This window comes from Haliotis rubra, unplaced genomic scaffold, assembly GCF_003918875.1.
Source record: "Haliotis rubra isolate DU_JTF1 unplaced genomic scaffold, ASM391887v1 Scf18, whole genome shotgun sequence".
In the NCBI taxonomy this organism is placed as follows: Eukaryota; Metazoa; Mollusca; class Gastropoda; order Lepetellida; family Haliotidae; genus Haliotis; species Haliotis rubra.
This window is the reverse complement of record NW_025765780.1, coordinates 4,035,586-4,107,674: the sequence shown is the minus strand read 5'-3', so window position 1 is coordinate 4,107,674 and position 72,089 is coordinate 4,035,586. Positions and strand designations below refer to the sequence as shown.

At 38.1% G+C, this 72,089-nt stretch overlaps 1 protein-coding gene across 1 annotated transcript; it reads right to left on the bottom strand.

Moving 5' to 3' along the window:
* Positions 1 to 42,209: 42,209 nt before the first annotated feature.
* On the bottom strand, positions 42,210 to 42,770 carry LOC124273325. The gene has a single exon (XM_046708565.1). It carries the CDS (start codon positions 42,768 to 42,770, stop codon positions 42,210 to 42,212), a length of 561 nt encoding a protein of 186 aa, XP_046564521.1.
* Between the last annotated feature and the right edge of the window lie 29,319 nt (positions 42,771 to 72,089).

Genomic DNA, 72,089 nt, shown 5'->3' with positions numbered 1-72,089 from the left:
TAGGGAGTGATTCTCCTCTCGTGTTAGATTATGCATCGCTGTGTTTTAATCGCGGGGATATGAATAGAGGAGAATTAAGAGACCATTACCAGCTCAACCAATATATGTACACATAATGTAGAAAGCTAAGGATAAGAAGAAAAATCTCAAAGATACCTTTTATTCCTGACACACTTTTTCCAATGTTTTATGACAGACTGTGCTTCATTACATGTCTGCGTCAATAACCATGAATGTCTACACCTGCCTCAGCCAGTAATAATCAGACGGGATGATTCCGTACAAGATACGACACAGGTAATTAAGCTATTTCAATCTTCCCTATAGACATTAATTCAATTAGTTTCGTGCATGATTCATCCCAACGGATCTCATGCGTTAAAAGCGTGTGTTGGATATTTGTACTGAAAGCTGTTACCTCAAACTTACATGATCAGTATACACTTACTATCAAGAGGGCAATAAACTAATTTGATTAACTTACGTCCTAGCTCTGAATCTCCAAACAATGCAGATAATTCTTATGATCTTGTTGGTGTTATGTTATCTGTATGTTAATGCTTCATACGTAAGATAACAGACCTAAACAACATATTCAGGCATTCCTTCTGAATGTGAGAAAGATAAATTTTATTATAGGATATTTATACAGCGCCCATATCCACGCACTAGTGCATGCTGAAGGCGCTGGTATCTTTTCCCTCGATCACTGGATGTCAATCTCAACGGCACATCGCATTATCAATCTCAAATCCCTGGGGAGTATACAAATCTTGCAGCCACTAGACGCACCGAGTTATTGTGGCTTTCTCATCCTAACGAGGTACCCATTCACAGCTTGGTGGACTGGGACACAGAGTCACAGTACTTTGTCCATGTCCACGTGTTGGCCAGTTAACAATCCTTGCAAATTCAAATTTACTATGCCTTGTTTACCATCATAAAGACCCTTAGATATATTCAAACAAAAATAGCGTCAATTTTATAACTCATTGCCCTAAAAATACAAACAGGACTTTATTCACAAAACAGACAGAGAGAGGGCGAAGAGAGTGAGTTTTTGCCATTTAACAAGGGTATTGTGGTTAAAGAATGTTTTAGGTGTTTTCTGATTCTATTTGTATGCTTGCAGCCGAAAACACCATCACTGCCTAACCCAATATACATCACTAAAACATCAAACGTGTTGTAATGAAGGTTAGAGGGTGTAGCTGTCCATTTTTCCTAAAGTATCGTGAGAACGGTGATGTGTTGTTTGTAGGAGAGAAAAGGGGGTGTGCCAAGTATGTCATTCCAAGCAAGATAAGACGTCTTCGAGGGAGGGTTTGTCGGTTAGGAAGTCAAAGCTTTATTGTCTGTGCAAAGAGCAGACATGTGATAGGAAAAGCATGCTCGTAATGGTCGAAGGGTACCGCGTTTTATGATGTGTTGAGATACGACTCGTCCATTAACTGTGTGAGATAAAACTACTCGCACGACAGAGGCGAATCTGATATAGTACTCAACTGCTTTTAACAGTCAGGAAATATTGTGTTTGTAACACATACCGCTAAATACAATTTGTGTGAGTGGCGCTTGTCATTACAGGTTTTCAGTTATACAATCATAAACCTTTCCTTGATAGTTTGACTTCTATGCCAAATGTAATTTGTTTCTTCGGATGACAGAGAAAGATTATTTGCAGTACAATCTAAAGCAACGTCTTTAAAATGATATTCAGTTAGGAGGCGACACATTGAACCCATGTCATCACCATTTCTGTCTGCTCCTAAAACTACAGCACAGGATGAAGATGTTCTGCCCAGCTCTTCTCCATGATACCTTTAGTGCACAGAAACATGCAGCCATGGCTTGCTTTAAATGTTGGTGTAAATTGTGTATTCTCAGGAAAAAACCTTCTATAACAGATGCGTAACTCGGTGATTCATTTAAGATTTTCTATGCATCAAACTCCAGGGTTTTAGAAAAACAATTAATATGGTCCCGGTGCTAAAGCCTTCAGCTATCACTTTGATAACACAATTCTGTTTTTAAACCGAAATTTGAGAATTTTCTCATCATTTCAATTATGTGATTTTTTTTCTCCCAAAATTTATATTATTACTTCGAAATTCCTAGAAAATAATCGAAGAATGGAGAAAATATGGACAATTTAGGCAAAAATATATTAATTGAAATAACAAGAAATTAATATTATTGGATATTTATATAGCGCACATATCCACGCACTAGTACATGCTCATATTTTTTTCCCTCGATCATTGGATGTCAACTCAACGGCACATCTTATTATCAATCTCAGCTCCCTGGGGAACATACAACTCTTGCTGCCACAAGGCGCACCGTGTTTTTGCGGCTTTCCCATCCTTACGAGGTACTCATTCATAACTGGGTGGACTAGTCGATATAAAGAGAACAATTAAAACCATTCCGACACTATGCTGCCAAAGAGGCGTCACTGGGCGTCTATTGTTCTAACACATATATAAACTTACACTTTGCTTTAAATTCGTTGGGTATCTAGCTTTAAACAGTATTTCAGTTACACCAGCGTGTGTCAGTTTGATGCTAAAGGAAAGTAAAGTGATGCAGATTTTTACATCTTAGGTCTAAGCCATGAGCAGGTTACGAACAGACCAAGAATAATAAACAAGGCAAATCTCAATTCGTAGCCAGTATTTTGATATACTAGAGGGGCACAGTCATTCAACGCAAATGGTAGCGCCTTGTACTCTCGTGCCAGTTTTCGTATTTTGACTTTGACAAAATACAAGCAACAGATTTATTAAGAATATCCATTAGAAGCCGACTGTGGCAATAAGAAACTGTTATCGCAAGAGCTGAAATACCAAGCTATGAACATGAATCATATATCTGTCAGTTTCCTTCCATGTTTTGTATGTGCCAAATAATTTCTTCTTCTGCAGAAACATTCCATTCGAATCCTACGTGTGTCTGAACACATTCGTGAACGTATTTTCGTTATGCAGTTATTCATATCATATATGCATTTCAACATTTCGTGTTAGATCTGATTAAATGTCTGTCATCGCTGTATTAGTAGATAATGCAACCTGAAGTATAAATTATATTGTGAATTGCAGGATGTGTGAATATATTCTTCAGTTTATAGTTGAAGATAGCACCAATACTACTCTACGGAGCTGAAATTTGGGGACACAAATATTCAGATTCAATTGAAAGGATTCAAATGATGCATTTTAAAAGATTTCTCAAATTGGAAAATTTGCTTGTAACAAGGCTTTCCTCGGTGAACTTGAACGTTATCCAGTGTATGTTTTCAGCCATGTCAAAGTAATTAAGTTTTGGTTTAAACTGCTACACATGAATCAACAACGTTACCCCATACAGTGTTATAAGATGCTTAAAACTTTTGACGATATGGGCAAAATTAATTGGGTGTCAATTGTGAGATCTGTTTTATTCAAAAACGGATTTTCACATGTATGGTTAAACCAAGGTGTTGGCGAGGTGCAGCTATTCATCCTAACCTTCGAACAACGCATCAAAGATATAGCCTACCAGACTTGGCATAATGATATTTGCAGCTCAACGTTTCTCAGCCACTATTCACAATTTAAATATGACCTTCACTTGGAACCGTACATCACTGAATTGAAAAACAAATACTTCATACGTGCGTACTGCAAATTCCGAATTTCCCATAACAATCTGAAGATAAAACAAATTTAGATGTAAAAAAGATATCCCCAAAACAGGCTATTTGTGCACTGTATGTAATGCATTGGAAGTTGAAGAATCATGTCTTTTTTTAATGTAAATATTACGAATATTTGGTACAACTTTGAAAAGTGTATAAAGGTCCACTAACCTTAGAATCTATTTTCAAATCAAGAAACAGTCAGATAATATATTTCACTGCTTTATTTCTGCATAAGTATTCCAAACAAGAGCTGGATCAAGTTGACCACTGTACTTCGATTTATACATCTGTATAACTGTATTATAGGCCACTAGGCCGATATTACGCAAATAAAACTGTCTGTGTGTCTGTCTGAATTAAAACTAAACATGTCTAAGTCGAAACCTGTTCTTTGTGAAACATTTTGAATTCGGGCGATGCCACTAAGAGCATCCGGATTAACAGTCCATGAGTGCGTGGGTGAGTTTAGTTTTACGCCGTACTAAGCAATATTCCAGCTATATGGCGGCGGTCTGTAAATACTTGAGCCTGGACCAGACAATCCAGTGATCAACAGTATGAGCACCGTTGTACGCAATGGGGATACGATGACATGTGTCAATCAACTAAGCGAGTCTGACCACGCGATCTGGTCAGTCACTTCTTACGACAGGCAAAGGTTACTGAAGATCTATCCACACCGGATCTTCACGGGAACCGGATTAGCACATGTAAGGATAAAATAATCAGGGCTTCGGGGTTATGGCACTTTGTATATTTCCCGTTGTGTTGTGACATTTCTGGATAAACAAGGTTCCAGACTAACTGGTTTCTGGAGTAACGAGATCCGGCATACCGAGGTTCCTGTTAAGTTCTCGAAATAAAGTTTGACCTTTAAATTCTGTGCTTCATTTGTGAATTTCCAGACACTCAATTACTCCAAAGATGGAATTAACTTATTTAATAACGGTATATATAATCACAGCATATATAAGATACAGCGCTTATTGAGTTTGTATTCCGATATTTTAACCACTACAAACAAGATCCCAATGATCATTAAATGCTGCCTAAAGTAACTGTTTAAAGGACCATTCCTCTTTGAATAGTCGCATCTTGCACAACCTATGCACATCCATTTAGCTACTAACAGAATTTGAAACTGAAAAAAAGTTGTCAAGATGTCCACTTTAATGAAAAATGCAAGTGTAAATGTTTTCTTTTGAATATCCTTTGAAGTAACAGATATCTCAGTCTTCAAGTGCATCACGAATGCTGGGCAAACCTAACACGGAAACCGACTGATGGATGTAGCAGTTATCTCCCGTATATCATATCCGCCTTCTGTCATAGATCTGCCCAAGGCACAATTGGTCTTCGTTAAGTGCCTCATTGCATCGTTCTTTAATGTCCTCCGTCTAAACATTTCTGATCCATAAAACGCCTTGCTTCTCTCTTCCTATCATTTTACAACAGGTAATTGTAATATATTTTCAGTGCTGATTTCGATGAATTTGAGCTGACATAGTAAACACAGGCGAAGGGAACATCGATTATATCTTAATGAAATTATTCCGATCTGGATACAAAATTCTACGGCAATTCATGAAGGCCAGGTTATGGAGACCGAAGGGACTAGTAGACTTCATGACTTTTCAACCAGTGAAGTATATTGCTACGGGAAATGACAATTTGTTGAGGTTCTATATATCATGTTGGCATTGATGTCAAGAGACGCCTTTCTAAGAATGTGTTTCGGAGCAACAGACCAGACATTTCCTGAACACGTCATGCTGCTTTTAGCCACTAAACCACCCTGACAGTCGCTTTCAGTGGAATATATTGCGGGATGGCGTGGTATCTGTTTTTCTAATTTACTGTGACGTTAATGTCAGATGGGGACTGAATTTGTTATTTATGCTCTGGGACCATCCATCCCAAAGAGTTTGACCATGTTTCGACGCAGTACTGGCCAAGGAATCAATTTTAATATACACTGAGACGATGTCCAGAAAAAATCATTCAGACATCCGGTCACCATTAAAATATGTATCCCTTGAGATTGATATAAGGTTGCTTTTGTGGAATAATTTTGGCAATACCACAGTATGAGATATACTCACTTAAAACACGTGTGATTTGTGGGTTATCGAAAGAATTCAAGTTAGAGAACCTAACGTTGTAGCCATCTAAGCCGCTAAAGGTCTTCAAGAGTTTTTTCGTGCCAGCGTTACAGAAGCTAGTGGAAGTAATATTACTGGCATGGCAGTTCAGATGGTAGCAGCTGTAGCAAGAATGGTAGTTTTTGTAGTAACAGCAAAAGTCGTGTCCAAAGTAGTAGCATATAAATCTTAAACTATCATGATCATATTTAAGAAGACAATACAACATACAAAATGGGTATAGGTCGCCAACAACTGATGGTAGATCACCACACTAGGGATCATGGGACTTACAGTACTTTTGCTACCTGCATGGACCCATGCTGGATTTACATCTGAACTGGAACTCTAACACTGAAGCCCTATACAACAAGTGCCAGCAACGTCTTCATCTCATGCGCAAACTGAGATCTTTTAATGTTGATGTCATCATTTTATGCAGCATTCATTCAGGGTATTTTAACATTTTCCTTCCATTGTTGGTACGGGTCTCTCTCAGTTCATTTCAAATCTAAAATAGACAATATTATCTCTGCAAGTAAAATCGCTGGAGTCAGATTTGAACGTTTATCATCAATATATGAGCGGCAAATCGTGAATCAAGCTGTCAAATATATATCTGACCCAACTCACTACTTAAATTCGGAATACAACCACCTTCCTTCATACATTCCGTACCTCCTTTATTCCAAGTACCATACCTCTTTTAAACAAATGTGAAGATATTTAAATCAATGAATTTATGTACATATGTTTTGTATCTTTCTGATGTGTCAGTAGCTCTGCTGATGTAACACAAAATCCTTGGAAGGCATTAAAGTACTATTCTATTCTCACTCATTCACATCATCTACCAAGGCGTGAATATATTTTTATCATAATTCTGGTCTGTACATACTGGTTAAGGTAACGTACATTTATTCCCTACCCTACTACAAACGACATCGAATTCCTGCACTTCGTCATTACTTGATTATATTTCCTTGATAGAAACCACACTTCCTGAACCCATACTTAGCCTAATGTCATTAGTGCTTATCACAATGCTTATTCATTGTAACTAGCTACGGAAGGAGGTGTTAAGAAGAGCATTCAACAATAATTTATGGAAATGGTAATCCTTCGGGAATGCATGATCAACAGACAATGGTAGTGCTGTCAGCTACTCAAATTGAGCTCTCTGAGAAGAGTATTCCCTACAGTATGAAAGGTGTGATACATGCCGTCTAAGGAAGTGTATGCAGTCAGTCCACTTTATTGATCGTTGTCTGAAGGGGTGATGGATGAAGAAGCATAGATCTGTCACTATCAACACTCAGATATAACGCTGTTGTTTTGCATGCGTGCTAGTCACGGAGATCACAACAGAACAGCAATGGCTTTGTTTACATAAGGCAATGAACCGATACCGTGGACAATATTGGGGTTTTACACCAGCAAATTCACGCATGGGGACACGGGAAATATTCTGCACGCACTGTACCCATGTGGGGAATCGAACCAGGCAATGGGTCGTGACAAGCGAACGCATTAACCACTAAGCCACCGCACCGACCCTGACTAACTTGTCTAGATATAAATTACTTACATATGTTTCGCATTAGAAAGCAATACATTTGTTGGGAACTTGTTAATGATTGCTAAGAATTATAATACAGATACTGGTCAAATATATAAAACGCCAATGTCAAAGAAATGCCAGGGGCGTAGCTACCATTATACAAAAAAAAGCCCGGGCTTACACATGATTGTTGCTAAAAAGGTTGGGCAAGCCCTCAATACTATCTGAATATAACGCTTTGCCATCTATCGGGCTTACACGAAAGAATTGGCTTGCTACGCGCCTAAATACCTGCCTGATCATCCACCAAAACAGATTCCATGTGGTGTAAAAGGGAAAAGAACGACATGAGTGGATCATGAAAATCGGGTGACCCCCATTTGTAAGCAAAAGGAGAGCAGTTATGATCAGAGGCAGTTATAGTAGGATTTGACCAAACTCCGTCCACTGGAAACCGCCAAGTACTCTTCAGTGACACATAACCGAGAAAACTAAACTACATGTAGACTGACTGTATTCTACTTGCTGAGCATCAGACTATTCAGGGATATAATCCGTTCAGGAACAGGTGTTGATTTTGACAATATCAATTCAAGCAATAACAGGCTATGTTTTATTGCCATATGTGTCTTTGTGTCACTCCAAGACGTCCATTTTCTTTGGATGTCCTTATATAATTATGTGTTGATATTTACTTTAATCTGCAATTGTTTTTAATTGTGGTTAGTGCATTTGACAATTAACACACATGTTGAGATGCGGTTTCCTGCCCTTTCTGGAGGCAAAAGTAATCAACTGATTGGGAAAGTGACTGCCTTGTCATCTGTTCTGTCAGGGAGAAGCACAACATGCGCTGGCTGCCCTCAATGGCGCCTTTCTTGATGGAGTGTCATAGTTTTTGGATCAGGGTACAATGACAATTGTGTCATGGTTTGTGCTGGTGTATTGGCCTCGGAGCAACTGGCCTGCATTGAGCGACAGACCTGAAGAGAAAGGATGGCGCCACAATTGGCAAGGTATCCATCAGTGACAACACCAACGAAGCCACACACAAGTACTTGGCGAAAACCCGGGACCGATGGAAACATTCTCCAACTGCATTTATGGGAGCTGAATACCTTAGGGACAGAGTATACATGGTGTTATTATGTCGTTTATCAAATTGTATCAATGCATAAACGCATACGAAACTGTATTATTTAAATATTTTATTCGGACACTAGTGATTCTGTCATCTAAAGTGCCACCGTTCGCTGCGCAAGTTGCGTGCATCGGGCGTACTAGAAATTTGTGAACAAGTGTTCGAAATCTAAGTTTGCCCTGATTATGTTTTGTTTTGTTTTGGGGTTTTTTTTTTGCTTGTTTGCTTTTTGTTGTTGTTGTTGTTTGTTATTTTTTGCTTTCACAACTTTCACAGCACCATACTCATGCTACTGGATGTCGTCAACAACGCGGTAAGCACCAAAGACTGACGATCCGAGAAAGAACTGAAATGCTGTAGTAACAGGCGTATAATCAAACCCAAACGTTGATCTCAAACACAGATCAGAAGCAGTCTGTGGCAAGACACATGTACAAAAGCAGGAGTGTAACGCCTTAGTCTTTCCCGTGACATATGAGAGCCTTGGTTAAAAAATATTGTGCACAATTTACGCGAGCCAGGTGACACCCACACAACGTTAAATTAATATTGCAATAGCTTCCCAAAAAATAATATCATGAGGGTCAAAATTGATGGCATGATGGTCAAACGGGCTCGTAAATTAATGGTCATAAAACGTTCCTTTTTTGGAAATATTGATTGGGACATCAATATTTAATTGAAGATACCGTATTACGTACCAGCTACTCGTTTATCCAGACCTGTGATAACCTCATACTTTACACTATTTACACATACCGTTGGAATTAGATGGCGACATGCAAAGTAAATTGAGATTATGAAAGTTTGTGAAAGCGTCGCTAAAACTCCGCCTTACATACATTGTTATTACTTACGTGTCGATGTAATGGGTTCTCTGAACTAAAGCGTTATTACCTGTTAGCCATTTGCAATGAAGACCTTTGAATACAGGCAGTTGGAATAAACATGTAAGGCTGTACGCCGGTATTGACATGTACTACAATGGAGAATATAACTATTCTATTTCGTTATGGAAATGTTTACATTCATTTAGATTAAAATATCTTCTTTGTTAAGATTTGAATACTGTAAGCAGCTTCTGAAGACCCTTTGTCTTCGTTATAAGATCATGCACTAAATGCATGTTTGATGAAAGGTCTGTCATATGAGTATGCTTCCTATTATCGTTTAGTAGAGGCTAAAACACGAGAAGCTGCAAGGTTATTCGTGATAAATATTGTAGAAGCAAACGTCTACCATTGAGTGATAGTACAATGAGTATCAAGTTACGAATGCATTCTCCGAGTTAAAATTCAGCGTCAAAATTACATGATACAGTCTAATGCGTGTTTGATGAAAGGTCTGTCATATGAGTAGGCCTCCAACTATAGTTTAGTTGAGGATAACACACGTCAAGCTGGATTTTCGTGACAAATAATTAACAAACCAAAGAAGCTGACGTCTATCATAATTTAAAATGAGTGTCAAGTTAACAAGGGATAAGAATATGTGGAGTGTCAGGTTATGAGTACATTTTCCGAGTTAAAAATTCTGCGTCAAATTAACACGAGATAGCATAACCACATTTAGAACACAACCAGGTTACAATAAATCAATAAAAGATATTTGACAATAAATGCAACACCTCTGTGTTTAACGGATGTAGCATGCAGAATGTTCAGTTAAGAATCTCTATTTTGCGCCTGTATATTTTCTGCTACATCTGCATTTTGTGCACCATTATTGTTGTACAATACATTTGTAACGGACGTGCTTTGAATTTATGCATACAGTTAAAATTTGAAAGTAGATCGGGAAACAATCAACTCGTTACAGATAATCTGCAGCTGAAAACAAGAGATTGACATCACAGATATACCTTAACTTTGGCAAATATTGCAGTCGTGTACTGAGTGCATTAAAAAAAGCAAATTTTACAAACTCTTTCCAACCTCTTTCACAATTTATAAAGATACTTCTTGTGTCACCATTTCAAATGTTTCATGTCATCAAAGCAAATATACCAGAAAATTGAAATGAAGAAATATCAATCAAATTATATTCACGTCGCTAAGGAAGGTACTTTATCGCGTTCACTTCGAAAGAGCTTTGGAAATCTTATAACGGTATACATAGAACTTAACATTGGTAAACTAACTGTGATGGTTTAATGTAAGGCTACATATAAATCTATGTCACCGTAATCCCAAGAGACAACTTTGAAATCCATGTCTGTTCAACCAACTAGACATTTCCTGATATGAGGCACATTTCCTATCAAAATAGGCTGTCTTTTTAAGCTGATGGATAGGAGGCTGTCTATTTTTACAGCCACCTTCAAGAGGACTACAGATGATATTTCACGCACGCAGTGGAATCAGACAGATCTAATAATGACAAACTGCTTGACAAAACTTATCGCTCTTGCTCATCAGTCTTGCGTCGAGTACAGGAATTTATTCAAAGTCAAGGTGACGTCTCGCACAGTTATCGATATCGCAGCATTAGCCAACACCTGCTTGCTCACCTGGTATTGTGGGTGCAATGGATGATCGGACTATCAATTGATGGCAATACATCCATCAGGTTAAAACGGAAATTGTTTCCATTAATACCGTGACAATAAAAGACAAGAAACTGACAATCATCACTTACGGTTACCATTTACGAGATAAATATCGACTTTAATAGATTTGCGGGTGTTAGATGTCTGGAAATTATATCAGGTTTGTAAGTATCCAACATGTAATTTGTGCACGGAAATAGGTTAGGAGTGAGTGAGTGTGTATTTACGCGCTGTCAGCAGAATTTCAGCAAGATCACCGTGGGGGACACCAGAAATGGGCTTCACACATTGTACCCATGTGGGGAATCGAACGCGGATGTTCATCATGACGGGCGTGAGCTCTAACCATGAGGTTACCCCACCGCCCCAACAAAGTAAAGAATGCATGTACATTAAGTGCAAATATTAATGCAAAGTACTGCGAAAACGTAAACTAAATGTAGATATACAAAGCAAATACGAATATTGCACAGTAAACGTTAAACCGTTGGCCTCGGCCACTTTCAGTATATCTTATTCGAACAGCGGATATCGGACAACGGGTATAACGAACTGAAATAAGGGGTCCTTTTGAATTCGTTATAACTGTAGTACCTGATTTTATGCATTGTGTACATTCATGGCTTTCTTTTTTTTCTCTCGATTAGTATACATGTACTGAGTACCCATTGGAATCAAAAGCCATCTTCCAACGAAGACACATCACATACACGTATATTAGTCTGCATCTCTCGGGAGACACGAGCGCGATCACCAATCTAACTACCAATCGCCACCAGAATGTCTTTGCTTCAACTCAGTGGTAGCTCCCCACAAGGCCTGTCACCACGACCTCCCTCATACCTGGAAACCTTTATCGTAGATTTAGTTTCAGCAACAAACCTTGATTCTTCTCCAATGAGCTCTCAAGGTCAACGTAACTCGTCTCCGTGTCCTTTACCCCAGGCTTCAAGAAATGTATATAAATGTTCCCATCGATATCTACAGCTATTTTAAGTCCAAATGAAGTCAAAATATCATCATCGATTGCAGAATATTTATGTTTAATTAAAACTTATGAAAGTTTCAGACGGTTGTTAGCTCTCTTCCTGATAAGCAGCCATCACATTGAACAAGACAAATTGATTCTGAAACCACTGCTGCAATAAAGCCTCCACACGTTATTGCATCCTTCCCACAATAAGTAGAGCCCAACAAAGGATCTATACACAACCAAAACGGAAAAACGTGAGGATGAAAAAAAAGTATGGTTAATTTGATTACATCAAACCTGCGCAAACTGTTGACTGAACGCTGGTCGATTTGCGATCTGACAATATCCACAGGTTGAAATTAAATGCAATAAAATTGATAATAACCTTGTCCCTTTAAAAGATTAATCGTAAAATATCAAGTTTTATTTCTTTTTCATCTTTCCAGATTTGCAGTTATACATACACATAGTTCACATATCTATTTCTTAAATATCGACATTGATATGCCTGACTGAAAGGTTTAATCATTTGAACCTTTCCAATTATTGTCATTCCGATGCACATCTCGCACGTTGTAGACACATTGGAGTCGAATCTACTTTAGACTGAAATTACATTCATAGTTTGTTACAATATTAATGGGTTTCTAGTGTTATTCAAAGATTAATTCAACCTCTTTCCCTTGTAACTGATCCAAATAACTTTCATCCTCACAATTGAAACACTGGCAAACACAATCATTAAACATAGGCACACGATGAAATCATTGGAACCGAGGCCCTTGTTATGCATCAAATGAACAAAGTAATCTGTAGTAGTGTAGGATTACGACGATGTTCATTGTGCACACAAAACTCAAATCAACAGTTTATGCAGCGTTGGTCGCGGGGAGAAGATGAATGGTGTTTGGTAGCTTGCTTCGTGCGAGTGTCTCTGCCTGTGTTCAGCCTGCAGTGAATGGGTACCCGATAGGATGTAATGATAACGTAACAGTTAATATTCAAACCCGTCACATGCAGTTTGGTTTGTATAATCTGAGACTGAAAATCGAGTACATAATTAATCACTGACCAGGGTGTTAATGTGGATCTTTGTGTTACCCTGCCACTTCTAATATACACTCAAATAGTATTTATGGTTGACTTTCAGACGCGAAAGAATACCTGGGTTTTCGATCCGTAATGTTCTAGGCCCAGGTGATTGTTTTACCGTATCCAAACTGACTGATTGGTGGTAGTGGTTGATACATATTACGCGGGTAGCCCACACGTCTAAGTCGCTGCAATACGCTCTTCAGAGTTTCGCCACCTTGCCCGCCAGAAGCCATGGGTTCGAATCAACTTTTCTCCGGATTAGTTCCCGTTTCTTAACCATTGTGTTCCTGTGTTTCACCGAAGAGTAAGAGAATGGATAACTCCGGTCTTTCCTCCCACACTAACCTATACAGCCTACAGCATAAATACTGTTCAGTCTCAAACTCACTTAGCTTAGATAGTGGTTGTTGCTACATGGAGAAATATTGAATAGATAGGCAAGCAAAACAAGCTGTATTATCTTACAGCTTCAGACATATCTAACACTGAATGTGTGGAAGCTATGTCCTTTCAAATCCATTATCATACGAATTTCTGGTAGTCAGAATTGACTGCCTTAAATACACCATCGATCATTTCAAAGACCAACACTAAAATATCAAAAGTGTTAAATTCATAAGAGCACAGTCGTGAAGCATTTCCGATGTTGTTGAAAGGGCTATCTGATGGAGGTGACGAGAGCGTTCAAATGATGAGGCTTACCAAGCGTTTCATTCCATCCTAGTTGCAGACTAACGTGTCTGGGAGCAAGAGTTATGAAGTCGATGATGTATTGTTTGTGCAAGGAGCAGACAAGCGATGGAAGCATCAGGAGCAATGAGCTGAGCTGTATTGACTGCACAATGAGGCGTTCAGAAACTACTCATTCAAATAAACACTTTTTAATAATAATGATCAACTTTTGCATCGGGTTAGGGATCTGATTTATAACTGAAGTTAAACGTTATTAATCAAAGGTAACATGTTCATTTAAAAAACAGTCCACGACACTCTTCTCATTGATTCGCAACAAGATGAGGATGTATTGGGCCAAATGGTCTGATTGCGGGCGTCGAGCAATCAACTCCTCTTCCAACAACAGACCTGGCTGAAGAATTGCAGATATACCTCGAGCAAGTATTTATGAATCTCTGTCACATAGTGATGATACCAGATGCTCGAGAAAGATGCATCACCTAATACGGTACAAGAATAAGGTTTCAAAACTATTTGCAGTAATTGGTTAATCAGACAGCAGAAAGATCGTTTGGCAAAATATATCTAAGTATAATGATAAAGAATGCGTTCTTCCTAAAGTTGAGAACTCTTGGAGAACACGTCTCAGCAAGACTCAAATGTCATTCTTTTCCGGACCCTCGGGACAAACGTAATGAGAACAGAAAATGTACCTCATACATTAAAGAAAACGGATGATGCCTGCAGTACAGAAGAGTCTGAAGAAAAGAGAGAGCAAGTGTCTCCTTTTGGGGTGTAGGTTTGAACAATTATTATTAACCTCAATCAGTGTGACCCCAATGAGCAGACTTGGGAACTCGGACATGAAAACCCAGGTTACTTAATAACACTTGAGACATTGGATCAGATTCTGGTTTACAAGGTTAAAACTACTAATTGACTATAAGGTCTATAAATTGTGACTATATGCAATGCTTATAACGCGCAATGTTCAACACAGCTTTCAAAAATATTTTAAAAATAGCTATATTCCCCTACCCATCAGCGTTTGAAATTGACGTCGTTTCTGAGGCCTGAAAACCACTCGGACTCACAGCTTTTGTTTTCTGCAGGTCCGCATGGCCGACAGCTTATCCATCCCCAATAACTAAGGGTATTAATTTTCAGAAAATATCATTCAATAATATCTAGTTTAAAGTTCTAAATTCAACTCTTTAACTCAGTTTGTTAGGTGTCACATTTTTGCTGGGAATTACTTATATTGTAGCTAAAAGATAGGGCCTACACATTCAGATCAGGGTCCACAACCTTTTATGGTTCTGGGTCCTTAGGGCTTGCAGCTCTTCAGGGGTAAGGGCAAACACTGCTACCCATTGTCTAATCTGGAAGTGAATGGCGTGCAAAGAAATGTGACATTGTGAATATTAACCTGTATGTCAACCTGTGAATACAAGACCTCCTCTTTGAAAGTCTGTACAAATATCCACTAAAGTAAGGCTGTAATGAAAAACAAAGGTTCTGATCTTTTGTCTTTAGGCTTAGAATATTGTGTATGCGTTCATTTGAATATCATGATTTTCATTTTTAGCATTGATACACAGGCAAAGTTGCGCCACTAATTTACCAGAGTAAGATACAAGAATGGCGAGCAGAAATGCTTGCCCTTCACGGTTCATAATCCAGAAATTAGAGCGTGTCAAGCTGACAATTACCACTACGCTACCCCACAGCCCCTGGCATACCTTTAGATGTAATTTGTCTATGTATACTTCGCATTAGAACGTACTACGTTTGTTGAGCACTTATTAATCACTGATAAGAATAAGAAGGCAGATACTGATCAAATACTGTCCCATGACCAAGAAGATCCATTTCTTTTCACATTGCACATAAACACAACCTGGGAAATCATCTCATTATGTCTACCTTAAAAAGACAAACACCCAAGTTGTAAATACGACATCACCCATTCACGTATTCACAGATGCTTGCTATGCAACCAGAAGTATTCCATCTGTGATACTGTTCCTAATGTGTCATCCTGACACCTTGTCCGAAAAGTCATTTCGGTTTAAGTGCAGATAGTCGGCTGTTGCCAAGGCAAAAAAGAGAGGTAGTTTGTTGACTTCTAAATGGACACTTTTCCTGGCGAGGCGTGTGGACGGGAACAAGGAGAACGTATTTACTATTGACTGATGAGGTATTGAATCAGGTCATGGGTTTGTGTTGCGCTTTAAATGGCAGATATCCTAGCCAGCCATGTCCCTGACCTAAAATACAGCAATTTAGAACATCCGATGCATTTCGACTTGACATGATTCTAATCTATTTCTAGTGCGGCTTCGATGCTTATTTGGAAACATCTAATTCCTGCCACATTCCAACTCTGTTCTGGATTCAAGAGATGAGACCTCTTTAGAAGGAATTCAACATTAAATCTAGGACCGGTAAGTTATTTCTTCTCCGAGTTACTTGACCTGTTACACCACCATTCATATTTTATACCTGAGCCAGAGTGTTAAAATACACTCTATTGGTCGTTGATCAATCAAGCCTGATATGCTCATACATACTATAGCTCTAACTCTAGTACAAAAACCGTTTTCGAAAGATCCATTCTCTCAGTCTGACAACAACATTTAAAAATCATTTGCTGTCAGTTGCTGATATTTATAGCCATAGATTTGCAAAATGTTCTACCGTCACTAAAACTTTCTTTCTTTCTTAACGCTGCCCTCTGTCTGTAAGTACTCGTGTCTCCACCATCCAGTCCCGCGAATCACATCATGAGCAGACCCATGAAGGTCCGGATTAGAATGAACCTTCAGTAACCCATGCTTGTCGTAAAAGGCGACTGACGGGATCGCGTGGTCAGGCTCGCTGGCTTATAGCGATTCCCAATTGCGCAGATCGATGCTCATGCTGTTGATCACTGGATTGCCTGTTTCAGACTCGATTATTTACAGACGGCAAGTCCTAACAATTCCTAAGGGATTCCTTCAATATGTATGCAGTTCTTTATGTATTCATTGGATTAAATGTATTCATCAGATGCAGAACAAAATATTAGTCCCCTGATGATCAGAGCAGTTCATATTCAGGGGTGGACAGGATGTCTTATCGGTCACTGTTAAAACTTTACAGAGAAATTCCAAACACTTGCATGTCTCTACAAAGCAGTTTTATATCAGAACATCCGGTGTGTCTGTGTTCCAGTGTCTGCCGCTGTGTGTGTGTGTGTGTGTGTGTGTGTGTGTGTGTGTGTGTGTGTGTGTGTGTGTGTGTGTGTGTGCGTGTTTATGCGTAAAATATATAACTTTACATTTACCCGAACATTTTCCAAATATACTCCACATTCCGACGCACGTGACCGACATCCCAACCGGCCAGAGGCTGACATGATATATATCAACAGACAATGAACGTGTTTAGATTATGGGCTCTCAGCAACAGCAACCGAATTCAAACCCTCAGCTACTCCATACGCATGTATTCGACAGATCCAGAGTTCTTTGACAGCACAGTACCTGTACTGTATGACATGGCAGCATTGAAACTAACTAAACCATACTACAATAAACGATTTGCGAATCACAGCAACTCTTGCTCATTACACAGCTTAAAGGGACATTTCAGATATCAATATATCTTTATCTTCACGATCTTCACGATCTTTTGATTTATCATATCCAATGATTACGACAGTGAGGAACGGCATTACTCGGGAACATAACGGTAATGTTTCTCTTAAGGGAATAGAATATGATACATCATGGCCGTCATGAATCTATTTCTTTGAAAATGAATTATCTCCCTTTACATGCTCTTCATAAAACTTTATTTAAGATTCATTACAGCCTGTGTTCCAGAATCCATTAATGTATCCGGTTTCTCCGTCCACGTAATGGCTGTTGTCAATAGGCCACATACATGTTCGTATGCGTTAGATTAATAAGGTATACGGGATGCTAGAGAAGCCTCGACATTATGGCAACGTAACGAGAACTGTTTCCATTACCACAAATCCACTACTTTACACGGTCTCTACAGCTGTATGTGATCTCCTAACCTAGTTGCGTCGTCGCAGCATGATGTCGTGCTGTGGAGTCGTATTGCTGCCCACGGTGACGTGTCTCCACAACGTCGCAGTTGTGAACACCGCTGTAGTGTTGATGGATGCTAGACACAGTTGGCTTTCGTATCATCGCCGGAGTGAAAAACACATAATATTGCGAGATGACATGCATTACCGAATATTCTTTAGCAACAAGGAACCTAATCGTTCCCAAAAACATAAATCAATTTCCTATTGTCGTCGTTAGCCGCGAGCAATATATTTGGATCAAGTTATTCTAAATTAAATCACATCTATCACTTGCATCAACTCCTTCTCTTTGTTTATATGCCAGAAACGTAATAGGATCAGCACACATTTGGTTATAATAGGTATGAAAAATACATATTCACCATTATTAATAATGTTTCTAAGAGAGTATATTGCCCAATGTATCTTGTTTTCAATTCAGTAACTATAATTAATACATTAGTATAATAGACTCCCATTCATCAGTGTTACACTTTCATATCTTACAGTTAATGTTTCGTTAGGGTGCATACATCTTACTTTAGTTACACGAATGACATCAACACCATAAGGAATTAAATAACACTCAAAACATTTATGGATAATATCATTTGAGCATGCAGTTTTTGGCAATTTATTTTTTCTGAATGAAACTTTAAAATTTAATGGAACCGTTTAGTTGGCTAATGGATGGAAAAGATATATATTGTACCGCCACCAGTTAATATAACCTCATACTTCACTGAAAGATTACAGATAGGAATTGGCAACATGCCATACAGGAATATATTTGTCAGTGCTTGTATTCAGCTCGCTATATTGTATTAAGGACCCTACAATAATAAACGCATCGTGCTGCTGGTGGTGGTTCTTGCCCTCTGATTCTATTCGTCATTCATTTACAATGAAAACGGCAGACCAAGCATTTCAAAATATATTATCAGGTACATTTAAAATTTCTTATTGCTTATTCAAAATGAGTGGTCTTTTGAAACTGCGTAACGAGTGTGTGAGTGAGGTTTTACGCCCTTTTAGCAGTATGTAATCAATAATAATTACGGTACCCGTGTTGGCTATCGACCCGGAGTTTTGGTGCGAATACAGAACTCTTTAAACTCTACGTTACCCCACCGCACACCTATAACGTACTTATAACTGAAAAGTCGTTAAATATGTAGTTTGGTCATCTACGCTTAGGCATCTTCCGTTAGCGTATTTTGCTTGGTACATTTTCGTTAGTCACATTGTAAACTCCAACGCAATGATTGTGATCGTTGTCTGGGTCATTTATTAGGCTTGATATATATAGCTTCACTATGCACTTTAATCTCGTTACCATAAAATACCAATAATGAAAAGCTGATGCTGAGACGCATTACATCTGTCCAGACATTTTATGACTTTGTGAGCTGTGAAGTGACCTTCTAAAAGTTGTATGGCTTTAATATATCAATGTGCTGTGAACTTGAACAGACCTAGACGATACCTACACAAACAAAGCTTGTTTTTCCCAACCTGGAACACCTTCGGCTTGGTTTCATTGTAACTTACTTACTCACTTAAACTTCGTTTCTAATGAATGCAGGGTTTTCCTTGAAGTACATATAGCATCAGTACAATGGCCTTGTACAATTGGGTACTGTTATCAAATATAGGTGCAATGTTTGCCTCAAGTCTTGTCAGTCTTGATGACCCTACATTCTGTTGTATAATCTGCTGTTCTCAAATAATGAGGTCAGTCACAGTTTCAGCGTTTAAGAAGATATCTACATACAGGTTTTACTTATAGACTAAACGGTAATTCGTCTATAAATATAGAATTATTCAACTCCTTACTCCTGTTTACTCATACTAATATTTTCAATACCAAAATGGACAGCGAAACCAGGGCCTGTCACCACAACCTCTCTCATACCTGGAGTCCATGTAGGTAGCAAAGGTACTGTTAGTCCCCATGGTCCCTAGTATGGTGATCTGCCTTCAGTTGTTGGTGATCTATAGCCTGTTTTTATCTTGTATTGTCCTGATAGTGCTATTAGTTTTAACCTTCGACACAAGTTTTAAACCTAATTGTGATATTCTAGTTGTTTTACTGTCATTCGATGACAGGTTTTATAATATACACATATTCCATTTCAATGTAAAATGTTCGCGTCACGATATGGCTGAAATATTGCCGATGTGACGTTAAATATTAACTCACTCACTCACTCATACCTGGAATATATCGAACTACGGTTATATCGAACTGAAATTAGTGGTCCCTTTGAATTCGTTATAAATGTAATAACTGTTCATATGTTTTCTGTAGATTTATGGCTTTCATTTTCATTTCTAAATTTGTGTTCAGGTATTGAGTACCCATTCCATTGCAAACTTCGAATAAATAATCTACCTATGAAGACACCACAGCCTGGAGTTCTCGGGAGACACAAGCGCGATCACCAATCCAACTGCCAACCGCCGCAAGAATCTCTTGGCTTCGACTTAAAGGTAGCTCTTGTGACTTTCACAAGACCTGTCATCACGACCTCTCTCAAAACTAGAAGGCTTTATCGTAGATTTAGTTTCAGCAACAAACCTTGATTCTTCTCCAAACAAGATCATTACCTCTCAAAGTCAACGTAACTCGTCTCCGTGTCCTTTACCACAGGCTTCAAGTAATGTATATAAATGTTTCTATCCATATCTACGGCTATTTTAAGTCCAAATGAAGTCAAAATATCATCATCGATTGCAGAATATTTATGTTTAAATAAAACTTATGAAAGTTTCGGGAGGCTGTTAGCTCTCTTCCTGATATGCAGCCATCACATTGAACAAGACAAATTGATTTCAGCTTCACGATTCTGGAACCACTGCAGCAATAAAACCTCCACACGTCATTGCATCCTTCCCACAATACGTAGAGCCCCACAAAGGATCTATACACAACCAAAACGGGGAAAAAATGTGGTTGATTTAATAAGATCAAACCTGCACAAACTTTTGACAGAACACACTTTTGCAATCTGACAGTACCCCGACAGGTTGAAATTGAATGCACTAAACTAGATAATTACCTACTCCCTATAAAAGATTCGTTGTAAAATATCAAGTTTTGTTTCATCTTTCCAGATTTGTAGTTATATATATGCATTTTTCCCATATCTATTTCTCAAATATCGACAATGATATTCCTGAATGAAGGATTTAATCATTTGAACCTTTCCAATTATTGTCATTCCGACACACATCTCGCGCGTTACAGACACATTGGAGTCGAATCTCCTTTAGACTGAAATTACAACCATACTTTGTAACACTATCTTGAATGGATTTCTAGTGTTATTCAAAGATTAATTCAACCTCTTTCCCTTGTAACTGATCCACATAACGTTCATCATCCCAATTGAAACACTGGCAAACACAATCATTAAATACAGGCACTCAACCATGAAACCATTGGAACCCAGGCCCTTGTCATGTATCGAATGAACAGAGTAATCTGTTGTGGTGTTGGATAATGACAACGTTGATGGTACATACAAAACTCAAATCAACAGTTTAATCAGCGTTGGTCATGGGGAATAGATGGATGGGTGATCGCGTTTGGCAGCTTGCTTCTTGCGAGTTTCTCTGCCTCTGTTCGCCCTGCGGTGAATGGGTACCCGGTAGGATGTCATGAAAATGTGATTGTCTTCCAATATTTATTGTTGACTTTCAGACGCAAAGTCGCCATCTAACTGGCTGCAATCGTTCCGCCACTTTGCTCGCCAGAGACCATGAGTTTGTCCGGATTATTTTGTGTTTTTTAACCATTGCGCTCCTGAGTTTCACCGAAGAGTAAGAGAATAGGTAACCACAGGCTTTCCTCCCACAAACAGCATACAGCATGAACATTGTTCAAACACAAACTCATTCTCTCAGTCACCCTTAGATAGTCATTGTTCAGGATTTGTACAGAGCTGGATTGAAAACTGATCCCATTTGTATATGTGGTGATTTTATTGAGGACTCGTATCATTATCTGTTTGAATGTCCATTGTACAAACAACAGAGAGTTAACTTCATGTTATCTGTTAGCCGCATTTGTTCATCAGCATGTATTTCAGTTGACCTTAAACTTTTGTTAGAAAGAAGTGCAGACCTATCATCATGTGAAAATACAAATGTATTCAAGTTAGTGCAATCGTTCATAAGTGAGACAAAACGATTTGTGTAGCATTTTGATATCATTCTGTATAAGCTCTATCTCTTTTTACTTATACTACTTTCTTGTCCATTATCTGCCATCTATAGTTGCGAGAATCTAAATTACCTGTGTACATACGAAGGAGAGGGTATTCTAAGTTGCATAACTTGTTCCTAATCCTTTTTTCTGTGAATAAAATATGTTTAAAAAAAGTCATTGTTGATACACGAGGAAATGTTGAATTTTTAGATAGGCAATAATTACTGTAACAGCATCATAACAGGTTCTGTCATATTGAACACTGAATATGTGGAGATAGTTTCTTATCCAATAAAATACGGAATTCCTGTAGTCAAGGATTTCAAAGACCAACACTAAAATATCAAAATATTAAATGCACAGCACAGGCGTGAAACATTTCCGATTTACTCTAAAGGGCTATCTGATGGAGGAGACGAGAGCGTTCAAATGATGAGGTTTAGCAAGCGTTTCATTCCATCCTAGTTGCAGACTAACGCGTCTGGGAGCAAGAGTTATGAAGTCGATGATGTATTGTTTGTGCAAGGAGCAGACAAGCGATGGAAGCGTCACGAGCAATGAGCTGAGCTGTATTGACTGCACAATGAGGCGTTCAGAAACTACTCATTCAAATAAACACTTTTTAATAATAATGATTAACTTTTGCAGAGCGTGAGGGATTTGATTTAGATTAAAGTTAAACGTTATTGATAAAAAGGTAACATGTTCATTCAAAGTATGAGTCCATTCCACTCTACTCATATTTCTGATTGATTGGTAACAAGATGAGGGTGGGGATGAAGGCGTCACTCAATTAAAATGAATTGAACTATCTAGATACTGTGTGACTGTATAACGGGTTTTGTAAATTGTGGTAATTCAACTGTAAATAAGGGTCAAGTAAGAAACATATACTAAAATTAACAAAATTCGTAATAATCTCACATAGATTTGTCCGTTGTTGAATGGTCACACACAAACAGTCTAGCTAAATAGCAAGGGCATTGATCGAGGTCTGAACCAGACAAACCAGTGATTGATATGAAAAGCGTAGTACTCCGCGGGATACAATACAAATTACCAAATCACCTATCTTGACCATCCGTCCAAAAAGTTACGATCTTGCACCATATGGATCTATTTGCTTTCTGTGGCGTGGTATCTCTGTGGGCTAGCACTATAAGAGAGGCAGCAGTCCGTACTAGTACAAGCACCCAAACACACACGTTTCTATGTACAAGCAACTATCTTGAAGACGATGTTCAATTCAGTTCACTGAATCTTATGTTTGTAACAACCGTGCAACATCCTTCTAGTAAATAAAAAGAATAAACGACAAGTGTAAGTTGTGGACCCACCACAGGGAATATACTGTTTAATGTACCCTTTCTGAGTCGTGTACAAATGCTACATCCGTTAAGACGTATGCAAGTCCACAAAGAATAAATCTTACCGCCGTGTTTATTATAAAACCTTGAAAACATAATTTGAAAACGTAAGAAACTTGAGATGCGAAGTGTCTTTTTGTCGCCATAATGCCAAAGCTAAACAAACCAAACATTTATGCTCATGCCCTACTGTCTTGTGGATTTATAGCTCATTCAAATGGTAAAAGTCATCTCCACACTGCCAATGACACATATAGCTCAAAACACTCACCAGAAACGTGGCATCTTAACCCAGTTTTCTCCAAATTACAGTTCAAGCACCATCACTGCCACAAAACTGAAATTACGTAAGACATGAAAGCATAAATATACACTAACAGTAAAGTTAACAAAATGGTCGTTAAACATTGTGGCGCAATTATGCTGCAACTTCCTGTTTAACTGCAAAACCTTCGGCGAGATTGTAAATAGTTAAGAGGACACTTATGTATCTGTCAAAAATGAGAACGTAAAAACTGAAGTCGTAAAATGAGCTGCGTTTATATACCACTGAAAGTGCTCAAGAGCTGATAAAATCTTAAAATCTCTGACTCTCTTTGAAAACGATCCTGATACTGGACATCGATGTCCAGCAATCGTCAGGGCATCCGAAAAACGAGTGAAAGCAATTTACACAATTCAAGCTAGGATGCTGCTATCCAATGACGTGAGCGCCCCGGGGAATGTTCATCACGCACTGACTTGCAACGACCATGATGCCACCAGGCTATCAAAAGATCCATCCTCCCAAGGAAACCCACTGTGTACCTGATGTAGATCTGCTGATTGTTGGAGCAATATAGATGAACACGATATAGACGATGTTGTACCTATATTGAAGCCTGGGTTGAGTTTGAGAAATTCATAACTTGCAACGACTATGATACCGCTCTGCTATCAAGACGTCCTCCCATTGAGATTCACCACTTACTTGATGTAGATTGTTGCCCATATAGATGAAGGCGATATAGATTGTTGTATCCATATCGAAATCTTGGTTGAGTTTGATTAATTCATACAGTCCTCATTACTGTTATTCACAGTTAACGTTGTCAAATACTTCTAGGAATATCCTTGTTTGCTGATAGTTTATATGTATTTGAATGACCAAGTCCATCTTGACATCTTCGATTAAGGAATCGTTCAGATTGTAGCTATTGTTTGGCGATGTGGTAGTTCTTTAATAGGTTGTGATTTTGCGGTGAAGTGAAACGAAGGTTCAGATGAACCCGTATAGCAATAATCAAGCAGGTATGCGTGTGACTGTTTTTACCAATTGCTGTACGAAAATTGTTAAATTTCATTTCAGCTTCATTACAAGTTTACATAAACTACTTTCTAAATGATGTATCCTGACACAGCACATGTGTCCCCGGTTACACAGTTTACATGCATTCAGAAATAGGACATCGCCATAACAAGGAGTATTCTGGATAACGGATTGTTTATCATGTTTACACAACATTTCAGAGATGCTTGTTGTTCTCCATTTGGAGAATGAAGAGTGCAAAAATAGCCAATAAACTTGTTATCCAGAATACTGCTCATCCTCATCATTTTGTTTAGCATTTACAAAATCCTTTATCTTGTCTATTCATACAAAGGTGACAAATTCTGTATTCATCTTCAATCAAACTTCTCTTACAGCTGCAGAACTGGTTGTACAATTGCAGCCATACCTTGAAACTCTGTCACATAGAGATGATACTAGGTGCTTGCAAAACCTGCCGCGCCTATTACTGTACAAGTATTTTGTTACTAAACTGTTTGCATTGATTAGTAAATCAGACAGCAGAGAGATTTTTTGACAAAACATGTATCAATATAATTAAAAAGAATACAGAAGATAAATGTGAATTCTTGGAATAGTCACAGAATGAGTGAGTGATTGAGTATGGTTTTACACCGCTATGGAAGAGACACCAGAAATGGGCTTCATATATTACAGAATGAAACAACACAGCAGGACTCATATGACACTCTTTTCCTCACCCTCAGGACAAACGTAATGAGAACAAGAAATGGACCTCATACATTAACTGAAACGGAAGATGCCTTAAGTGTCTGAAGAAAAGAGAGAGTGCGTATCTCCCCGTGGGGCGTTGGTTTAAACAATTATTATCAACCTCAGTCAATGTGACCTTACGTGGCACGCTTGGGAGCTCGGAAATGAAATCCCAGATAACTAATAAGAACACCCGTGATATTGAATAAGATTCAACAAAGATATTAAGTGAACTTTTAAACCCTAAAAGTGCTACAAGTCATGACAGCATTATAAAATGCTTATAACCAACAATGATTAACGCTAGTTCCAAGAATACAACAAGATAAAGTCATCTACATCCGGTTATTGTCTGATAGTGAAGAGAGTGGTGTGCAAAGAAATGTGACATTGAGAATATTAAACTGAATGTTCATCTGCTTGTGCAAGAGGGTGAATACAAGACCTACTTATCCCATCTCCTTGAAACCTTGTACAAATATCTCTTATTGTGTGGCTCAGTAAAACAAAGGTTCTAAATTAACCACACAACAATTTATGAACAATTTTCATATGGAATTTTAATAGTCATCACATTGGTAGCTTTAACCATGAACAGGTATCAGTGAAACGATTTCACTTCTTGCTGGAATATTGTCCCATGCCCAAGATGATCCACTCTTTTCACATTGCACACAAATCCACCTGAAACCATCTGATGCACACACTTTGTAAACGACTTTTGTGACATGACATGGAATAAACAACACAACCTGGGAAATCATCTCATTATGTCTAATTTCAAAAGACAAACGCCCAAGCTGTAAATTCTAATACAACATCATCCTTTCACGTGTAACATTAAATCAAATTTAATTGCTGTGTTTAATGGTTGAGTATTCAGAGATATTTTCGCTGCCACAAGAGAGATTCCGGGCGAGGCGTGTGGACGTGAACAAGTAGAACGTATTTACTATTGACTGATGAAGCAGTGAATCAGGTCATGGGTTTGTGTTGCGTTTCAAATGGCAGATATATTAGCCTTCCATACCCCTGACCTAAAGTACAGCAATTTACAACATCCGATGCCTTTTCGACTTGACATGTTCCTAATCTACTTTCCAAGTGCGGTTTCGATACCTATTTGGAAGAATCTAATTCCTGCCAGATTCTAACTAGGTTCAGGATTCAGGATGAGACCTCTTTACAAGACATTTAACATTAAATCTTGGACCGCTAATTTCCTCTGCCATTTTACTGACTTATAGCGCCCTTCTCATTGCATACCTGAACCAGAGTGTTAATATATATTATATTGATTGGTCGTTGATCCATCATGCCTGACAGGTTCACATAGACAATAGCTCTAATTCTAGTACAAAAAACAATCTTGAAAGATCCATTCTCTCAGTCTGGCAACAACAGCATTTTAATCATTTAAATGATATTAGCAAAAGATTTTCAACATTTTCTACGGTCACTTTAACTTCCTTTATTGATTTCTTTCTTTCTTTGTTTAATGCCTCAACTTTAAATTCAAACCCTCATCAAATCCATAGGCATGTATTCGACAGTTCGAGAGATAATTTAAGAGCACAGTACCTGTGAGATTTGCGAATCACAGTAACTTTTGTTGATGACACAGCTTAAAAAAGGCACTCCAGATATAATTTTGTATCTGAATGATTCTGATTTATCAAATCCAGTTATTACGACAGTGAGGAACGACATAACGGTAATGTTTCTCTTAAGGGGAATAGAATCTGATACATCACAGCCGTCACGAATCTACTTCTTTGAAAATGATTTATCTCCCTTTACTTGCTCTTCATAAAACTTAATTTAAGATTCATTACAGCCTGTATTCTAGAATCCATTAATGTATCCGGTTTCTCCGTCCACGTAATGGCTGTTGTCAATAGGCCACATACATGTTCGTATGCGTTAGATTAATAAGGTGTACGGGACGGTAGAGAAGCCTCGACATTATGGCAACGTAACGAGAACTGTTTCCATTACGACAAATCCACTACTTTACACGGTCTCTACAGCTGTATATGACCTCCTCACCTAGTTGCGTCGTCGCAGCATGATGTCGTGCTGTCGAGTCGTATTGCTGGCTACGGTGACGTGTCTCCACAACGTCGCAGTTGTGAACACCGCTGTAGTGTTGATGGATGCTAGCCACAGTTGGCTTTTGTATCGTCGTCGGAGTGAAAAACACATAATATTGTGAGATGACATGTATTACCGAATATTCTTTTGCAACAAGGAACCTAATCGTTCCAAAAACATAAATCTATATTCTATTGTCGTCGTTAACCGCGAGCAATATATTTGGATCAAGTTATTCTAAATTAAATCACATTTATCACTTGCAGCAACTCCTTCTCTTTGTTGATATGACAGAAACGTTATAGGATCAGCACGCATTTGGTTATAATAGGTATGAAAAATACATATGCACCATTTTAAATATTGTTTCTAAGAGAGTATATTGCCCAATGTATCTTGTTTTCAATTCAGTAACTATAATTAATACATTAGTATAACAGACTCCCATTCATCAGTGTTACACTTTCATATCTTACAGTTCATGTTTCGTTAGGGAGCATACATCTTACTTTAGTTACACGAATGACATCAACACCATAAGGAATTAAATAACACTCAAAACATTTATGGATAATATCATTTAAGCATGCAGTTTTTAGCAATATTTCTGAATAAAACTTTTAAATTGATGGAACCGTTTGGTTGGCTTAAATATATCTTACTACCACCAATAAATATAACCTTTAAACTTCACTGAAAGAAAACAGATATATACAGGAATATATTTGTCAGGGTTTGTATTCAGGCCTGCAATATAGTATTAAGGATTCTTCAAAAACATATGCATCGTGCGTTTGGTTGTTGTTCATGCTCTCTGAATCTTGACTCACTTGAATCTATTTGTGATATATTTTCAATGAAAACGGCAGAGCAGCAACGGCATTAAAAATTAATTATCGGGTACATTTAGTGCTTATTCAAAAAGGGTGATCTATTGGGACTGCCTAACGGGTGTGTGAGTGAGGTGTTAGCAGTATGTAATCAATAATAACTACGGGAACACCAGACATTGGCTTCACACATTGTACCATGTTGTCAATCGACAAGGGATTTTGGTGCGAACAGAGAACGCTTTTAACACTACGTTACCCCACCACACACCTATAACGTACTTGTAACTGAAAAGTCGTTAAAGATCTAGTTTTGTCATCTACGCTAAGGCATCTCCCGTTAGTGTATATTGCTGAGTTCATTTCACACTGTAAACTCCAACTTAATTATTGTGATCGTTGTCTAGGTCATTTCCGAGGCTTAAGATATATAGCTTGCACTAAACTCTAATCTCGTTACCATAAAAGCCAATAATTATAAGATGATGCTGAGACGTATTGCATCCGTTCAGACATTTTATGACTTTGAGACCTGTGAGGTGACCTTCTTAAGTTCGTATGGCTCTAATATAACAATGCGCTGACAAGTAGAACAGCGCTACACGATCCCTACACAAACAGGGATAGGGAGCTTGTTTTCAAACTGGAACACCTTCGCCTTTTCTCTCATTGTAACTTATATTAGACCTATAAATGCTGTTCAAGGTGGCATTAAGTCAGTCAGTCACTCTCTCACTTAAATTCGTTTCTAAAGAAGGCAGGATTTTCTTTGAAGTACAACATACATGTTGCAGCATTTTAGTGGCCTTGTATAATTGAGCACAATCATCAAATATAGTTGCAATGTTTGCCTCGAATGGTGAGTCAGTCTGCCCTTCTTGATGGCCATTCATTCTACCGTATAATCTGTGGTCTCAAATAATGAGATCAGACACAGTTTCAGCGTGTAAGAAGATATTACCATACGCATTTTACTGATAGACTTACCGAGAATTAATCAACCAATATGGAAGTAGTAAAACCCTTACAAGTGTTAACTGATACTAATAGTTTTCAATAACAAAACGGACAAAGAAACTAGGATCGCTGATGGATGTGTTCGTTAGTCAAAATATATAGTTATGACTTCAGTATACACAAAACATAGTGTACTGTTTAGTACACAAGGAGAACGTTCCATCTTTAATGTTTCGATTTAAATGTTTGGTCTAACAGAGGAACTTAGTACTATTTTGTACAACAAACCTTCAAAGCATTGAGATACGGTGTCCTTGAGAAATGGCCCCGTGATTCATCCTTGCAATCACCTGCAAACATCTGGAGGCGATACATGGCCGTATCTCCCTAACAAAGACAGATCTGCAAGCGCATCTGCCTGTTTGTGGTTAGTCATTAAGAAGAACAGACAAAACCGAGTCACCACCTGAGGCAAACATTACATATAGTTCATGACTGATGCTGTCATGCAGCTGTGGTTATTCATCTAATTCTTTAATATATATCCTCATCCTTACATTTATGAAAAAAGGAAAGTCAGCACACTGACCTCTTCAGTTTGTAAATATATAACATAGACAGTCAATTCTTACGGGGAATGGTTTAATACTTTATAAATGTGACACAAAACTGACAGGTAAAGTAACCTGAATATAATCTCAAGGGGTCAAAATAAAATGCCAGAGTGCCTTGACATGGTTATTGGTTATAGAACTGAACGTTGTTCATGTGTGAGTGGTGTTTTATCCCCATGAGAAGGAAGCAGATGTCGGAGCAAGTTGAGCATCCTTTACTCTGATGTAAATGTGATTCCTTTAGTGTTTATGCGCATGTCTGCGTTTTGTAGCCATGGACAGGTCAATGAGGTGAGGGCTTGCCACTATGTTGACAATGGGGACACGTCTGTCTCTACGTGTTAACCATCCCATGTAAATGAGATCAATACTTCAGTCATGTTATGTGTGAATTTTGCTTGGGGACATATCGATGCCGACATTTACCATTTTGTGAAAAGACCCACAAATTCGGGTTTAGTGATGATAAACCATAGTCGTTGAGACTCTGACATTACTACCACGATCATGAGATATTTCGAATGTCTTGTTACTGCTCTGTTTCAAGTGCTAGTAAATACGATTGCTATTATATGACATCACCGTGACAATGAAGAAGTTGCTGGAAATAAATCAGCAACTTCTGTTCACGTGATTCGTCATTCCTGCAAACTTAATTTGTTAGTTCATACATTGTCAGTCAATGTGGAATGTGGAAATAATTAATCATTTTACATTTTACAAACAATTGTATCCTTCTCGTTTGTGATGAGACATTTCAAGAACATTTTTAAATTTCCAATTCCATAAATGTTTTTACGATTTGCATATTCGGTTCCGACACATTATATTGTGGCATACTTGTTTAAAAATACGGCTACTACAACTGAAGTATTTGCAAAGAAGCTTCAGACTGCTTTCAGCTTCATCAGAAACAGTCCATGCCAGAGAAGAGATTGGTATTGACTATTCTCTGATGTAACAAGGATACAAATATACCCTTCACATAATTATGTATACACCTTACAAGTTTACTCAACAGACAATTACTATTATCAGTGCAAATACCACTCAATGGAATATTTCCCACAGACGTATACAGAAAAGGAACAACAGTAGTCCTCGAGACGCACCCAAGCAGTATTTCTTTCTGTCTCAAGATTCATCATCGCTCCCCATGACATTTATAGGTGTTATATATGCACAGATAGGATCCTGTTGATATCAGGAGGATGAGAATTTCAGTATTTCATGTTTTGGGAGGCAAACATTTGGAAAGACAACGATACATAATAAATAACTGGATGAAGTTATGAGCAACGCCATTGATGTACAATGATGTTTTAGGAATGAACCAACTCCTGTCCATTTTAGTCGATTCTTGCAAGCCTTAACCGGCCTTCACACGGAAAACTCGAGTTTGAGAGTATGAACATTCGAACAACTCGCCACCAACACCAATTTCAAAGTTGTCAAACTGTCATCGAGCAATAGGATCGGTCTCTATTCTCACAAACTTTTCAATCAAACTTTCGGTGTTGTCAAACTCGAGTTTGACGTGTGAAGTGTTGTCAAACTCATGTTGTTCAGAGACAACAAATCGCAGTCAACGTAATTGTCACGTGACCGCACCGGTAGAGACATGGCGCTCAAATGACACGAAAGTTTGACAACATGTGTTTGACGTGAGAAGACGTGAGTTTGACAACTTTTAAAATTTTAACAACATGTGTTGTCAAACTTTAGTTTGCTGTGTGGAGGCCGCTTTAGAGAAGACCAATACTCCAAAAGGGAGTTTACGGTGATGAGCTCATCGTCTCAAACAAAACTCGACAGCACATCCAAGCTCTGGAAATGGCCCTTATTATCCGTTGAACCAGATCAACTGCAGGTCAGATGATGTAGTTTAAAATATCAGAAATGTAGCAGATATTGTACCAAATATCCACCTGCTTAAGGAACCGTTATATTCCCAATAATCCCTGAACACCTCAGCCAGCTGTTTCATTTCAAGATTATCTAACTTAATTAAGGTTCTACTCTGACACTGGCATAGGCCCTGATTGAGCATACATTACGTCATTACAGCCGGTGTAGGCATACCGTCGCTTGCACTTGTCGATTAGCCGATGTCTCATCTTTGTATTTGTATATTCCGCTTCCAGCCGCTGTCACTACGTATCATATGGAAATCCATCAATTATGTCCCAAGTGATGACTTTCGTGACAACATCATTTCGTTTTTGAATAGTATTATATTATATTATACAACAGCATTTCCTTCAGGTTTTCAATGGAGTTCTAACTTGGTAAGTTTTTTTTAACCTAACAGAATTTCAAAGGCTGAAATTCCAAACAGCCATTGAAATATATTCCCGATTTTCAATACAAAAGGCACGTAGTATATGTTCTAGACTGATTTATAAAGACTGTTAGAAGACAGAGGCCTATACCATCGAACAATTATCTAAGGTTTTACATTTAGTGGATCAATATTAATTAGTATGATGGAAATGTTTGCCATTGTTTTTTAAACAGTTTGGTAAGTTTTGTGTGCATATTTTATTCCATAGAGGTGCATGTGTCTAAACTATAAATATGTGTTAATTATTTTGTGCTCACTTTGTACTTTTTCAATCATATTTTTATCTTGTGTGGTATGAGAATTTGCACGTGTTAAATGATGCACACTTAATGTCCTTTCACGACAGATGATCTTGTGTATATGTGTACGGTTGTATTTCATCTTTCGAGGGATTGTGTGGAGGTGCGAAAGGGAGTTGTCTATGTCGATACATTACGCCGAGAGCCCAGTGGCGTCCCTTACTCGCGTTAGATGTTTCTGGACGCTGCTTCGACTGACAAATTCATAAAATTTGAACATATTCTTTAGTGTACACTTAACTCGGTGCACTCCGCCCCCTGGTATCTGTTCTGCCATGAAGTTGCGTGACATGTATCCTTCCTTAAAATGAAATCATACATTGTCCAAACCATTAGATATCAGTTTCAGTATTTGTGCAGCGTTATCGTTATCGTAATCGTTATCGTAACAACATTGTTCATGTCTTTCTTAATTGCCAATTTATATTGTTGGCACTATATTTCAATCAACAGATGATCAAGACCTCTTTTCAGAAATATGTCATTGGAATAGACTGTATTTGTATCCTATTTCAGGCCATGAACTTGCATTAGAAATTATTTTAGGAAGACACGTTTGAAGATCTTTACAAAAACATGATTAAAGCTGCTGAGGTGATTGATCATTTGACGCTTCCTATCTTTTCTACATTGATTACAGAGAGAGAATGAATCGTTTATCAATGCTTTCTTTCATGAAATTCCTCTGTCGTTTAAATTGTTGACTTTCAACATCATCGCAATCTTCACAACTTCACATGCTCCTTTTACGATCACTAGCACAGTGACATGAACGAAGAGGGAATGGAGATTTAATCTAAATTGTCACTTCATTACTCATTTAATTGAACTTAAATCTGTTACGTGTTTGTTACGTTACCGACATTGAAATCGTGATGATGATAATGATGTCATACTCCCAGAAAATAGCTGTTTTCATCGAGACCACCAAACATTTTGAAGCATGTCACCTGCCCGTGACGAATAGCAAGCATCGTTTGAAACCATCAGGTGACGATGTATTTGGTTTTTATATTTAGTTTTCACGTGATTTGGCACGGAACTTTTATGATGAAAACATCTTCACATTTTAATGTTTACAAACTTGTGACCTAAACCAAGTCTGTCGTACAGACCCTGAAGCAAATATATCCAAGAAAGCCCACGCATGTCTAGAAAATGAGGCAAGTCTAGATTTCCTCAGCTTCTGAAAATGAAGAAAGTCCCAGGGCTCCTTTTCATTATAATTTATTTTTTTACTATGAACTTTTTTCAGTAAAATATGTTCATTTCAGAGACTAGTTGTTAGTCTAACCTAAACCATGTATCAAGGCTGGTGTATTTAACATTGAGGTTCATTTGGAAGTATTTCCCATATATGTGATGTTACTTCTATATTATATTCTATATTATAGTTTCACCTTCCTCGTCTACTGTCAGTCTTCGTCACTGTTGTAATAATGAATTTACTGAGCTATTCAAACTGGAATTGCTGTCGACGAAATATCAACAGAAAGACAGGTGTCTCGTTCAGACCATTGAAGTGTGCACAAAGACGTCATTATGTTTCATATTTCTAATTGTTAACACACATAAAGTTCACAATTTCTCTTTCTTGTCTTTTCACCAAGTGTATGATTAGACGCGTGTGATTAACTTTGGTCAGTATCTCTAATCATAAACGCGTTTACTCTATTTACCATACCCAATTGTTGTGTTGTTATTAAAAACAAAAAGTCAAAGCCTCACATCAATTCCACAAATGAATTACCCGCAGACACTCACGATGTGATCTGATGGTGATTCTAAGAAACTGCAGTAAAAGGTTGTTTGTGAAGAAAATTGCCTCAGCATATTCAGTGTGCTACTGAGTTCGGTTTAAACGCGGCTTATATCTTGGTGCATCAGCTCAGTGTGGGAGGTAGGCCTGGATGGGGAACATAACGTATAACTAGAGAGCTCTATGGGTGTACAACTTCTTTAATATAATATGAGCGAGGTTTCGGTGTTACTACTAACTCATTTTGCTTCATAACAGTGTTAGTAGCTACAACGAAACGTCGCTCATATTATATTAGTGCTGAGTGCTGGTGTGCGCCAGCAGGCAGCATTTTTACTGAGCTCTCGCAAATCTCTCACTTTCTATGATTTCCTGGTATTGCACCCCAGTGAAACTTGGACATTTGTTTGATGAATACCTCTGGATCATGTTTTTGAAGTTTGCAAGCAGAAAAGTATTCTAAAATGTTGATTTTATTGACATTTATATCCTGGATTTGTACATTTACTGGGCTCAAGGGAGCAACCGTCTATTGTTCTCCAATCAACATGGCAAGCCAACAACCCAGTGGTGTGAGTATGGAAGCAGCCAAAGTGACCTACACCAGGTACCGGTTGATTGACCTCCACTCCCGTCAATCAAGAACACAAAGGATTGATCCAAAGCTATTTCACCATATCAGAAACCTGGGCATATGTGTTACAAAACCCACTAAGAGAGGACGCCGCAGTAGCTGTCGAAAACAAAAGGCAATCAACATCTCCACATGTGTAAATGAATCGCTTCCCACAGTTCAACCCCAAAATAACACACCGTTGTTAAAAATATGTCTGTGGAATGCGCGATCTGTTCGTAACAAAACAGATGAAATTTCAGAATTGATAACAGATCAAGACATTGACATTCTTATCTTAACTGAAACCTGGCTGTATGACAGCGGTGATGAAGCAGTTGTACAGTTAATGACACCTCCTGGCTACACATGTAAGAAACAATCACGCGATACACGTGGCGGTGGCCTGGCAATTATCCACAGGGACTATCTCAACATCATGGTACCTTATTCTGCTCTCCCGGCTGCTCACTCCTACGAATCACTTGAGATTCTCATCACACACAGCAAAACAGCAACTCGGATTATCAGTCTGTATCGCCCTCCCCCATCAGCAAAGAACAAACTGAGTACTTCTTTGTTCCATGATGAGTTTCAGTCTTTGCTTGAGCATGCATGTCAGAGAAAGGGAAGACTACTCATTCTCGGCGATTTCAACTTTCATTCTGATAACAACGAAAGTGCTGACATGAAGAAAATTAATAAGCTGTTTGAGATTCATGACTGTGTCCAACATGTGACTGTCCCCACACATAAGTCCGGACATATCCTGGACTGGGTGCTGACACGGGTCGCTGAGGCATGTGTCCGTGACGTCAGTATAGTGGACTATCAGCTGTCAGATCATTCCTGTATTTTCATGAATCTGGACTCATCACGCCCTCCTCGTCCCCTGAAGTCCGTAAGCTGCAGGAACATCCGCAATATGGATAGAGAGGCGTTTAGACAAGACTTAACAAACTCTGAATTGATATTGAATCCTCCAGGAAACTGTGAAGATCTTGTTGCTCAGTACAACCGTGTTTTGACAAAGCTACTTGACAAGCATGCCCCGGTAAAGATCAAGAAGATTCCTGATCGTCATGAATCAACATGGGATTTCACAGCAGAAGTTGTAGCTGCAAAACGTAAAAGACGCAGAGCAGAGAGACTTTGGAGAAAATCCAGATTGGAAATACATCGGCAGCTGTATGTTTCAGCTAGGAATGAACTGACATTGATTGATAATCCGCCAATGCAAGCGTCGCTATCTCAACAACAAAGTCAAAGAAAATACGAAAGATTCAAGGGCTCCATATCGACTCCTCTTCACTATGATGGGGAAACCCAATACCTCGTCACTACCATCCAGGGGAAGTGATCTCGAAATATCAGAAGATTTCTCATCTTATTTCATCAATAAAATCCAGACTATCCGTTCAAAGTTAGACAGTTCCGAGGAAGTTATGCATTATTTCCCTACAAGCACTTTTGCAAATGATCCGCTGACACATTTTCACACCTTCAGTGAAGAAGAAGTTCTCTCACTCTCGAATAAGGCCAAACACACCACCTGCGCACTTGATCCAATCCCCACACAGCTTGTGTACGACAATCTGGATATTCTGCTGCCTCCCATCTCCAAAATTGTCAATCTATCGATAACTTCCGGTTCTATGCCGCACGACTTCAAGACAGCTATAGTCAAGCCCTTATTGAAGAAATCTGGACTCGACAGAGAAAATCTGAAGAACTATAGACCAGTCTCCAATCTGTCTTTCGTATCAAAACTTGTTGAGAAGGCTGTGAGCTGTCGTCTGTCTGAACATCTCAGCAAGCACAATCTCGATGAACCCTTTCAGTCGGCTTATAGACCTCGCCATAGCACTGAAACTGCCTTGTTGAAAGTTCTGAATGACATACGTTGTGGTGTGGACAATGGTGGCGTTGCTCTTCTAATTCTTCTTGATCTAAGTGCAGCTTTTGACACGATTGATCATCATAACCTTTTGACACGTCTTGACTCAGAATTCGGAATTAGGGGATCGGCACTGAAGTGGATTCAATCCTACTTGACAGATAGAACACAGAAAGTAGTCATCAATGGAATTTCATTTAGTCCTGTTCAACTTCAATGCGGCGTCCCGCAAGGATCGGTTTTGGGACCCACACTGTTCAGTCTTTACACCAGACCTCTAGGCAACATCAGCAGCAAACATAATCTCCTACACCACTTGTATGATGATGACACTCAGCTGTGTAATCTTTTCACACCAAGGCCCTCTGCAGCTGCCATGGCTATCTCCCGAACATCCGATTGTTGTAAAGAAATCAAACTTTGGATGACCAACAATAAGCTACAGTTGAACGCTGAGAAAACTGAAGCAATCCTCATTGGTCCATCACAGAGGCGTCAGAAATGCCAAATTCACTCGATGAGAGTGAACAATTCTACCATACCTCATCCCATACCATTCTGTCATCCCATGTGAAAGACCTCGGGGTTGTCATCGATTCTGATCTTAGTCTGGACAAGCAAATCAGTCAACTCTCTAAAGTCTGCCTCCTACAATTAAGGAACATTGGCAAGATCAGACCCTGTCTCACCAAAGAAGCTACAAAAACGCTGACTCTCTTTCTTTTCATTTCTCGCCTTGACTATTGTAATAGTCTTCTCGCCAACTCTCCAAATATCAACCTAAACAGACTCCAAAGGATTCAAAATAAAGCTGCTCGCCTTGTCTCTCTGTCACCCATGTCGAACCACATCACACCCATCCTCCAAGAACTCCACTGGCTTCCGGTAAAACAACGAATCGACTTTAAGCTCCTTTATCTGGCATTCCAATGCTACTCTCAAACAGCCCCACAGTATCTCTGTGACTTACTTCCATTGTACTGTCCCAGCAGAACCCTTCGGTCTGAATTCAAACATCTGTTTATTGTTCCAAAAGTGAAACTCTCTAGTTATGGGAAGAAATCGTTTGCATATGCTGCAGCCACTGCCTGGAACAATCTTCCCCCTTGATGTCCGCCAGTGTCAAACCTGTTCTGCCTTCAAAACAGCTATCAAAACCCATCTTTTCCGCCAAGCTTTCTTCTGATCAAATCTCACTGCGCTTTGAGCATAATATCCAAGTATGGAAAAGCGCAATACAAATCCACTATTATTATCATTATTTTTATTATATTAAAGAAGTTGTACACCCATAGAACTCTCTTCGTTGTTCATCACACCAACTTCAAAATGCCACTCAAACAGGTTATCACTTCCGTGTCAGTTATAAAGGTCATAGAGAAAATCCAGTAGTCCAACATTGCTGTATGCCATACAGGAATACATTTTGATTTCTTTCGTGGAAGTGTGTCCCAAAGACTAACCTTTTGTGCATTAATCGACGGAAATTTATGCTATCATATACCAAAGTTTTGGGGGTTTTTTCGAAAGGTTTGGCAAAGTAGCGATACAACACATAACCTATAAAGTTTCCTTTCTATGAAATCGGACGCATATGTAAAAACCTTTTCTGTTCTTTATTGATTATAAGTTTTCATCAGGAGGTTTTTTATATGTTCTATGTAACTTTCCCTGTTGTTTGGCGTTTTCCCTGTTCCGCGTGCAGGACGATGGTAAAGTGGGCATTTCCTGAGCGGCGTGATAGCCGATGTCATAAGGTACTGTAACGCTGTGTCAATAGGACGGTGATAGGTGCTCGATGTAACTTCATTGTTTACAAACTCTTGTATTAAGCAATGAGGGATATATCTCAATTAACGTGCCTGTGACCCAACCCACACTAACGACCTCATCAGAAAACAATTCACATCCCACCACTTACGTATTAAGATAATATGGTTTAACTTTTGAAATTATACGTACTGGTGCTCAACATTTGAGTGATCCTCATAAATCTTAAATAAATACCTCACATGAAAGTCTAGCTTCTCTGTTCTACGTCTATCGCTGCACTCGATAGTATTCAAACCACCAGTATGTAAATAATAGCGTCTGAACCAGACAATCCTGTGTTTCAAATGGCGAGCAAAGATAAATACGCCTTCCATTCACATCCAAGTTACAGTCATTGAGTCTGTTCCTCAATCCATTAAGTCGCCATAAGATTGTTGAGGGTCAATATTAGACCAGACTCACAAGGAATAAATATCGGGGCTTCGACACCAACAATGAACGCAACTCAGAAAATCGCGGCCCCCAGCGTTTGTGATTCAGTTTCTGAGAACAGCAGTAGTTTCAACTTCTGAAGTCTACTTGGATACCAAATACTGCATTTACGAGCGACTTGCATGTCGGTTTCTGTTGTGAAGATTTTTTTAAACAAGCTGTAAACCTACCAAAAGAGACTGTCAGTACTTTCATGGCAGTTTCAAGAGAAGACTACATCCTATAATTTACAAATTACATTCACTGAAACACTTTTATGACTTTCTGTCAGATTATAAGAAAACGTGAACGTCTAACTCCTCCAACACCGATAATTCATTCAGATCCATGCCTTTGTCTTTCATTATCTGATGCAAGTTGAAAACATCACACAATGATCAGATTTTAGAATTTGCATGGCAGTGTGATATTTTTTTATGACACCATGGATCAACTGAATGACAGCTTGTGTAGGCGTCATTGGCATAACATTTATCGACAACACTCTGTCGTCACCAAGATGATGAGGAGACAGTGTAAACTTTAAATGTATTTATCTGTTTAATTATAATTACCTTCGTATTCCCCGAGGAGAAACAAAAGTCTTCCTGAGGCAAGATCATTACATGCGAAAGTGAACATAGTCACGATTGAACTAATAAGTGCGAACATCTAATGGACAAGTGACATATTAGGTGGGCAGACTTCCTTTGTAGTGAAGCAATGAATGTTTCAACAAGGCAATTTCAAATATCAGAGTGTCTTGATTGGGCAGAGGATGTGTGATTGTGACGTTTTTCAACAGTGTTTGCCGTTCATCCACGTGAGAGAAAGGTATTTCAACAGGATGTTGTTTGTTAAAACTGATTAAATATCTTAAAGCAATCCTTACGAATGCACCCGTTTGACAGTATGCTAATAATCGGTGTGTATGTACAGTTTCTCATGTACCCAAACCCCAGACCTTCAGAATTGGGGTGATTTCCCTGTTTGGAAACTGACGAGGTACCAAAGGTTGCGTTCAACAAATAATACATGAATGAAAAATGAAAAGCGAAGAACTGAGACATATGTTTTCAATCAGTATGTGCGCAAATATCATTAACGTTCGAGTCAGAGAGAAGCAGCACAAAAACGACCGTTCGATTTACGAACAGAAAAACGAGTTGCTCCATGCAACAAAATTACACGTATTTTGTAATAACCAAATCTATTTAAACTGGTAAAAATCTGTCATATGATTGTACCAATTTTTCTTCAAAACACCAAATGTCATTTACTATGTCTAAAAGACGTTGTGTTGTGGCTAATCATTTATTCCTTAAACACTCATTCTATTAGTAGATTCACAGTGATCAACTATTCATGAGTAAACGTCGAAACATCCAGACGTACTCTATCAAGACTGTGACTATTGGCTTTTTTCACATGACCATCACGACAGCGCCTGCCCTTGAGTCTAAAAACTAATGTCAGTTTTCATTGTTATTGTGTTATGTATCGTTACATTATTCATCTTAGAAGATTACAAATGACACTCATCAGTTCCCTAATGGAATGTTCTTTTCCTCTGCCCTATGTGCAAGCAAGGCACATAGGGATGCGATTTGTCCGCTCGTCTTCCAGTCCGCCCGCTTCTTAGTGATGACAAGTATTCTCAGAAACTATAGTTAGAAAAATGAAATTGTTCTTACAGGTGAGTTAAAATTTGGTGTCTCAAATTTAGTTATCTATGCTTTTCAGCTTATTGCATAAGATGTGGGCACATTAAGTACTGAAGTAACATGAGTACTGAAGTTTGCATGTTCAACTGAGAAATACTTGTCAATTATCCGCCTTTGAGTTGCCATTCATAACATGAAAGAAGTCTCGACAGTGGCAACATCATGAGAACGGTTACATTACGTCAGTGGCACTTCTTTAGTCTGTTTCACTGCTGTGAAAGTGACGGACGTGTCTCCATTTCGTGCTGGAGTTAACTGTAGTTGTGTTATACTGCTTACTTTATTTTAGTAGATAACATAAATACAAAAATCAATTACAAAAATCTCAAGACGTGGTATATTGTTTCTTATGTGGTTTGTTGGTTTGTTCTTTAACTCCTCACTCAGCAGTATTCCAGCAATATGGCCGTGGTATGTAAATAATCAAGTCTGACCCAGACAATCCAGTGATCAACAGCATGAGCATCGTTCTACGCAAGTGGGATACCATGACGTGCGACAGCAAAGCCAGCAAGCCTGACCACCCGATCCCCTCAGTCGCTTCTTACGACACGCATGGGTTGCTGATGGCCAATTCTAATCCAGATCTTCATTGGTAACATGTTGCATTTGTTTTGTCAGTTCAGTATGAACAACCACTGACTTGTTTATGCCTAGACGTATGTTTGATAGGGACAACATGAATACATGACACCTTTATGGACAACAACTTCTTTTTATTCTTTACACGACGTCTCAGAGCTAATTCTTGCTCCTTCATCAGGTGAATACTGAGTCAGTACAAAGAGTGAATATATGAAGATAAAACATGTTTACACAATGCAAGGAGGGAAAATGTACAAAGATAACAATATAATTACGTAGCCAACAATATAACCGCGAAGCCTATAAGATTACGAAGCCAATAAGGTTGGATTAATGCATAAAGAAAACAATGTATTGTGTACACAAATCCAAGAGTGGGGGTGGAGTGACGTACAAGAATAACAACATAATAGGAAACCAATTTGATAGGATTAAAGATAACAATGAACGGATGAAGCCAGGAGATCATAGGACAACAGAGTATACACTGGGAAGGTAAATGCCTTGGTCCCGGTTAATGGCTGGCTTCTTTCTCTGGATCTCAATGCTTTCTTGAAGTTTCCGCTTCTTCCAGTGGTCGATGTTGGTGTGTAGAATCTGGGTTTGTTGCCAGGAAATGTGGTGGTCGGGATTTTTGATGAGGTGTTCCGAAAGGGCAGATTTCATTTAAGATTTTTCTAGGTCTTGTGTTCTTTTATCCTGGTAGCTATGGGGCGTGATGTCTATCCTATGTATTTGTCTCCGCAGTTGCATGCTATTTCGTATACACATCCTCTAGGATTTGGGGTGGACTCAATGGGGCCTTTCCCATTAGCATGTAGCATGTTCTTTAGTGTTCTGTCTGATGTGAAAGTTACATCTAGTTTGGCTGTACTGGTGAGCAATCTGCTGATCTGGTGACTTATGGGACCTAGGTATGCGATACTGACGAGGATAGGTGATGAGGCTTGTTTGGACCTGGGATTAGGGTATTTTTGCTGGGAGGCCAGGGTTTTGCGTATGGTCTTCTCTACTAGCTGTTTGGGGTATCCGTTGAGGGCACTGACGGTGTGCTTTAGGTGATGGATTTCTTGGCTGAGGCCGTCTGAATTGCAGATGGCTATGGCTCGTCGGGTGAGGGTGGCAATGATGGCTTGTTTGATCTGAGGGTGGTGATTTGACAGGTAGTGAATGTATTGTTCCGTGTGGGTTGGTTTGCGGTAGACGGCAGTGTGGATGTTATCTTGACTGTTGTCGAGTTGTACATCGAGGAAGGCTAATTGGTGGTGGTTTTCTGTTTCCATGGTGAATTTGATTCTGGAGTGTTGTAAGTTGAGATGGTTGTGGTTTTTGCTCTCCCTTGTATGTCAATGATTTGTTTTCAATGAAAACGCCCAGCAATTGTAACATTTAATGACTAATTATCAGGTGTATTTGAGTGCTTATTGCATATGAGTACTCTGCTGAATCTGTGTAACAAGTAATGTAACGAGTGAGTGTTTATGGTTCGCCTTCAGCAATAATTCAGAGACACAATGACAGGGGATACCAAAGCTTTAAAAACTGCACTGAAAAAGTCGTCAGAGAATTAATCGCATCGTCTGTGTATTGCTGAGTACAGATTCGTAAGTCACATTGTGATTATTGCCTAGCTTGTATCCTTGCCTTAGCTTGCACTATCCTCATCTCGTAACCACTGGACATAATACACGAATACTTATGAACTGAACCTGAGACACCTTGCATCTATCTAAACATATGATAAAGTTGAGACCTGTGAGGTGATATAGTTCACTGTCATCGAATCCTCTTAACATCGTACGGTTAGAATATACGGTGGTGCTCTGTACCTGAACAGCGTTTGTCATTATCAATAGCATAGGTACTCAATTCTTTGTTTTGAGAGTTTTGACTCAGACCACAGATGCTTCATTGCATAGGTATTGCTTTCATATGGATTAGCTCCCACACACGTTTTCTCTTGCAGCATCAAAATATTTTTCCAGTGCGATGATATATATGTTAACTATATTTTCACCTCTACAAACACTCGCATCGACATCCATCAACACCGTTACTGTGCGTTGTGTATTCGGGGAACACGTCACTTCACTATGACTAAACTAAATATGTAGAAACACATTTTTTAAAAATCTGAATCAACAATCGAAGTGCTCTATAACTGTTCTCTTCAGCTTTTCCTTTCAGTTTTGCATGCGAAGTATTGCTCTTTGGAAAACTGTAACATTTTCTTTCACACTATGTTTCAAATCCAATTCTTCCGAAAGAATGGCACATGGATTGCCTTGATGAGCAAGGACACACTAAAATTTGGTTCACATCCAGTATTCGTAAAGTCTGCTCAGTTGAGTGTCTCCACATTTCCCTTGCTCGGTTGTTTTCACCAAACGGAAACATCTTTGCCTTTTCTTTCCCACTATGCTGAATTGATCATGTATATCTGGCATACTTCCCCGGGTAACCATTAAACCAAGACATCCACTCACTTCACTTTGTTACCAATAAAGGCCAAGTGTAATATCTCAACGGTTCACTTCAGTGGCCTTGTATAATTGGGAATAGTCACCAAATACAGCTGAAATGTTTGCCTCAGGTGGTGACGAGGTCTTGTCTGTCATTCTTAATGACCCTTCCATGGACATGCAGAAGCACTTACAGATTTGCCTTTGTTAGGAAATACGGCCATGTATCGCCCCAAGATGTCTGCAGGTGCTTGCAAGGATGACACATGGGGCCATTTCTCATGGACACAATATCTCAATGCTTTGAAGGTTTGTTGTACAAATATCTATTCTTAATAATTAGCCTGAGGTGAAGCCTAACGCCACATTCGCGACATGGAAAGTACTGCGTTCCTCTGTCAGCCCCAACATTTAAGTCGAAATTCTCAGAATGAAATGTGTTTCAATGTTCTTATAGGTACAATATGTCTTGATTATGTAAATGACATCATGACTAACTTAACCTACTAACAAATCCCCGAAGGTCATTACAGATCAACGACTTGTTTCTCTGTAGATTTTGACATTCAAAATATTGGCATGAGTAGACATTCATTTTAGGTTTTTAATAATTCTCTATTTCTATTCGAACCATAAGTTATAACTTTACATTAAATGTCTTTTCGAAAGTTTTAAACAACGAACACTGTTACTTAGCATAATTCATCTCATTAGCTATGAAGTAAACCTTTTAGAACATGACATTTAAGTTAGATACGAAACAGTGAGCTATATGTCCCCATGGTCTTTACCTGAGCCTTAGCCTAATATACTGGAAATGCTGAACAAATATACTTACAAAAGTGTTATTAACTAAAATTATGCATCACCAGACTATATTCTACTCTCACTTCAGTGGGAGAAATAGTAATCTGTAATTGCTAATACTCAAGTTACTTCATAGTTTTGTGTTATACTATTTTCCTTTAAACACCAACAATGCAGGTAGCCAAAGCACTGTAAGTCCACATGGTCCCTAGTATGGTGATCTACCTTCAGTTGTTGGCGACCTATAACTCGTTTTTATATTGTATTTTCTTCGTGTCCATGCTAGTTTTAGGCTCCATTTGTGATACTCTACTTATTTTACAGTCCTTCGATGACTGATTTTTAGTAATTTAAATTTATTGTTTATGTAAAACATTTCACGTCACTATATGGCTGAAATATTGCCGAGGTGACGTTAAATTTGAACTCAAACACTCACTCACTAATCACCAAAACATTGTTAAACATTCGTCAGATTCAATGTAATGTTCATGCAACGTAACAGAATATTTCAAAATATAAGGTATCTGGCCATCATTTTGTCAATTATGTTGGATGTGTTTACAAAGGGTTTTGTATATTAATTACTGAAAGAACGTTTAAGCATATATGCCAGCCTCATATCTTCACCAAAGTGCGCCACCAACTGCGACAGACCAATACAAGAGCATACACACATGAGAGTCTATAACCACATTGTATCAAGCCTGTGACTGTAGTTAAAGAGATACTCTATATAAGCTAGAATGTACTGGAATACATTTGATGGAACGTATGATCATATGAATGTTCCCTTTATGTATTCCTGTAGGCAGATTCTGATTATTGAAATCCGTTCCATACGACTTTTCCCCCTTGTGTAATGATGGTTAAACATATGTTTCAGTAAACACCCTCAAATCCAGTTAAGAGCCATTTGAGAAGTCACAATGAGTTTTCATGCTTTGTTTTTGAGGACAACATTATGCTATTATTATATTATTTATTTGTCACAGTCACTGTTACATTTTCCTTCGCTTCCATTTTCAGAAACCTCTGACAGAACCAACTCGTGGCTATTGAGAAACAGTATACCGGAACTTCTATTTCTTTAACGAATAGCCTTATTGTGAAATTCAGCAACATCAGCGCTCTGACTTCTTCTATTTGGTAATGCATAATAGAGAGAGGGATATCTTGCAGGACATAGGAAATGCCAGAGAGCCTTGACATGGTGATGCGTTATAGAACTAAATGTTATTCAAGTGTGAGTGGTGTTTCATCCCTATGAGACTGAGGAAACTATCCTCTGACTTTGAGCTCCCTTTACTCTGACGTCAGATGTGTATTTTCAAACCAGACTTAAAATCTGTGAGAGTCTGGATTAGATTAATACTTCAGTCAGATCATGTGGGAATTGTATGTGGGTGCAGATATTAGATGGTTACCATTTTGTGAAAAAGAAATCCACTTATTCGGCTTTTGTGTTGATAAACCCCCATCATGAGACCAACTGACTCAACGGCGATAGGAATCACAGATTAACATGTTTTTGAAATGTTGGGTGTTGGTGTGTAAAATGGGGAATGCCGGTCAGTATGACGCTAGAAAATGCAGTAAGAATATTTCAAAAATCGTTTACTCCTTTGGTTCAAGTGCTAATAAAACGATTGGTGTTTTGTGACATCGCCGTGTCAATAAAAAAGTTACTGGCATGTTGTTTTTGTTTTGTTTTTCCCATGGGAAATATGTTAGCAACATTTGTTCATGTCATTTGTCGTTCCTGTAGGCATAATTTGATACCTTATAAATGCCGGTCTACCAGAATAGAAATCTTGGTTGTATAGAAATATGACGTAAGATGTATGCATGTCACAGGAACGTGGAAATAACAGTGCATGCATATAATCAGACATGCAATTGTATTTCTTCACATTTCTGTTGTGGCATTTTATTAATATTGAAAAATTTATATTTTCCTTATCTTTATATTTGTACGGGTGTTTTTGTTCATTTCATACACATTTCTATTTTTGGATGCTTGTTTAGTAATATCGTTACTGTAAATAACGTGTTTGCAAAGAAATTTCAGACAGCTTTCAGCATCATCAGAAACAGTCGATGCTAGGGAAGGGATCGGTTCTGTCAATTCTCCAATGTAACAGGGATGTAAATAAATCCTTCACATAAATGTGCTTGCACCTCCCCAGTTGCATCAACAGAAATGATTATTATCTTTGCAAATACCACTCAAGGGAATATTGCCCACAGATCCATCGACCCGAACAACAACGGCAGTCCTTGAGACGCAACTATGCAGTATTTCTTTCTCTCCTAACACACCCCATGCATTTACTTTATAGATTTTACTTCATGCATTGATAAGATTGGACTGAGAATAAGTGCACTGTTATGTTTCATATCTTGGAGATTAAGATTATGTTTTAAGAGACTACTTTATAATGAACCAGTGGTTGAAATTATGAGCACGTTGATGTACAAAGGCTCTGAATGAACTAAGGCACAAGCCCTGTCCAATGCAGTCGCATCCTGCAAGATTTAAAGAAACGAAGACCTATTTGCCAGTGGCCACGCAAAGGATTTTACGATCACATAAAGAACCGTTAATTTCCTATGACCGTTTCCCTTTATACTTAATTAATTAGGGTGCTACTCTGACAGGGGTATATGCCTTGATTAAGTATTCATTTCGTCATTACACTGACTGACTGACTGAGTTTGGTTTTACGCCGCTTTTAGCAATATTCCAGCAATATCACGGCGGGGGACACCAGAAATGGGCTTAACACATTGTGCCCATGTGGGGAATCGAACCCGGGTCTTCGGCGTGACGAGCCAACGCTTTAACCACTAGGCTACCCCACCGCCCCTCGTCATTACAGCCAGTGTAGGCACACAGTCGCTTGCACTTGTCGATCAGCTGATGTCCCATCTCTATAGTTCTTTGTTCCGCTTGGAGCCACTGTAACTTCTTATAGAAATCCATCAATTCTGTCCCAAGTGATCACTTTTGTGAAATCATGTGCTTTTTGAATATGACTTTTCTTGAAATTGAGTTCGAACATGGTTTAAGTGGTCAATTCAAAATAACAAACTGGGTGTATTTATGAAGGACATTTAGAAAACGAAGTCATTACAATGTCCTTTTTAATCCATATCATGAAACTAGTAACGTAAAGTTTGAAACTTTTATGGACCTCAGTTATCAGTAATGCCAGAAACACAACTGAGGGTGTGGTGTCTGGCGGAAAATACTTGGGGGTATGTTTTACCCTGCTCATTTTCTTTGATATAGGTACATTTGACTAAAATGTAAGTATATGTTTGTCACTGACTTGCTGGGGTGGTGGGGTAGCCTAGTGGTTAAACATTTGCTCGTCAAGCCGAAGACCCGGGTTCGATTCCCCACATGGGTACAATGTGTGAGGCCTATTTCTGGTGTTCCCCGCTGTGATATTGCTGGAATATTACTAAAAGCGGCGTAAACGTAAACTCACTCACTCACTCACTTGCTTCCGAAGAGAATGACATTTTCACACATTCTATTTCATCCCACAGGTGTACCACATATGTATGGGTGTTGATTTAACTGTAAAATTTATATCATTCACAATTATCTTAAAATGCACATTAGCCTCAGGACCCTTCTTCACCGGTAAAATTGTCAGAGCGAGATTGGATTTGGATTTGGACATTTATGCTCCTCCTTAGGATGAAATCATACATTTTTCAAATCATCAGACTTCAGTCTCTGATTGTAGCCCTCAGAATTTAGGGTTAATTTACGTGTCTTTCTTTATTTGTACTATGAATTGTTGACAGTATTTGCATATGATTTTCTACTCCATTTGTCGGTATATCTGAATCAACAGACGAGCCAACAGATGAGCCTCTTTCCAGAAATATGTCTTTGGCATACAGTGAGTTTGTATCTCATTTCAAGCCATGAACTTGCATTAGGAATTATTTCAAGAAAGAAGCGTTTGAATTTTTTACAGAAACATGATTAAAGCTGCTGAGGCGATTATTCAGTTGATGCTTCCGATCTTTTCTACACTGATTACAGACTGAGACGGAATCGTTTATCAATGCTTTCTTCCATGAACTTCCTTTATCGTTTTAATTGTTGGCTTTCAACATCCTCGCAATCTGCACAACGCCAAGTGCATCTTTTGACATCGCTCGTACAGTGACATGGACGAAAGGGAAGGGGAGATTAGTACCAAAGAATCTTTACAATCATTTCATCTAAATTGTCACTTTATGTTTCCTTTAATTCACCAAGAATCTTTTATGTGTTTGATTGCATCGTCGACTTTTATATTTTGACTTTGTGTAATTATGTGATAATCGAAGAAAATTGCTGTCTACATCAACACTATCTAAGAGCAAATGACACTTGAAAGCATCAGATGACGATAGATTTGTTTTTACGTTCACAAAACAAATGCATCCTAAAGCGAGTGACTTTTGCATTAAGGTTTATATAAATGTATATTCTATGTTAACAAAATATACGTAGAGAAACAAATAAAGGAACACAGGAAAATTCAAGAGTTCCTTTATTTTTTTCCAGTTTTCATCAACACAGCGCTATTCAAAGCTGGTGATGAAAACTAGAAAAATATTAAAGGAACACTTAAATTAAATTTTCCTGTGTTCCTTTATTTGTGTCTCTACGTATATAAGACTGATCTTATACTTTCAACATTTTCAGTTTCATGTTGAAAGATGATTATCAGGGTTTTTTAAAATTATTTTACTCCGCATATCTATAAATTCTTAGAAACATACTCTTTTCAATACGTTTAGTCAATATACCGATTCCGTTAATCCCTGTCTGAATAATCATTCTACGTTTGTCAGCAACATTCCAATGTTCATGTATTTACAGACCGCCGCCATATAACTGGAATATTGCTGAGTGCGGCGTTAAACTAAACTTACCCACTCACTCCAATGTTCATGCATTTTACCAAAGTGAAACACGTCTGAGACTTGCATCACTTCGGGCCTTCCTCACATAATTAGTTGAGACACCGTGATATATCAGGAATTTGGTTCAAATCTGCGTTGAACCCAAATCATTCATTATCCATTACACCAAATTAACATTTTGTAACTTAGTTTCACGACTTACCTCTGGGTGTTGCTTTCGTTTGAGTTGGTGGGATTTGGTGTGGGTTTGGAGCGGCATCAATATAAGCCAATTAGGCTTGTTTGCCAATCTTTTTCTTTCTTCTTGAATGGAATAAAATATGTTTAAATCATTTGGTGTGTTTTGTTTGGTTTTTCTTAAACGTCTCACAGTTTGTTCATCTTCGGCTGCTATTTATCTTCATCTTTGTAATGATTTGTTAATCTGAAATCACTAGACATGACATACCACCACGTATAGACACGTCTGGTTTATCAAAACCAGTGAGGCCATTATATCTGTAATTTTGCATCCTTTTTGACATACACGACGTTAATGTTATGTTCTCTGGTCTACACTCCGGAGGTATTATTTTGCAAATGAGACTATTTTCAGACACTGTATCTAATCACAAACGTATTAACTTTATGTACAACACTAAATCGCTATGTTGTTCACAAAACAAAATGTCAATGGCCCATTAGCATATTCACTAATCAATGATATCACTTTCAAATATTTCTCTCTGTGATCTCATTATGCCAAGACACTTCAGTAATTAGTGATTGTTCGCTGAGGAAAACTGTCTAAACAAATTTAACAATTGATTTAATTAAGTTTAAGGCTATTTGGAATAGTATTCTAGGTATGTCTCAGCATGTCAGACTAATGTGAGAGGCGAGGAGTGATGCAGGTTTTGGGTGCTTATCGCTTTGGTGAAATAACCACGAACAAGTATATTGTGTCCGACAATTACTTTCAGTTATGTGTTGGTTAATCTGTTGTTTTGTAGACAGCGAGATGTTCAATACCAGAAGACATAAATTAATTACGTCTCTTACACACTGAACACTTCCATAGAAGTGTACCCTCTAGGCTAACGTTACGTGCATCAATCCTCCAGTTGTGCTGCTTTCATATGATAAGGTTAATAGATACAAAAGGACTTTTTGTATGACATGATATAACCTGACTACCCATTCCTAAACTGGGTTTGGCAAAGTAGTGAGACAACCCACATCTTATATAGTATCCTTTATATGATATCTGACACAACTGTAGAAACTGTAGAAAACCTGCAGCAGTATATCAGCTTAATGATGTATTTGATTTCATTGGTATGCGTGGGTGAATGGTATGAATGGCGGGTGCTACCGGTAGGGCGGGAGATTCTTACCCCATTCGCGAACATCTGGTGGCATGTACCGATTATCAGTGATCCTTTCATGTAAGCTTCTCAGCTGTTTTTCACTTCACACCAAACGGAATTTGATTCTGAGGATAGTCAAGACTGGTTATTATATTGCACTGACGTCCTATATTATATTTTTTGATTACTTTGCTCTACATCTACTGATTGTGTTGACATTCACATTATTCCGGTTAGGGGTGAAATGGAGACATCCTACGCGGAAGTTATAGTTTAGCATCCTGTGAATTTGGACTGTAGGTCTTTGGGGCAATCATCATGTGTTCGGGTCTGCCTAATCTCACCAGACAGGCACCTTGTTTGGGTGAAACAAACACATCATCTAAGTTAAGAGGACACATCACACGTGGTTTGTCTTCGAACCGGTCATTGACGACCTCAGCTGAAAACAGTTCACTACCCACCACTTCCTGACAATTTTAGAAGTTAAGGGACTTCATAACAGTACAGTTTCAGGTAACAGTTTCATTATTACTGTTCACTACTGTAAAGTCATTGAACATAGCTAATGCTTTTACGGAATATTTAGACTGTTATACTATGTTCATCATTCTGTATATGGTCCCCCATGCAGTCTTTGTTCTACCACTCATTCACCCACCCTTCTCACTACAAGAGCTGTTTTTAACATTGGGGACTGCCAGGTGAGGCTACCCTTCACGAAACAAACACAACTTGTATGGCTACTACAGCGATACTCACTGGAAGGTTTCTTTCCAGATACATCGTGTCGTGTATAATTGGTACCTGATCTATACCATTTTAATTGTGTGACCAATAACATAGGGACTCTAATGTTGGAACGATGCACTTCAGAATGGATGAAGTCGAATGAATTCTTGTGCAATACTGTGGACGAAGTGTTTGTTTTCTAAAACGTGTTATTTGAAATATCTGAATGTCAAAATGTAACATGTTACTTGTATGTTACACAATGTGAGAATGACGGGCCATAAAACCTTGAAATGTTTGGTTCTGTGTCTTTCTGTCAAAAGTACCGGTTTCACAAAATATGATACCTAAAACAAACTGACATTGTTATATTTATAACGCTATGTTAGAGTAAGCGTTTATGATGTTAAATTTAAAACCGCCACTCTGTCCTTACAAACATTTTAAGATAGGAAACACGCACTTCGAGAGTAGACTGTCAAATATATCAAGCACATCAAGTTGCCAAACGCAAATGAATCTATCTATGTTCTGGCTTGAAATCTATCCAACAAATAGCATTCAAATACCACGAGAAGAAACTGAACTGACACAAGACCATTACGTGAAAAACTGGCTGTTGTCACGACTGACCTAATGAGTGCGAACTCCTAATTACCGAATGACAGGTTATGTAGTCAGACTTGGAATGAATATTTCAATGAGTCCATTTCGAATGTCAGAGTGTCACGATTAGGTGGAGGATGGTGCGTTGTTTTTAGTATTGTCTGACGTGAGACACAAGTATCTCAAGAGTGTGTTCAATACTACATCGGTGCAATCTGATTGTGACTATCAGAATTTTCAATGGTGCATATTTATCCATGAAACCATTTCCACATTCATAAGAAATCTCGATTGTACAACTGTAACTATATCATGAGCAGATATTTGTTTCAGCAGTAATACAGCTGTATGATGTTGTTTGTAAACAAATCGGGTCTGAACCAGACAATCCAGTGATTGTCACCATGCGATACGATGACAGAGCATGTGTTCATGAATCACTATGAAATAGTGATGATACCAGTTTTTGCGAAAAGGTGAGGGTATCCTGCCCCACCGGTGGCACCCGTCATAAACATATGCTAAGTCTAGTCATTTGTTCACCCGAAATAATTCGGCAATGTATGGTATAAGTCAAAATAGGGAATTGCATCGGACATCATTTTTGTCACTGATGCATCAAATTTGGAAATGTCCTCCACATGTCTACCATAAACCTTCTTGAAAGCTTTACTGAGGCCTTGAATGTTGTAACTTTGACCAAACAACTTCTGAGCAAGAGCGGCACAACGCTCTTTGAAATCCCGATAAAAATAGCACGCTCGATTGTACCTCAAAAGTTGTGATATGAAAACACCAAAGGCTGGAGCTGTTGGAATATTGCTCGACATTAAAGGGAAGTTGACTATTGGAAATTTGAAAACATCCCTTATGTCATACAGCCTAGTGGAGAGGTTTTTGTAACTTTGAATCTTTATGCATACATCTAAATATGAAACAGTTGAGGCGGTCTCACTTGTCTTCTTAATTTCAAGTTAAGGTGGGTAAATCAGTCGAAGGCAATTGGCGATTTGATGGTTATTGAACGATAAACAAAGAATACAGAGGGATGAAAACAGTAAACGTTACAGACAAGAACAATACATGTAGCTATATTATGACCAGATGTAATTTTAACCAATCAAAATAGTTGTTCCATAGGACACGAACAAAATGGCAAATTGTAAAAAGTAAACAAATCTATGTAGACCAGAAAAAAGTTACCATTGTAAGGGAACAAATTATATAAAGTCTGAGCGTTTCTTTTCTGAACCCTAATTGCACTAGGAAGATTCACAGTTATCAACTATTCATGAGCTAACGTCCAGACTTATTCTATCAAGACTGTCACTATTGGTTGTCTTCACATGAGCTTCAAGACAGCGTTTCCCCTTGTGTGTAAAAACGAATGTCTGTTTTCATTCTAATTGTGATATATATTCTTGCATTATTCATCTTCGAAGATTACAAATGTCACTATGGGGTTCCCTAAAGCGGATAAACGTATTTTTGCACCCTCCGCCGCAAAGTGGGACGTGGGAAATAGGAGTTTGTTTGTCCGCACGTTTCTCAGCGATATTCTCAACAACTCTTAAGTTAGAGGAACGAAACTCTGCACACTAACGTTACTGGTTACGATCAGGTTCGAAAATCACTGACGTACGTATAAACATGTAGTGAAAGCCCTTGATCTATACCACCCATGTTGGTGCACAATGCATGATAATCGGGAAACTTGTCAAGTACCCAACTAGTAGTTTAAATCCTGTTCAAAGATTACTTCACATTAAATAGGTGCCCTATGTATTTGTATTTGTATTGTTGTTTTTTACTTTTTTTATGTTTACGCTTCAACTCTTGATTCCTGGTATTTTGCACAGATTGTGCAATTAGGACAGGTTTTCTCCGAATCTTTTATTTAACTTTACATATATTTAACGCATCCTTCATTCATTACAATCATATTAATGAAACAAATATACCTGAAACATATAAAATAAATTGAAGGGAATTATGTGCCAATGAACAGGCCGGAAAATCGTTGTCAAATTCTTTGTTGGAGTTGTCATCCGACGACTAACAGACAACTCACAGTGTGGTCACGACGTCCACAGATGAAAAAAGAATTTTCAAAAATACCATGGAGTTTCTTGCGCAATACAAATTGATTTCTATTATATGTATTCACGTTGAATGGAATTATCAACCCCAACCTGGTACTAAAGTATTACACAAGAAGATGATACGGTGATATTTTAAAAAAAAAATAAAAAAATTGTTTCTCTCAGAACAATTGGATTAATAGCATGCGTTAAAGCAGAATGTTTCATGTAAAAGGATGTGGTATTTTATTACCTTGGCGCTATGTCATGTTTGATTAATATCTTGAAGATGTCTATGGTGACAATCAATTCAGTAACATAGGAAAAGAAGGAGCTTTTGTTAGTTCTAAGAAAGTTAGTTCTAGAAAGACATGGTGGTATTTTGATGACTAAATGTAATTTTGAGCTGTCATTTTTAACCAGGAAGTACACTAATATTCTAATTGATGAATTGCCTCTTCAGAAATGATAATACGCTACTGCTATTTTGTCGACAGAATAACCATGGAAAAGAATGTTGAATGTATTACAATTAACAATATTCTTAACTATCAATATTTATTTCAGCAATGATAAATGACTCATAAGGCAGACGTATACAAATGTCCTTTTACTTGGCATTTACAAACAACCACCAGCTGTTCACAGAATTATAGAAGACAAGGATTCAACCTTCCTGAAAGAAATCTACAGACAGGAAAAGCAAAGAGATCTGGTTACCAATTACTGCTGCTCGGCTATATAAACACATCTTAAAAGATCAATAAAATTCATTTATCTGAGTCATATATGGTGCTCTACCTTCAGTTGTTGGTGACCTATAGCCAGGTTTTATATTGTATTATCCTTTTTTGTAATACATGTTTTAATGCTTACATGCTAGTTTTAAATTTCTATCTGTGATAACCTAGTTGTTTTACTGTCCTTTGTTGATAGAGTTTAGGAAAAGCTTTATATATTATTATAATATATGTTATTATAGTCACGATATGGCTGCAATATTGCCGCTTTGACTCACTCATTCACTCACTCACTATCATTTCAGTTAGAGTCTTTGAGCGGCATTTTGAAGTGATACACAAAAAAGCGAGAATTTATGGATGTCAACTCCTTTATTTGAGGAATCCGACGTTTCGGGTCTATTTCATTACTCCTTCATTAGGAGAATATACTCCGGAACATGTTCCTCAAATATACAAGTTGACATCCATAAATTCTCGCCCTTATTTCTATTAGTTGAAATATCATCTACTTATACATATGCACTCTTGTTATGAATTCATTATATCTTCCATGAACACAACTGTTATAAGTTAATTTATTTTTTTCGGTTCGCTTTGAAATATCCAACAGCAGACAATAAGTCTTCATCATAAGATACTCATGGTTCTATTTTGGGGGATTATTAATGTCTAAAATCCAAGCTGCTTTTATTCATATGTTTAAGATTGGATATTAGATTATCTTCATCAAAGGACCATTCTTCATATTTGAACATAAACTTCACTGTCAGTGGTAATGAATCATAATAACATCCTCCACATGTCTCATTCTAAATTAAATGGCTAATTCGGCTCAAGGTTTATTACTTTATACAAACTTCCCTGTCCGTAACTGGCATAATTATTGCATGCTGTAATGATCTAAATGTCAAACATATTGATCATTCTGAACGTTCATCTTACATTTCAAAAGAACGTTATCATACCGTCATCAGCTTTCTGCTTCTTGTTACTCTTCACAATATGTTACATGATGAACATCAAACCTTCCTCCAATGTTTGTATTAAAGTGTGCTGACTATCTGCAGCATGTGGTCCGGTCAACTAAAACCAACATCAAACCTTCCTCCGGTGTTTGTATTAAAGTGTGCTGACTATCTGCAGCATGTGGTCCGGCCCTCTAAAACCAACATCAAACCTTCCTCCGGTGTTTGTATTAAAGTGTGCTGACTATCTGCATCATGTGGTCCGGCCCACTAAAACCAACATCAAACCTTCCTCCAATCGTTGTATTAAAGTGTGCTGACTACCTGCAGTATGTGGTCCGGCCCACTAAAACCAACATCAAACCTTCCTCCAGTGTTTGTATTAAAGTGTGCTGACTATCTGCAGCATGTGATCCGGCCCACTAGAACCAACATCAAACCATCCTCCGTGTTTGTATTAAAGTGTGCTGACTATCTGCAGCATGTGGTCCGGTCAACTAAAACCAACATCAAACCTTCCTCCGGTGTTTGTATTAAAGTGTGCTGACTATCTGCAGCATGTGGTCCGGTCCACTAAAACCAACATCAAACCTTCCTCCGTGTTTGTATTAAAGTGTGCTGACTATCTGCAGCATGTGGTCCGGTCAACTAAAACCAACATCAAACCTTCCTCCGGTGTTTGTATTAAAGTGTGCTGACTATCTGCATCATGTGGTCCGGCCCACTAAAACCAACATCAAACCTTCCTCCAATCTTTGTATTAAAGTGTGCTGACTATCTGCAGCATGTGGTCCGGTCAACTAAATCCAACATCAAACCTTCCTCCGGTGTTTGTATTAAAGTGTGCTGACTATCTGCAGCATGTGGTCCGGCCCTCTAAAACCAACATCAAACCTTCCTCCAATGTTTGTATTAAAGTGTGATGACTATCTGCAGCATGTGGTCCGGTCCACTAAAACCAACATCAAACCTTCCTCCAATGTTTGTATTAAAGTGTGCTGACTATCTGCAGTATGTGGTCCGGCCCTCTAAAACCATCATTGCAAACGCAAAACTCAACTGAAAGCGCAAACTCAAATCTCAACGCAAAGTCTTGTTTTATTACTGAGTGTTATTCTCTCAGTGGGGATGGACAGAAAACTATGCTTCATAATAGCTTGACCTGTAATCTACAAATGACCCATACTTCCCTCAGCCGATGGAAACCACCATGTGTCATTTTGTTTAAGAACTTTTCAATCGATGAACATGTTCCAAACTGCCTGTGTAAAATAGGCGCTACGACGTTAACTGAAGGCTAAACGTGTTATCTGCAGCCAGCGTTTCGAAACAGTTCATCATTTAGAAAGCTATAGTGGCTTCTCATTTATCACCTGGTCATTCTAAGAAGTTGGTAATTTTGCATCCTTTACTGGCTTACGAACGCGCCTGTTTTTTAGGTTTTCGAAGGAGGTGTCAGTCCCGTAAACAGCCCTGCTTTGTCCACGGTTTCAAAGCACACTAGAAAACCATGGTCTTCGCGTCTTTCAAGCGCAAAGAGATTCACACTTTGCTTTAATTTTGAAGAATTATATGTCACTTAGAACTAGCTCGCTTCAAAGCAAACTTCAACAATTTATAGCTGGGACAAACTGCTTTTTCAGAGTTCTTTGTGGCTTTAAATTGAAAAAGACGGTTATCTTGATCACATTGTGTTTGTGGCTTGACACCTGTCAGAATGAATGCTGAAATTGGGCCCAGTAAAGACCAGGAAACTGATCACAAGGACCACATCATTTACAGAAGATGAAACGTTGGAATGGCATCACCAGGTCGTATTTTGAGCACTTGTTGTAGGGGATATCAGTCTTGTTTTGTTTTGTTTGTGTCGACCGATGATCAGTTACTAATCTAAGACAATACGTCTGATCAGAAACGCATTAACTCTGTGTCCGATGTCCTCTGGTTATTCAAAACAAAGAACGTTAAGAGTCTCAAATCATATCTGCTAACCATAACTTCAGAAACATGCAATGTGATATGACGGTGTTACTTGGAAGGTACTGTAATGTAAATAAATCAGTAAAGCCGTAGATGAATAAATATTGTCTTCACTGAATACTTTAATGAAGGTGTTCCACAGACCGACGTTAATCTGGCTGGAATGTGCTGTTTTCGTGTGCCAAATATAACCTAGCAGATACGTCAGAATGTTTCATATGACATGATGGCATTTTGTAAGCACCTCACATGGACTATTATTAAGATAGCCCAGGCAGTTAGACAGTAGTGAGGCAACGGATACTTGTGTAGTTTTGGTGAAACACCGGGGTTCATTCCCTGTGAGTGCCATAAAAACACGTCACATGTTGCCTGGAGCTTGGCGTTAACACGGTGAGGACACAAGGCTGGGTGGTGGAAACTATCAAGAATGATAATCCAAGACATGTAAGAATATTTTACCTCAATCTGATCTATCTTTCATATTAAACATTTATGCGTTTTACTATGTACTCGGGTTTCTATTACTCTGAAATTAATTTTCACATGACAAAACCTTGCTTCTTTGCTTGTTTGTTGGTTTATTTGTTTCATGTTTACCGTCGCATTAACGTAGCATTCCAGTGATATGAGGACAGCCTATCAGATACTCGCATCTTGACCTGGCCATCACCACTTTCCACTACAACTGAAGTCATCTGGCCTTACTAACGATCCTTTGGGCCGCCGTATGGTAGCTGAGGATCAGTCCTTACCCAGAATCCCAATAAATAATCGTGGCAAAGAACCACGCTCATCGAATTTTGACACCATCGGGGGACGTAGCAGCAGCATCTCCGCGATTCACAGGACTGAGCCAACGTTTTTTTGTTGGAGATGTCAGATGGTGAAATTCGATTATTAGAGAATGAAAACACGGGATGTCTACAACACCGATATTAGTTTCACTTTCATGCAGTTCTCTTTAATCATCTGATGTAAGTACGTGTTCAACACACCCGGATTGTATCCATCCAATTATTCCTCTGAAATGATATCCCGTAGTCATGTTCTTGGTTTGATCATGTCCGGAAATATTATGATAAACGAGCGATCAGAACTTGTAGCATTTAAAACGATGTCCCATTTCTCATTCAAATCTATGACTTCAGCATTTATGAGGCTGTTAAGTCGCATCATTTATACTTGCGAGAAGAGATTAAACCTCATGATTCGCAATAATTCTCCCTCAAGCATTTTGAATCCGTCTGTATTGTGATAGAATTATGATGTATTATCAGTGCCCGGGAGAACATTAATCTAATGGAGACGTATTTCTTAATAAAGTAATCAGTATATACTACCATCTCAATGTTTCCATTTTTCTCATCAATAGATCCAGATAAATGTATGACTGTATTGCACTATAACAAAGCACTATGCACTATGTCATAGTGGATCAGAGTTAAAATGATAATATACTCTGCAAAACAAGAAACGCAAAAGTAATTTTCATATGTTTACATTATGTATTACAAACAAGCATAATAAATTGTTCCAATTACGCACAAAGTATTGTCACTGAGACACACAATCGAATGTCAAGGTGAAGGTTGTTTGTTCTCAATATCTTGTCTGGAGACCTTGAAGGCCACGGATGTTGTGGTTTTTCAAGTCATTTTTGCCTTGTCGGGCATTGTCTGTTGAAATATGACGTTTGCTTGTTGCATTATGGGAAGGACGTGTTGCCGAGGAATGTCATGTGTGTAAAGCTGGGGTAAATTACCCTTGGCTCACTTGCACAGAACGATCTTAGCGCTACCATTATTGAAATCCTTAAGATACCGATCTTAGGCTTCGGCTACAATCGCCATCCACTTGCACAAACCGATTGTAGGCTAAAATCATTGTAAGTTACAATCGAAACTTACAAATGGCCGGGACCAATTGTAAGGAGCTAAGATCATTGTAGTCTGTGACAAAATGGCGTTCAAGTTAGTGTCTGTTTCACTTGCTTGACAACGACATTAGAATCTATGTCGAAACGTCGTCTATACAGAATATAGAAGTTCTATATCCATACAAATAGTCCTCATCCTTCACTCCTAGTATTGCTGTAGCTACAGACGTGGCCGTTGTAAATATATCACGTAAGTGACGACACGTATGAACACGTCCTGCGCTGCATGTGTGACATGTAGTCGACACGACTCCTGCGTCCACATTCTTATAATGGAGTCGCCTGTTCGAGTCAGTCCATGGCTTTGAGTCTCGTTGAGTTTCTTGCAGTTGTGAAATGTTTCACTTTTCACTTACAGAATTGTGATGCCAGGCAAGTGAAAATCCATCGTTTTCATAGCCCAAATAATTTATGTTGCATATTAATTTTCATATATATGCTCCCAATATTGATTGCTATATCTCCCCCATTTTGGGGGGCCGTACCTTATTCTACCAGCACAAATCACCCCTGATGCATACTGACATGAGAAAATCATATTTGGTATTCATTTTGTCTGAATTTCAGCAATACTCCGTCGTATATTTCAAATTTTGTATTATATTAGATCAAGTTTTCATTTTTCAGAAGGATGCCTTTCCTATGCATAAGAAGGGTAAACTGGGACTATAAGAGGTGATTTAAAGGACGTTAATTCAGTACTACCTAACACGTACCGGCAACCATAGTCATAGACGTATCTATAGACATGTTGTACCATTATTGTATAAATTATGCAGCTAATTTGAATAATTGTTGTTATAAAACTGTTAATCTGGCGTGGCGAACCTTATGAACACTGACATGGATAATGATAAATATCAGCAAAAATCCTTTTTTCAGAGACATCAAAGTCACATGCTTGTGGTTCGTGATCCATATCACATAGATTATATATCCCGTTAGGATAGACACGCTACTGCTGGTGTTCAAGAGCGGTTTGCTTTAGAATTTATACTTATGCACAAAATTAAAAAGTGTTTTTTAAAAGGAAAAAGAAAACTTCAACAAGTGTCATGTTACAAGTATGTTTCCATTAACAAAATAAACACGGAAATGATAAACAATCAAGAGATATTGTGTTATGTTTCTTTATGTCACAAACACTTTTTTATCAGCACAAAAAAATGAACTGATCAATTCTTATATGGAAAGCGTGATTATTTTATAACACCCTGCATCGACAGAACTCTCAAGCATTAAAAGCAATACAAAACGTTACAGTAAGTGTTAATGATCTAAAATTGATTTTACAAACTATGCCATTACAGAAATGAGAGGAAAACACGAGAGTAGACATTACAGATGCTGAAGTTATCAAACACATCAAATTGATATAAAGACGTGCAAATTACAAAATTTTATACATTAGATATATTGACTATATTGAAACTTATCCTTAAAAGAGTTTCCCATTTAAAAAGTTTATTCATTTTAATTATATCGTCAAATGATCGTAATCCGCCAGTAGAAACATCGGTCATTGACGGTTAGTCATTCTTGAGACTAGACCATTGTGTATGAAGCACTCCATCGTCACGATTGAGCTAATAAGTGCGAACATCTGAAGGACAAGTGACAGTTAGGTAGCCAGACTTCCTTTGTAGTGACGCAATGAATATTTCAACTAGTCAGTTTCAAATGTCAAAGTGTCTTGATTGGGCAGAGGATGTGGAATTGTGACGTTTTTCAGTTTTGTTTGGCTTAACATCCACGTGAGAGAAAGGTATCTCAACAGGATGTTCTCTGTTCATTCAGATTAATTATCTAAAAAACAGTCCTTATGAACACCCCTGCTACACAGCATGTTTATAATTGGAGTGTGTACAAAAATGCTTCCAGTGGATTCAGTCACCAGCCATCGAGAATTGGGGTAATTTCCCTGTGTGAATGCTGACGACCTGGCATTGGTCAAAGATATTACAAGGATGAAAAACATCTGAAAGGTTAATTTACTTATATCTGTCATGCTACTGTGAACACAGGGGATGTCAGTGCTGCATATTTAGTGAGCATCTAAAACACAAAGAAAACATGTGTTATAATTGTGAACTTTACGGCGCAAATTTAATACGATATCATGACCTGTGTGAGTATTCGAGTCTTAAGAAGACACACTAGTTGCTAAACAACAGCAGTGTTACAGGTTTCTCAGGTTTAAAGATATGTTAAAGTCAATGTAGAACCTGATGACACGATTCTACCAATTACAGCCGTTATCATTTTATTACCCGAAAACAGACCTATAGAAGTTATGCTGGTCTTTTATACCTTGAACCCTTATTTCACTGGTAGATTCACAGTGATCATCTGTTTAAGAGCAAACGTTCAAAGATCCAGACCTCTGTGTCAGTATTGTTACAATCTAATTACGTGTCATGAGTTTCGCAGCAACCTGTTCCCTTGTGTCTGAAAACAAATAACTGGTTTCACAGTTTTTGTGCTATGTATCGGTTTTTTTTGTTGTTGTTTTTCACGACTGAACATTACAAGAGACACTGTTGAGTTCCCTGAACGAAATAATTAGCATATAGACATAGGATTTGTCAGCCCTTTCTACTTTCATTCATTCTTCCTTCCTTCCTTCCTTCCTTCTTTGATCTATAGCCAGTTTTTATATTGTATTGTCCAAATAGTGCTATCAGTTTCAATTTTCCACACTAGTTTTAGATGTAATTGTGATATTCTAGTTGTTTTACTGTCCTTCGTCGACAGGTTTTTATAATATACCTCTATTGCATTTCAATGTCACATATGTTCTCGTCACGATATGGCTGAAATATTGCCGATGTGACGTTAAATAATAACTCACTCACTCCTTGTTTCTTTCATTCATTCATTTTATAAAGATTTAACAATGCTGCTTTCAATAGAATCATGAAAATAATATGCACCTTAACTTATCAAAGTGTTCATTTAGAGATTATTCGTTTAATACCAGTAATGAAAGCCACAAAACCAGCAACCCCATAGATATAAGACATCGTTGGTAAAAGCGGAGTCAAGTTTAATGATTTTGACTGTATCATATATTTATAACAGATTTGCTTAAACCTGCAATCAAAAGATAGCGGTTCAAAATATTTGCAAAACGTTGAAATGATCCTGTTCCACCAGTGACACCTGTCACAAACACATGCAAAAGCAAGCCATCTGTTCGGAATCATCACGTCTATGTTTGATTAATCCCATATCTCCTCATATGCATGTATGGAGTAACGTATTTTACTTGTCATAACAGAGGGCACCACACATTCTTCAAATATATCATGCGCTTACATTCGCTTTTTACTGTAAATTAAAATATACAATTTCACATCAAAAGGTATATAATTCTTTCGGGTTCTGGGGTCGGGTCAGCGCTTGACTTAAACGTATCTTCTTTGTAGTTGGTTAATGGTGACCAGTTACCGTTATCAATTCATCGCCAAGAAAACAGCTCTTTTTTAAAACAGAAGCAAAAGATGAAACGTATAAAGTGTGTGTTAGTATATATTTAAAAAATGTAATTTCAATAATTTCTAATATGAAACAGATACCCTAATGTATACCGTAGGTGTTAGGGTACCTAAAGCGTGTCGTAACCAGCGAAACGCTCGTTTCGATAAAGGGCCAAAGTACATCAATATGAGCCGTGGGCAGATTAGACAGACTCTGAAACAGGAATAGAAAAATTAGGGAAAAGATGTGATGTCATTTCTTATTATGTTGGAATATTGAATAAAATCCATTGACATTCGCATATCAATATTTTGACAATGTTTCATAATATTGACAATCATCGAACTTGAATACCTCAAAAGTTGACTTTCTGATAGAGTCTAAAAAGCCCTCTCCAAATATGCAGCATGTCGTAAATAAAGATAATGACGACTTTGACAATGTGAGTCACATTCGTGACACCAATTATATGTGAAAACGCTGCAAAATCGATAGTGGACATCCGGGCAATGTTCGCTCATTTCTTTTTCAGTTGATAATAATGCACTTTAAAAGGACAAGTGTATAACACAGGAAACCTAATTTCAGTTAGTCCCGTAATCTTTACTTCAATTACTTCAATTTCTTCAATACGAATAATCTGGGAATATCACATGGTGGCATCTGTTGATAAATGACGAAACATCCATTTCTCATTTCATTCAGCAGTTCTCACAAAATGTCTAATCTACTTCCTTACATTCATGTACATTAAGATGTTATAACATGTGTAATGACCTTTATCTCTATGAACGGAATATGTTTCAAAATAATGAAGACAGACATATGAATATCGTTGACTTCCAACACTGGCATACGATTCTATTGATGATTTACACAACGTTGAGTCTGTTCATGGTATTTATTACCTTTTGGGGCTTCTGCACGTTTGGAATGGCGTTGTACGTGAGTGTTTTACGATATTTCAGTTACGCCAGATAGGAGAAACACCAACAAATATATATTGCAAATCGCCAAGGTGACTGTGTCATTTTGAGAGCCGACCTCTTCTTGCTAAAATGATCATATAAATAACGTTAGTTCCACGGGAGGTGAGAAACTCGATGAAACGAAGAGATGTGCCAACTTTTTACAATATATTGACGCGTCTCACACGAGACTGATGTACGCTTTGGTTAAGAAAGTGAAAGATATATTGGTGTTTTTGCGCTGAGGTCAGCCAAGGAAGCAGCCACTCGGAAGGGCAGGAACTTTATAGGGTGACTATGAACTGCTGACATGTGTACGTGCTGTTATTAGGCGTCTGACTGACCTGAATGTTGAGCAGTAGCGTCGATAAAACAGCGAAAGGAATTATTCCTGGTTCTGTGTACATCAGAAGTCAATATGTTTTAAAGTGGGGACCTTGTTTCTGCTGGTTTTGTGGCTGCAAGGTTCGCCTATTGTAAGCAGATCGAGGAGTGTTTTGTGGAGACAAAAGCCAGTTATAGCACTGAGTATCTGAGTATAAGCATTGTTTCAGAGAATGAATTACTATTCAAGGAGTCAATGTGTATTCTCATTTCAGTTACTGTTTACCTTATGAAAAACCAGCTGTGAATTTCAGCCTGATCAAGGAACCGTTTTTATTGCAGTTCCGGCAACTATTATCCATGTTGACACGAAACCAATACATTGAGTCGCAAACCTCGACTATTTCTTTATCATTCATTGGAATCACACAGGAGCCATGTATAATTGCCAGGAGCTGGACACACAACACAAGCCTTGCTGTAGACTCAAGGAAGCTGTGAAGTACACCACATGGTGTGTTGAATACGTGTGGGAGGGCATATTGTAAAACATGGAGTGGAGCCTTGGAGTTGAGTCTTGAGATGGAGTCTGGAGTATACGTGCACTTGTCATTATAGAGGCGTCACATTACTGTCATGTTTCAGCAAGTTATTTACTCGTATTTTGAATTTGAGGATTTCTTCTTGGTGTGAAAAATATAGTGTAATTATTGAAGAACAGGCCGGTTTCCGAGAAAATTACAGCACTGTTGACTGTATATTTGTTCTACATGGATTAATTAATATTGCAATTAAAAATAAAGTTAAATTATATTGTGCATTCATTGACTATCGAAAAGCATTTGACTATGTAAATAGACATGCACTTTGGTGTAAATTATATAAGCTTGGGATAAGTTCAAAACTTCTAACTCTAGTTCGAAGTATGTATGAGGGGGTTAAGTCTTGTCCAGTAATATTCATTCAAACTTTTTCATGTCGTCTATTGGTGTCAGGCAAGGAGAAAATCTGTCGCCGATTTTGTTTTCATTATTTATTAATGATATAGTAGAAGAACTTTCTTCTATTGATGACTTGGGAGTTGTTATTTCTTATGTACGTTTACTTCTGTTGATAAACTCTGTCAAAAAAGAAACGCAACCCCTGTCCTCAGATATGAAAAATTCGTTTGAATGAAGTTATTGCTTCCAAACCAAATGTTATTCGAATGTATTGAAATTATACACGTAATTAATGAAGATTACCATCCAAACAACTGCATTTGTACGCATAAGTGTATTTTATTGCTTATTCCGTCACAACGCATGAAATGACCCTCATGGTGACTTCGCACAAAAAAAAACCACATGCAAATCATGAAAATGGCAGTTAATGTAGGGGTGTATAAAAGCCCATGTGCTTTCGTATTATATTCATTCATTTGTCGCATGAAAAGCTGTGTGAAAAATGCCACGATTGAGTGCTGCCGACCGAAATATCGCCATTGGTCGTGTTCAAGCCGGAGAAAGTTTTGGAACTGTTGCACGGCACCTAAATGTTCACAAAACAACGATATCCCGACTTTGGAGCCGCTACAACAGCTTCAATTTGACCAACGATCGCCCGAGAAGTGGAAGGCCAAGAATCACGACCCCCCCTTCAAGATCGGTACATCCGGGTCCATCACCTGCGTAATCGGCATGCCCTACCAACCGTGACTGCCACACAAATACCAGGTTTGAGGAGAGTGTCAGCTCAAACGATTAGGAACCGTCTGAAAGAAGCGGGTTTACGTGCCTGTAGACCAGTTGTTGGACCTGTACTACGCCCCCTACATCTCCGCCGACGACTCAGGTGGTGCAACAACGTAAGGATATGGACTTTACAAAACTGGAGGCGCATCTGGTTTTCTGATGAATCCCGTTTTCTTTTGCAACATCACGACGGAAGAAAACGTGTGTATAGGAGACGTCATGAACGTTTTGCGCCCATCTGCGTCCGACAGGGGGACAGATTTGGCGGAGAAAGCGTTATGGTTTGGGGATCCATCTCATACAACCAGAAATCAGACTTGGTGATCGTTGAAGGGAACCTGACAGCCCAACGTTACATCAACCACGTATTACAGCCTCACCTTCTCCCGATTATTGACCAACAGACACAGATTTTTCAACCAGACAACGCCTGGCCTCATACTGCACGTGCAACAATGAACTTTCTGCAGAATTCCAACGTCAATGTCTTGCCATAGCCCTCTAAATCACCAGACCTCAACCCTATTGAACACCTGTGGGATACTCTGGGTCGACGCGTACGTCAACGTCAGCCGCCGCCACAGACGCTGCAACAGCTCGGCGTTGCACTGCAGGAGGAGTGGAGAGCCATTCCCCAGGAAAGAATCCGGCGTCTTATCCGTTCTTGTCCAAGGAGATGCCGTGCAGTGATTGCAGCTCGTGGTGCTCATACGAGATACTGAGAAAGACGCCCCCCTGGTGACAAACTGGTGTCTGTGAGATGACTTTTGAAATGACAATTTTAAACATGCCCATCTTGGTTATTATTCTGCCAAATTTCAGACTTCTGTCTTAAATAATAAAAATGCTGTGTCGTCTTAAAACTTCAGATCAAAATCTCTACAATACAGGGGTTGCGTTTCTTTTTTGACAGAGTTTATTTGCTGATGATATGGTGCTCTTTAGCAATAGTGTTAAAGGTTTACAAGACGGTTTGGATAGGATGTTTACTTACTGCACGAAATGGGGCGTGACCATAAATACCGAAAAAACTAAGGTTGTTATTTTTCGTAAAGGGGGTAGACAAGGCAAGGCTGAAAAATGGTACTATAATGGTTCACCTCATGAGGTAATCAATAATTTTAAATATCTAGGTTTAATATTTTCAACAGGTGGCAGTTTTTCACAAGCTCAGAAAATCTTATCAGAACAAGGTTTGAAGGCACTTGGTTCATTGTACAATATATTCAATGATAATGCGTACATTACTCCAGATATTCAGTATCAGTTATTCCAATCAGTTGTTTCTCCTATTCTCTCATATGGTTGCGAAGTTTGGGGCTTTATGGAAGCTAATGCTATTGAAAAGGTACACTTGAAATTTATGAAACACATATTATATGTCAAAATGTCAACTCCATCAACTTTCTTATATGGAGAATTGGGTACATTCCCTTTGAAAGTTATTCGTCTTGTCAGGATTATCAAATATTGGCTTAAGATTTTGAGAAGTAAACCAGATAGATATATAGTTTTGATGTATAATTCATTATTGAATAGTTCAAATGAGAACCCTGATGTTGAAAACTGGGCAAGTTTACTGAGAGATACGCTCTTCAGGTTTGGTTTTGGCTATATTTGGGTTGCCCAATATGTTCCTGAAAGTTGTGATTTTGTGAGAGAATTTACACAAAAGGTTAAGGACATTTATTCTCAAATGTGGAAACATCAATTATCAACTTTAAGTGAAACTAGATTGTATCTTCATATTAAGGAAACTCTGTGCATCGAGAAATATTTAACTAATATTGATGTTAGGAAGTACCGAATTGCGTTTACACGTTTCCGACTTAGTTCACATATGCTTATGATTGAAAAAGGAAGATGGAGTGTGCCTAAAATCCCATTTGCCGATAGATTATGTCCCTTTTGTACTAACGAAATAGAAGATGAGTACCACGTACTCTTGATTTGTCCAAAATATCGAGAAATACGTAAACAGCATTTAAGTAATACTTTATTGGAAAATATAAGTATGTTTAAGTTTATCAAATTGTTAAAAGGTGAAAACAGTTTTGAAGTACTGAAAGCTGCAAAGTGTATTTATCATATCTTAAATGAAAGAAACAAAGTTGAATTTTTGTAAATCGTCCATACATATCCTCACTCTTGGGCTATAATGATAATAACAATGTGATTGCTCTCTTTATATACGTACATCGCCATGTGCACAGGCAAATATTCAATATATATATATTGTATTGGTCTTTGACCTAATAAAAATCTTGTCTTGTCTTGTCTTGTCTTGTCACTTCAGTAAATACTGAATACTGAGCACAAAGTAATATATCTGCTAGAATACCTAACATTTCTACATATCTAGTATAACTATACATTATATTTGTAGTTTAAAGAGTATTGCCACTGTTCCTTCATGGAATGTTGTGCAATAATTATCTTATTTTATCTTATCTAACGCATCTTTGAGATTAATCTCTCTTTCCTTAGGTCCTTACAGAATTGGGAAATTGTCAATTAAGAAATAGAGTTCGCCCACCGCCATGTATAGTGTAATAAAGCACACTTTCTCCCTGAACTATTATAGTTAAAGCACGAGAATGCTTCTTTTTTAAGATGCCACATTTAATACTTACCGACGATAAATCTAAGGCAGAAAACAAACAGAAAAGCGTCGGTGTCGGTGGCCTAAATTAACAATCCTCGTTCAGGGTAACTGACGCGCTGTTCTATTGGCGCGTCTGCCCCCCTACATTAAGGCGCATGTCACCAGAAAAAGCAAATGCTGAACAGTTTGATGACGCTTTACGTTCGGTTTAAATATCTTCTCTAAATTATTTTAATTACATCTGTGGTTAACGTAAACCATATGGGCTAATATGAACGTCGCATTTTTACTACCAGCGGAAGTTTAGATCAGTACATCCAGATGAAGCTGGCTAGTTACGCAACATTCCACGGATTCATTGTGGGAATGTAAACGTTGCATTGTCGCTTGTTTAATTGTGAGTCAAACTGAGACATTATATCCGTCGAAAAATATAAATATAATGTTTCCACCAGTGATGTTAGCCGAGTGAAGCAACTGCAAACCAAGAAACGGGGTGCCACGGAGTAGGTTAATGTAAGAGACTAACTGACATGCGTGGTGACGTCGGTTACCGAAGGTATGTTCGAGTACGAGGGGGCAGGTTAGAATGGCGCAGTGACGCTAATGCATTGTGACGTAATGCAAAAAGTGTGCATTAACGTCTGAGAAAGTACTGTCGGCGTCTTTGATCTTTCACCTTAAAATGTTTGTTAATGCTTTGTCAGTTTTCTCCAAGATTATAAATAAATCTTCACAAATTCAACACTCTGTACAATTATATTTTCAGTTGTTGACAGCAGTTTAGTCAAGGGTGTGAAAATGTTTACTATCCTCAGTAGCATTGGTTAACTTTCTGGCATTGGGCCTTCTGAGGGCAGATTGTATTAGTGATGTGTTTGGTCTAATCTGTCACATTCCAATGGACTGCCCATACATAACCTGACAGAAAGTCAAGATTTTCGAAGGCACAGAGAGCTGATGAAACTCACTAAGGATCAGTTGAATCCGCTGCATTTATTTTTGCTTTTTGTTTGTAAGTTCAAGGATGAAGAGAGTTGGCTATTTAAAATATAATCCCGTTCATGAATAATATAGTGCTATGTATCTTATGCAATCAATTTCTTTGCTAAGTAAGAAATAGATAAGTCATGTGATAATAACTTTAATATTCCCTGATGATTACTTAGTCTTAGCATAGTGAGTTAATATTTAACGTCACATCGGCAATATTTCAGCCATATCGTGGCGAGAACATTTGATATTGAGTGAGTGAGTCTTAGCATAGACCTAATTTGTATATCTTTTTCCTTACTACGGCTTTCTCTACACAAACTTGCATTTTCACGACATTAGATAATGTCATTATTAATATTTGGTTTATAATTATAAATCATTTACATGCTTCTCCATCCATCCATCCATCCATCCATCCTTCCATCTATTTATATACACATATTTCTTGATGTTGACAAGACTTCTGATGAAACTGATAACACCAACTAGCTATAGATGTAGCAAAGTAAAAAATGTGCTGGTTTAGCTACCCTTATGATCAAACAAAGTTTTGTAATTCGGTCACCTAAATATTTACATCACGACTCCATTCCAAGACTCCACTCCAAGACCCGACTCCAAGACTCCACTCCATGTTTTACAATATGCTGTGTGGGAGGGACTTGGTGTTGTTACATGTTTGAAAAGAATAATTGTACTTCCATAGACGAAACAAAACCCCGGATATGTTCATTATCCGGAAAAAATGGAATATGGATTACAAACATTTTTTCCTTGACAGTGAACAAAACAGATGTATTGATGCAAAAGAAATGTGAGGAATGTCATAGTTCATCCAAGGAAGGTAGCACTGGGCAGGACGTCATGACGTATTTGTTGATGCTATACATGGAAGCGACAAAACCTTTTCCACATCCATAAGAAAGAAATTTCTGCTAAAAGCAGAGTCAATTGTCCAATTGAGATGAAATCATGAGTCATGAGTATATATTTGTTTCAGCAGTATTACACATAACACTCGGTCCATGCAGGTAGCAAGGGCACTGTAAGTCCCCAATTATTGTCCTCTCGAGGGGATACGTAAGTCCCGAAAACATTCAGTAAATTGAAACAAGCCAAATTTTCAATCCGTAGCATTTTTGTAATATTAAATTATGGCTAAATCTGACTGAAGGGATGATGTAAATCCAGCTAGGGTCCATGCAGGTGGAAAGGTACTGTAAGTCCCCATGGTCCCTAGTATGGTGATCTACCTTCAGTCTTTGGCGATCTATAGCCCATTTTCACATTGTATTGTCCAGAAATAATTTTCTACTTTTAAAGATATATGCTAGCTAGTTTTAAATCAATCTGTGATAATCTAGTGGTTTTACTGTCCTTCGTTGACAGGGTTTTATATATTATATGTATGTATTATAAATTTAAAACAAGTCTTAGTAACGATATGGCTGAAATATTGCCGATGTGACTTTAAATCTTAACTCACTCACTCACAATTAACACTCATGAATCATTAAATGGTAGGGTCAGAACTTCTATCAGTTCTGTAAATTCATCAAATTCTCTTTGCAAACAGGGAACTGTACCCAATTCCGATTCTAATATAGAATTCGCTTTACACATATATGTAAAACATTCCTAATATTATCATACACTCTTAAACATAACCTTTCTAATGTTATTGTAATATCGTATAATGACTAAACGTTCTATTTCAAAATACCATTTAATATATTCTGACACGATGGCTTTGTGTGCGTTAATCATAGACATAAATATTTAATGAGATTTAGCAAAACTTCTGAATGACCTTTCAATATATAATGCGATATAGCAAACTTCTACATGACGTTGCTTGAAATACAAGTTGTTATCTATGACTGCTTTTTTCGTA

Coding starts and splice junctions, on each gene's coding strand:
- LOC124273325 (XM_046708565.1), bottom strand. CDS start 42,770: ATGGAAACAGAAAACCACCACCAATTAGCCTTCCTCGATGTACAACTC.